This window comes from Bufo gargarizans, chromosome 4 (assembly GCF_014858855.1).
Source record: "Bufo gargarizans isolate SCDJY-AF-19 chromosome 4, ASM1485885v1, whole genome shotgun sequence".
In the NCBI taxonomy this organism is placed as follows: Eukaryota; Metazoa; Chordata; class Amphibia; order Anura; family Bufonidae; genus Bufo; species Bufo gargarizans.
Window position 1 is genome coordinate 97,002,919 of NC_058083.1, and position 72,089 is coordinate 97,075,007.

Sequence of the window (72,089 nt, forward strand, 5' to 3'; positions counted from 1 at the left end):
ATGAATGGCGGCCGTGTGTGGAGTTATTTTGAGGGCGCACCAAATTTACACTGTTATACAATCTGTACACTGACTACTTTACATTGTATCAAAGTTTCATGTCTTCAGTGTTGTCCCATGAAAAGATATAAAAAAATATTTACTAAAATGTGATGGGTGTACTCACTTTTGTGAGATACTGCATGTTTTTTAAACTCACTATTCATAGAAAACTTTTTTTTAAAATAATTGGCTATTTTTCTTTTTCATTTTGGCAGTACTGTACCATTGTAAATTAAACACAAATGTTGTCATTCTATAGCAGTCAGCACAGAGTGATAATAGTATAATAGAATTAGGATAACAATATGACAGTTCTATTGATAAGCCTAGATAAAGATGTTCCCGGAAGAGCACTGCACTTTTCAATGTAATGTGTGACGCTCTAATTGAGTCATTCATCCCCCTCTCTGGTAGACATGAACAATCTGACTGAGAAAGTCAAGCAAGGCCATTTACCAAATTCCAAACAAATGAGGAAGTTGAAGAATCAGGACAGGAAGTAGAGCGTAAGAAGTGACAAAAATGATATTAAAAAAACCATCCACCCATTTTTTGTAAAAAATAAATAAAAATTACATAAAATATTCACATAAAGGCTGTTAAAATAAATTTTGTTGATGGTAATGCCTCTTAAGGCCTCATGCACAGGACCGTATCTGTTCTGTGGTCTGCAAAACCTGTATCCACAAAACATGGATGACATCTGTGTGACGTTTGTGTTCGTTTTTATTGCGGCCCCATTGTCCAAATTTTGCAGCAAAGAATAGGACATGTTCTATCTTTTTGTGGAACGACACAAGGAGGCATACTGGAATAAATAATTGCAAGAATAGGTGCACTACTGTGGTGGATGCAAACAGTAACATCTGATGTTAAAAATGAGACTTTAGCCAGTATATCCTTATATTAAGTACATACCTGAGCCTGCACACCACGCCAAGGTTTCTCAAGTGGCACGGGACCTAACTCTAAACCTACCTGTACTGTATGGGTAGTACCAGGAGCCAGTGGGCAAATTACAGCAGCGTAAGGTCCAATTCACAGCAAACAGCTCCTAGTTCCCTCCAGTGTGACTAACCACACATACAATGGGAAGAGGGAGGAAACTGGGAGCTTTTTGCTGTGAGTCGGACCTTACACTGCTGTAATTTGCCCATTGGCTCATGGTACTACCCATACAGTACAGGTAGGTTTAGCGTTAGGTCCCGTGCCACCTTGGCGTGGTGTGCGGGCTCAGGTATGTCCTTAATATAGGGATATACTGGCTAAAGTCTCATTTTTAACATCAGTGTGAGGGTTTAGTCAGATGTTACTGTTTGCATCCACCACAGTAATGCACCTATTCTTGTAACTATTTATTCCCTGTATAATTCCACATCCACACATTTTACCATCTGGTGTAGGATGTCTCTGTAGCACTTGTGGTCTGCTGCGGGCATCCTCCACTGTATGCATTTTTTGCTGGGGATCGCCCTTAGCAACAGACCACAAGCGCAGTATCTGCTCCCCCGAGCATAAATGCACAACTGCATTTGGGGTTGAGCATTTCCTGCCTTTTGAGACCACGCATTTTTGTAATTTAAGGAGGCATACTGCACACGGATCCGTTTTTTTGCGGAGTCATAGAAATGAATGCATGAAGGCCTAAAAGACATAAATCATCTGGAGTTTCACATCCAAGAATGAAGCTGCCTTGGTGATTAACTGATCTCCACAGGTCTAGCCACTCTAACCCCCGGCATTAATGCTGGAGGAAGCTGCCTGTAAATGGTGACCATATGCCCTATTATGTCCACGAATACAGAATATGGTCTGATCCTTTTCAGTGACTATTAATGCAGCTCAGACTCATTCAAATGACTGGAGGTGGACAGAATAACAGACACCGCCCATAGACAAGAGTTGCGCTGTTGAAACAAAAACAAAAAAGCAGACTTGTTTAATCTGTTCCCGGCCAATAAACAAAAATGGGTTAAATCTGAACCAACTGAAAAAGTGCTTCCGTTTCCTAATATAATATCTGTTATGCTTCAGTCATTGAATTGTGGGCAAATTAGTTGCGTACGTAGAGAAGTAAGGGCCCCATAGCAAGGATCAAACCAGGCCCCCCACACAGGACAGAAGGGTTTCTGCCTAAACTCTCTTACATTTTTTCCACTGCCTTATTTGCCAAAAGTTGTTCCGTTAGAGCAGGGGTGCACAACCTTTTCTGGTTGGGGGCCACATTGTCAGACTGAATCAATTTCAAGGGCCGAAAATAAAACTTAAAGGGCTATAACCAACTGAAATGCTATATTTTTGGCATATTGAACATGCTGTATATACCATAAATGTCTAGTTACATTTCCAGGCCTCCCATCTAAAGGGAGAATACATGAAAGATACATGTGAACAGCCACAAGATATAGACATGCATGTCTGTTATCAGATGGCTGGGGGCCGCACAGAATTGGTATTGAGGGCCACATGTGGCTCCTGGGCCGCAGGTTGTGCACCCCTGCTTTAGAGGGTAGAGTCCAGACCAAGTTTTCACCCCCAGTAGAAGAAGGGATGATCCCAACTGGGCCCCCTCTTGCCCTGGGCCCCATAGCAGTCGCATGGTCTGCCGCTATGGTAGTTACGTGCCCGGTTGTTTGCAGAAGTGACATCCAGAAGCGCAGGCATGTTGGTTGCTAGTTTGGACTTGACTTCTAAGCAGCTGTTGAGAGAAATGTCATGTTCTTGCTGTTCGAACTTGCTGAGACAGGAGCTGCACTGTCTTCAAGTGTAAATTAGTTGGTGCTTGGTTCTGGTTCTGGACCGTGCTGCCTTAGGACAAGTCACATTTACTAACAGAGAGAAATACAAAACCGCACCCTAGGGTTTTTCACCCCTGGGGACCTTTTCTACAGATCCCTCACTGAGACCACACCCAACATGGATGGTAATCATTCCTACCTGATCCCCACTGCTAGGTTCCGGCTCCATTGTTACCCCCATCGGCTCTGCAGGAGCCGAATCTCCCCATGTCAACATCTGTTCTGACACTGGTCAGGTGACTGCTGCAGCAGTGATGTGTCACCTATGTCAATGGCTGCAGCAGTCACGTGACGTGCATCAAAATGGATGTTGACGTAGGGAGGCCCAGGACCTGCAGAGCATGTGAGGCAGCAATGGAGCCAAAACCCAGTGGTGGGGACCAGGTACTGGCCATGACGGGTGATCTGTAGAAAAGGTCCCCAGAGATGGTCAAGCCCTTTAAAGAGTGATTACACTTTTTCGAAACTGATTGCTTCTTCTCCTTGCTGCCAAGCAGAGATGTGAAAGACAGCCTCACAGACGTTCTATTAAGTCCATGTTCACTGCTGTATTCAGCATCGAGGATTCGTCACACTCCTGTAGACAAATTTATTAGAAGACACTTACTAATGTATTGTGGTTGTCCATGTTGCCGCCTTTGATGGCTCGATTAATTTCTCCATCACATTATACGCTGCTTGTATCCAGTGATTACGACCACCCTGAAATACAGCAGCGGTGGTCGTGCTTGCACACTATAGGAAAAGGCGTCCGCCTCTCTGGTGGCCGGGACCATGGGAACGCGCATAGGCTAGTGCTTTTTTCTATAGTGTGCAAGCACGGTCACCACTGCTGGATTGCAGGGTGGTCGTAACTACTGGATACAAGCAGTGTATAATGTGATGGAGAAATGAATCAAACCATCAAAGGAAGCAATATGGACAATCATAATACATTAGTAAGTGCCTTGTATTAACTTTCTCTACATAATAAATGCCATTTGTTGAAGTGAGACAACCCCTTTAATCCATTTGCTTAATCAATTTCATGATATGGACAGTAAAATGGTATTGAGAAGCAATGTTTACGTTTCAGACCTTTAGGCTAAAAAATACAAATATTATAGATGCAATAAATACTATGAATTGAGATGGGCACAATGTACATTTCATAAATATCACACTTATATAGACCAAGTCGAATTCAAATTCATAAATCACTTTACATCAAAAAAAAAAAAAAAAAAAAAAGCAAAAACCTATAGAAACCGCATGAGAGCAATGGACAGGCTTGATGCTTATTTGCATACAATAATATCAGAGTACTATAACCTTAACTCAACACATGATGAAAGTATTTGAGGGTATGCAATGAATGGATGAAAAGCTTATATCCAGCATATAGAGCATAAGGTAAAGAATTTGGACCAGGAAGGAATAAGGAGGTATACTACTTAAAGGTCTTGTCCCACAAAAAATAGTCTACCCTTTTTAAGCAAGCACCTGGATCGAATTTATCATAGCTACTGAGTTATTCAATAAAACATATTTGGATAACACCACCTGCTGGTTTTTTTTTTCTTATTACTTTGACCTGCTCACTGAGATGGCCGCACATGCTCAGTTTCATCCTTTAACTGCCTCCTGAGCTGTGATAGGGAGAGCTGAGACACGCCCCCTGAGCTGCAGCAGAAAAGACTCGTCTCCTGAGCTGTGATAGGGAGAGCTGAGACACGCCCCCTGAGCTGCAGCCGAAAAGACACGCCCCTTGAGCTTGATATAAATCTAACAGAGCAGTGAATGTGGGGATCTCTGGATCCATGTGAGGTACAGGGCTGGTTCTAGGTTTGTTAGAAAGAGATTGACGTGTACTATATGATGTCCGATTTTAATTCTTCACATTAGCCATGGGATAACCCCTTTAATAGGTAGGTATATCAGAGACTGCCGATAATGAATATAATAGGTATAAGACAAGTTTTAATCTTGGCTTGAAGCAAGGAAACATCCATGGTACTGGTAGCAAATGAGGAACAGAGCAGATAGTAAGAGGTTAACCACATACAGACCTAGGGTGGAAAGAAAGTCTATGTGAATAAGCTAACCTAAGGATAGGCAACTCTTTGCACTTGCAGCGCTGATGCCCCAACCCTTTTTGAGCAAATCGGAAAAAGTGTACAAACCCTAGTTGCAGACAAATTCTTAGCAGAAACATTATTAAATCTGGTCCATTGATCCTGGTTAAATCATGGAGTTGGCTTTTTTAGTTTGTGACTATTTATATTTAGTCTTAGTTGCTTTCATTGGTGCATCCTGATTTTGTTTCTTAGACAATAGTTCTGTATACTGAAGTTCTGGGGTGACCAGCTGGCGACATAATAGCCTTTCTGCCTTTTTCAGTCTTGGCTTTAGGTTGTAACCAAGAATTTTAGACAATCCAGCTTGATATGGTCTCAGAAATGTGTCTTCTATTTTGTTTGAGTCTACTTGACCTTGTAGACATATTTCAGATTGTGCAGTTCTCCTCTTTCGAAGTTCCTGCACCTCACTCTGCATCCTGTCTCTTCCAAAATTGTCAACTTTTTTCCAGAAGGTTTTGTTAAAATAAACATACAGCTGCCAGTCAAGCTGGTTCCACATTATAATTTTCTCCTGAGTCTCTTCAGAAAGATTTTTTTGGTTGGTGTTATTTCTACTATTTAGAGGAAAAGACAAGACATCATCAAAACTCCAGCAAAGGGCATCTTTCAAAAGAATTAAAGACTCATCAAAGTACTCTGTTATTAGGACCAAGTTGAACATAATTTCTATACTTTTCTGGGCCATCTCAAAGTATTTTTGGGATTCAGGTACATTGTGGTCAAGGCCAAGATCAAAGGCTATGAGGTTTTTGCCAAAACTACTGCTTTTACTTGTTTGGTTGTAATATTTGTGAGGATTTTTCAAGTATTCTTCTAAGCTATAAGCTTTGGCAAAGATATCTAAAGCTTTATAATATGAAAATGATGACTCCATGACAGACACAGGATTCCGCATTATGGTGAAATAAAAAGTATCCTTGGGCATTACCTTTTCCACCTGTAAAGAATTGAAAATTATGTTACTGCGCCAGCATAGATCAAATTAGTATTCACAAATATTTATTTAGTGTGTGGTATGCCCCCCCTTGTGAAACTACCCTGAAATACGATTTGCTGGGGGTTCCTCAATTACTGGAGTTGGAAAGTACCAATGTAAGGTCTTTACTTAATTGGAATGGAGCACAGTGGAGTATCACAGCTGGCAGTGAGGACCACTGCAGTTTTACATTAGTTAGTTTACCCCGCAGTGGCAGGGGGCCCCGGCTTTGCCTGCCAGTACACACACACCGAGTAATAATTCTTACCGTGTGTGTGCACTGGAAGCGAGGCCCAGACCACAATGTCTGTTAGCCATTACAGCCTGGGCCTCATTCCATGGCCATGCTCTCCCCAGCAGATGCAATGCAATTACATCATCACGCCTACTGGACTAAGCAGAAGAGCACATAGGCTGAGGATCATCTCCTAGCCCAGGGATCTCAAACTGCGGCCCTCCAGCTGTTGCAAAACTACAACTCCCAGCATGCCCGGACAGCCTACAGGTATCAGCCTACATCAGGGCATTGTGGGAGTTGTAGTTTTGCAACAGCTGGAGGGCCGCAGTTTGAGATGCCTGTCCTCAGCATGTATACTCTCTAGTCTCCTACTCAGTCCAGCAGGTGCAATGATGTCACTGCATCACTCCTGCTAAGCAGAGCAGAATGTGCTCCATTCATCAGGGGAATGGGGCTAAGTGTGTATTACTGATTTGTATTTTATTTACATCACAAGCACTCACTAACATAAGCGGGGCTTTAAGTGGGAGCACTAGTGTGTTGGGGCACTAAGGGGGCCTAATTACTGAGTGGGCATTAAGTGAAGCACTAATGTAAGGAGGGGGACTAAGGGGGTATAACAAATGTGTAGGGATAATAAGGGGGAATATCTACTGTGAGGGGGAACTAAGGGGGCATAACTACTGTCATAGAGCACTGAGGGGCCATAACTACTGTGTGAGGGCACTAAAGGAGCATAACTACTGTGTAGAGGCACTAAGGAGGCATGATAACTGTGAAAGGGATAAGGAGGCATAACAACTGAGCGGGGGGTGCTACGTTTATTTGGGGGAGAGGGTTCAAAAATCGCCTGGCAGAGCCTTTTCTAGTTACACCCCTGCTTGCCACCTTTTACCCATATAGTACCAGCTACAGAAGAATACATTCTCCTCCCTGTTCCCTTGTGCACAGCTGAAGTATAACTCTTCTGCTACCTGTGACAGATCAACACGGGAGGAGGATGGCTGCCACTGCCCTGCTCTCCCCTGCGGCCACAGATGTGGCGATACCATGTTGTTACTTGCATGCTTCTACCTAGTGCTTCAGCCTCTGTCTCCTTTGTTCCCTGGTGACCAGGAATGGAGTTTGAAGTCTAGTGCTTCCGAGATTTACCTGTGTTTATCCTGCATTATTTATGCTTGCGATCCTGCCTGTTCTCCAGCCCAGTACCTGCCCTGCTGTGTGCTCCTGCACTTTCAGCTTCAGTTACGTTTGTGTTTAACCCTGTTGTTCTGTCTTGTCTGTGTTTCTGCCAAGTATCCAGTCTGCCTGCCATATCTGTGGCTTCACTTCCACCCTGCCGGCCAATTTATCATGTGCCTCCTACTGATTATGCTACAAGTGTGCTGTCTGGATCTATAATCCTGCATTTAAGCTTTAGTGACTGTTCAGACTGCTCATGCTGTTTGCCTGCAGTTTTGATGTGTTTTCTGTATCCTGAGCCCCCAGTGGATCAGCTGCCAACCACAGTGAAACTATCCCAGGAGGTAGAAGTCTGGTTGCACCCCTGCAGCAAAGTCCAAATCCCTATACAGGGGTTGAAGTGTGAATACTGGGAATTAAGCATGAACGAACCAATTCGGACCGAATCAAGTTCGGTCCAAACTTTGCTTTTTTTCAGAGAGCAGACTAATCCGAATCTTTCCGGGTTAGTTTTGGACAAATGCACTAAAATGCGCCATACTAGTGAACATATCGGTGGGAAAAAAGCACTAGGTAGGAAGAAGAATGGGTTTCAAATGACACTGAGAGGAAGTGGGGTGGAAGGCTTGCCCTGATTGGCTCCCAGGCTGACAGAGCCAATTAATGCTGCACCAGGCAGGGAGGTGCCATAACAGAATGAGCAGAATGTCATTCTCTGCTGGGCTGTGAATGAGGGTGGATGGGTCTTACAGTGACTGCCAGGAAAACAGTCTTAGGGAGTCAGAGAGAGTCAAAAATTTATCAGGGACAGTCAGAAATTAATTAGGCTTATTGCTAGGAAGAGTGAAGGGAAAGGCTAGAATTCCAAAAAATTGTGTGTGCTGTGTAGAATAGCATGTATATGTGATTACTGCATCAATACCCAAGGTGTGACCGCAATCTACCCGTGTGCATTAAAGTAAAAATTGAACGTCAAACCTCAATTGTCCATTTATGTTTATTCAGTTTCCACATGGTTGCAATGATTTTTTCCCCCCTAGGGTTCAATTTAATAAAGCAGCATGGATATGTGATCACTTTTTCACACTCTGCTGGCTGATTCCGATGAATAGACCTCGCCTTGCTGCCAGTCTGTCTGTTTACTTGCAAGTTCTGTACAGCTGCTGCTACGGCCTACATCATGCCACTTTCCAACCATTATGTTCTGTAAGGCTGCTGCTGTGGTCTGCATCATGCCACTAATGCCACTCGTCAATCATCACGTTCTGTACCGCTGCTACTGCCTCTATCATGCCAACACTGCCATCATGCCACTGCTGCCACCTGCTGACCACCATCTTCCATTAGGGTGCTGCTGATTCTCTGCCAACATGCATCACATGGCTGCTGCTCCTCACTGCCAATCCCCTCTGCAACCACCATTAACACAAAGCATCTGCCACCACTATCAATACTACTACTATTGCTCCTTTTTTAGGCTCGTTCACAATGAGCCACTTTTTCTTCTGATAATTAACACTTGTGCGTGTCGTACAGGCAGGAATTCTGACCCTGTCAAGGCATATTTTTTTCGACACTTGGCCCCTGATAAGAGACAATTTTTTGAAGCTTTGGAATATGAAAAATCATGATACATGTGCCGGCGTGGTGTTTTTAAACATGCTGCATGATAACACCCTCAAATGTGCATTTACCCATACGCTCCATACAGGGCCGGCTCCAGGTTCATGTGGGCCCTTGGGCGAAAAAGCCTCAGTGGGCCCCCCTGTGCTAAGACCCCTTGCAGACGAGCGTTCCTCCCGCAGCGAGTTCACATCGCAGAACCCAGCCTGACCTCCTAGCACTGATGGGATTCACATAGCATTAAATTGATTTATGATGCTATGTAACCCCTAGAGTCCTGGAATGTATTAGATGATGCTAACAGCATTATGCCAGTGTTATCCAATACATTCCAGAACTTTAAAGGTTAAATCATAAATCATTATAATGCTATGTGACCTCTGGCAGCGCTGGGAGGTCAGGCCGGGTGCTGCGATGTGGACTTGCTGCAGGAGGAACGCTAGTCTGCAAGGGGCCTAAGGGCTCTTTCATACGAGCGGATGCCGTGCGGGTAATCAGCTGCGTGAAAGAGAGCCAAGCCCCGTCCTGGACAGCAGAGACACGGAGCAGTAACATGATTGATAATGCTCTTTGCCTCTCTGTGATCATTTTACTACAAAATCACAGTGACAGCTGTATCTCACCGTGATTATATAGTAAAAATGTCACAGAGAAACACAGAGCATTATCAATCATGTTACTGCTCCGTGTCTCTGCTGTCTGGAGTGGGGCTTGGCTGTCTTTCATGCAGTGGATTACCCGCATGGCATCCGCTCATATGAAAGAGCCCTTAGGCCTCATGCACACGGCCACTGTGCATCCGTTGCGGTCCCCAATGCACGGGCAACGTCCGTGCAGCGGCCGGGACGGATCCGGACCCATTCAACTTGAATGGGTCCGTTAACCGTCCGCCCCCGCAATTTTTTTTAATAAGTTCTATTTTATTGGGGTGCAGAGGCACGGCCAGAAACACCATGGAAGCACTCCATAGTGCTTCCGTGGGGTTCCGATCCATGCGTTCGTTCTGCATCTCTGTGATTGCGGACCCATTCAAGTGAATGGGTCCGCATCTGTGATGCGGAGTGCACATGGGCCGGTGCCCGTGTATTGCGTTGCGGACCTGCCGTATGCGGGCCGCAATACAGCCATGGGCACACAACACCTGTGTGCATGAGGCCTAAAACATAAACTCCTATAAGAAAATAATAATCAATAATACACTTTATTGGCAAAAATTCATAAGAGGAAAATTTCCTCTTATGAATTTTTGGCAATAAACTGTATAATTGATTTCATGCGTTCTGGTATTTTCTTATAGTTTACATTGTGTTTTAGGCCGAATGCACACTGCCGTGAGCGGTCCGTGGTATCCCGGCCTGGTATCCTGCTGAGAGCCAGGAGCGCACGGCGTCATTCGTTGCTGCTATGACGCCGTGCGCTTCATGCCACCGCTGCACTACAGCAATACACTAGTATAGATCATACAAGTGTATTACTGTAGTGCAGTGGCGGCATGAAGCGCACGGCGTCATAGCAACCAATGACGCCTTGTGCTCCTGCTCTCAGAAGGATGCCAGGCCGGGATACCACGGACCGCTCACGGCAGTGTGCATTCGGCCTTACAGGCATGTGTGCTGCTGATGCTGAGCAAGAGCAAAGCAAGTGCAACACATGGTAATTGTTCTTTATATAAATTTTGGCTCCTTTGAGCCTTTATTTAGGTGTTTTGGTGTAGACTAGTCTAGTGACACTGTAGATAGCCCAGCCCCCAGGCGGCAGGCCCCTCATGTCATACTACAAGAACTGATCTTAGTCTGTGTCTGTGAGTGTTTAGTGACAGTTTCTAACTTACTAGTTCACCTGAATTCTTCCTAAATTTAAACCGAGTCCAGCAGCAGCAGCATTCAGCTTTCCTCTGGGCTGGCCTGCCTGGGAGCCAGGTTTCCCGCTCTGGGCTCGGCTATGAGTCCTGTCTTCAAGTTCTGAATCTTCTGCTGCTGGCTGAGGGCGGGCTTACAGCAGTCAGACTCCGATGATGATCTGTGCGGCGTGCGCAGCTATGGAAACTGCCTGCAGTGCCTGGAGTCAGAAGATCATGTGAGAGAGGGGCCGGGCGGCGGGCGCTGCGCAGCATGAATGAACCTGTATGGCTGTATGTAAAAATGTGAAAGGGGCCGCCGCCGCGGAGACGAGTGGGCCCCCTAACTTACAGTGGGCCCCGGCACTTGCCCGGGTATGCCGGGTTCTGACGCCGGCCCTGGCTCCATAGATTAGCATGTCAGTCACTCATTTACTATTGCTGTCATTGCATGCAGGAGTTTAGGGAGGGAAAAAAAATTCATAAAAAATAAACCAAAAGAGATAAGTTTTCCTAAAAGTCCTAGATGCTAGAGGGGGTTATATACCAACTTTTAGGGCAATTGAAGCAACTTCGGTTCAGCTCAAATGTACGTGAACAGTACCCAAAACGAATGGAAATAACCCTTTTAAAGATTGGTCAGATAAAAGCTGGGGCTGGAGAACTCCGTTAAACTCTTTTGTTCTCCCTCATTTAAAACCTTATCAATGACCCTATTTCACTTCATAGAGAATCTATCACCATCATTACCTTCCACAGGTAGTAAGTCTCTCTTTTCGATTTTAAAGTGTAACTGTCATTCTTTTTTTTATCTTTTGTAATGTGTAGGGGCAGTGATACTGACCACTTTTGTAATATACTTTAACAGTGGAGACTTGCTTAACACTGACCGTGTTATGTAAACAGAAGACAGAGGAGCGTTGCTAAGGCTTAAAATGGGCAACTTTAGGGCCATTTTTCTAATAGAAATGTACGATTTTAGTAATGAAAAATATATTACAGAAATGGTCACTATCACTGCCCCTATACATTACAAAAAAAAAAAAAAGAATGACAGTTACACTTTAATCGCTCTTATGTGGGTTTTTTGCCACAAATACAGGTAATTTGCGGAACACTCTTCCTCTTTTTTTCTCTCATTTTTTTCTCGTCATGATGAACCATGTAGAGCCATGGATCCGGCTTAAATTTAGAAATCCCTATAGCTGTTCAGTAAGATCATTTGTCAGTATTACTGTAGATTCATAGTGAACGTACCTCTGTGAGCTGGAACCGCATGTGATGACACATTATATCATAATTAGGCCTGATTCTCGTTATGAAGCCTTCCACAAAGTAGCCCATAAAATAGTAGGGATAAAAGAACTGTGGGTAGTTAAGAATTGGTAGTGCAAACGTTAAGTTGTGTGATTCACCAAACCGGAACAGAATATTCACGATGGTACTACTGGCAGTTTTATGGGTTTTCAGGAAGAATATATGTGTGTGAGGCTGGCAAGATCTCTCTGTTGTTTCCACTGTAGAAATGCTCCTCTTTTTCACTTGTTCAGATGTCCCCTCCACACGCTTCTCTATAACGCTGCCATTCTTCTTATCAACGATGTCAATGTCTCTATATGCAGTGGATGAAAGATAAGGAATCTCAGGACACCTGTAAAAAAAAGGGCATGTTTTAGCAACTATCGAACTTTCATGATGTATTAGTAGGGAAGGGGGTAGATTTATTAAGAGGAAGCATCTAAGCATGCATTGGGGCTCCTGGGCATCTTGTTTGGTCGTTATACCTCTGCCATAATTTGAACCCATGCCTCAAATACTGTATATGCAGTGAGCTCTTGGCAGAGCCGGAGCAGAGGATGGGAGTGGTAGTGGCCCTGATGGCAATGTATAATGGTGTTCTCCCTCAGGTCGTCGCTCCCTGGGGTTGGTGCTGTCAAGGAAGAGCACCCTATACTCAGACATTCCTTGTAATTGTGGGCTTCTGCCTGATGGTACCTTGGGGTGCCCCTAATGTTAAATGTCTGTGTTGGTGCAAGGTAGGGCTTGAAAATGATGCAATTGCCAGTGAGTGGTGCTAGGAGAGTCAGTACAGTAACCAGGCCATATTGAATTTAACCAAAGTCTATCTTTACTGTGCACCAAATAGGAGTTGTAATACATCTAGAAATGATCTATACACAGTGCAAATTCCATGCACACGGCATCATGCGTTTCTAATAATGCGACTGGCCAAATCATACCTGAAGTGTGCAGGGTGTCTGAACTCATTATGCCACCACTGCACCTGAGAATGTTGTACACTGATCGCCCTGCTGACTAAAACATTGTAGCCTCTGTGTCCCTTAAATGGGTTTTCTGAGATTATTTTTTTTTTTACTAAAGACCTATCCTCTGGGGGTCACTTTAATGGGGCTGAGCTGCGCCTAGGCCATGTGACTGATGAATGTGACATCACATGGCCTAGGAAAAGCTGAAGAAGGCCGCAGTGCTACTGCAAGCGCAAATGCTTTCTCAAGCTTCCCAGGTGTCAGACCCCCCAGATCAGATACTGGTGAAAAATCCCCCTAGAAAAGCCCCCTAAAATCTTATAGAGCTAGGGGGAGGGACCAGCCAGCTCCCTGAGCTCCAGAGAGGGCTGGGACAGGATAGTTAACTCTGGACATGCTTGAACCTGTGGACTGTGTCATAATACATAGCAGTGTGTCACATAACATTAAATAATGAACATTACCTTTACAGTACATTATCAAACTGTTGCAGATACCCAATTTGGGGTACTGCTTATTTACTTGTTGTTATAATGTCATTCTGTGCCTGAGGATGTGGTAAGATTCATGAATAGTAGTAGACGTAAACCATGACACACTTACATAATAGATTGCAATGTGTATGTCTTTAATTACTTGCTCCCGCTATGCCAATTTTGGGCCAACAATCGTGTTTTGGTCCGTCCCCAACCTTAGCCAGAAGATCAGATTAATATCACACATGCTGTGACTATATTGACTATACAATACAGAAGTGATTTTACATTATGATTATGTTATGCATTGTGTTGGTATTTTTGCTTAGTTCTAAAGCATAATAAATCTGCACCACTGAATTAGCTGGTCCATGGTGTATTGCAGTGATAGAACTTAGGGTTTGTCACTTAAAGAAGACATGTTGTCCCCTTTATCCTAGCTTAGCAGGTAATAAAGCTTCACACAGGTATGTCTGCATTTGGATAATACTGCTCCACCCAGCTTTCCCCAAGACTCATAGTGCATCTTCGATCTTCCCTGGTATGTCTGAGTTGCATTTGGACAATACTGCTCCACTCAGCTTTCCCCAAGCCTAATAGTGCAGCTTCCATCATCCCTGGTATATACAGGTCCTTCTCAAAAAATTAGCATATTGTGATAAAGTTCATTATTTTCTGTAATGTACTGATAAACATTAGACTTTCATATATTTTAGATTCATTACACACAACTGAAGTAGTTCAAGCCTTTTATTGTTTTAATATTGATGATTTTGGCATATAGCTCATGAAAACCCAAAATTCCTATCTCAAAAAATTAGCATATCACGAAAAGGTTCTCTAAACGAGCTATAAACCTAATCATCTGAATCAACTAATTAACTCTAAACACCTGCAAAAGATTCCTGAGGCTTTTAAAAACTCCCAGCCTGGTTCATTACTCAAACCCGCAATCATGGGTAAGACTGCCGACCTGACTGCTGTCCAGAAGGCCATCATTGACACCCTCAAGCAAGAGGGTAAGACACAGAAAGAAATTTCTGAACGAATAGGCTGTTCCCAGAGTGCTGTATCAAGGCACCTCAGTGGGAAGTCTGTGGGAAGGAAAAAGTGTGGCAGAAAATGCTGCACAACGAGAAGAGGTTACCGGACCCTGAGGAAGATTGTGGAGAAGGACCGATTTCAGACCTTGGTGGACCTGCGGAAGCAGTGGACTGAGTCTGGAGTAGAAACATCCAGAGCCACCGTGTACAGGCGTGTGCAGGAAATGGGGTACAGGTGCCGCATTCCCCAGGTCAAGCCACTTTTGAACCAGAAACAGCGGCAGAAGCGCCTGACCTGGGCTACAGAGAAGCAGCATGTTGCATGTCATTCGGAAATCAAGGTGCCAGAGTCTGGAGGAAGACTGGGGAGAGGGAAATGCCAAAATGCCTGAAGTTCAGTGTCAAGTACCAACAGTCAGTGATGGTCTGGGGTGCCATGTCAGCTGCTGGTGTTGGTCCACTGTGTTTTATCAAGGGCAGGGTCAATGCAGCTAGCTATCAGGAGATTTTGGAGCACTTCATGCTTCCATCTGCTGAAAAGCTTTATGGAAATGAAGATTTAATTTTTCAGCACGACCTGGCACCTGCTCACAGTGCCAAAACCACTGGTAAATGGTTTACTGACCATGGTATTACTGGGCTCAATTGGCCTGCCAACTCTCCTGACCTGAACCCCATAGAGAATCTGTGGGATATTGGGAAGAGAAAGTTGAGAGACGCAAGACCCAACACTCTGGATGAGCTTAAGGCCGCTATCGAAGCATCCTGGGCCTCCATAACACCTCAGCAGTGCCACAGGCTGATTGCCTCCATGCCACGCCGCATTGAAGCAGTCATTTCTGCAAAAGGATTCCCGACCAAGTATTGAGTGCATAACTGAACATAATTATTTGAAGGTTGACTTTTTTTGTATTAAAAACACTTTTCTTTTATTGGTCGGATGAAATATGCTAATTTTTCGAGATAGGAAATTTGGGTTTTCATGAGCTGTATGCCAAAATCATCAATATTAAAACAATAAAAGGCTTGAACTACTTCAGTTGGTGTGTAATGAATCTAAAATATATGAAAGTCTAATGTTTATCAGTACATTACAGAAAATAATGAACTTTATCACAATATGCTAATTTTTTGAGAAGGACCTGTAAGTTTGCATATTTATCCATGTATACTATTTTCTGCAAGTGTATCATCATTGTGCTTAGTCCTATAGATGTTCTTCCAATTGACCTTATGTGTTTTATGTGACTGTTGTAATGCTTGTGATCTGTAGTGATTTTATGGCCTATCCATATTCTTAGCTCTGTTCATTTACCTACATATAGAATCTCTTCTCATGTGCCTTGCCCAAGTGATTAATTGATTAATGAGCTAAATTACCCCTAGGTCTATGATCACACTCCCTATAAATATAGACACAGTCTAAGGTTGAGCACTTGCAGGGGTCAGCACAACCCAAAAGCGCCATATTGCCTAAGCGCTAAGCGCCATATTGCCTAAGCTGCAGTTTTTTTTCCACCGAACCCTGGCCATCCCTCAGTTGCTAAATTCAGCTTCTCCTCTGCCAGGAACCCCAAAAATCTTATTAATGTTCACTGCACATCCTCTCCAGTCTTTTTTAACTGCGGACTCTGGATCGCACGGTCGGTTCATAATAAACTACCCACAATCCACAACTTCTTCCTCTCACACTCTCTGAACTTGCTGGCCCTTACAGAAACCTGGCATACTACTTTCTCCGCAGAGCACGTTTCAGGTCATTCCCCCTGTACCCTCTCACATTCCCCTCTTTTGAGGTTCACACCATCAGACTCATCCATCCATTCCCCCTGAGAGTTGCAGTTTTCTATTGTTCCCCAGGCTCCCCCGACCAATTCCTGGATCATTTTGCAGCTTCCTCACTTCCCATCTTCTGAATCACCAACTCTTATTATGGGTGATTTTAATATCCCCATTGATGATCCTTTCACCGCATCAGCCACTCACTTTCTTTCTATAACCTCCTCTCTTGACCTATCACAACTTACTTCCTCTGCCACGCATGACCAGGGCAATACACTTGATCTAGTCTTCTTCTGTCACTGCTTAGTCTCAAACTTTAGTTACTCATCCTTCCTACTTTATGACCACAATCTTCTTTCATTTACTATTAAGACCTCTCACTCTTCTCATGACAATCCTACTTTTCACACTTATAGAAACCTATGTACCATTGACTGCCAGCAACTTATTGATACAGTAGAGTTAGCTCTTACCCGAATCTCTTCCCTATCCTGTCCAGACCTGACTGCCAATTATTACAATCATATCCTCAAAACCACCCTAGAGGAAGTAGATCCAGTATCAATCTGACCCTCCCGACACAGAAGATGGCAACTCTGGCACACATCTGAAACACGTTTTCTACAGCGCTGCTCCAGATGTGCAGAACATTTATTGAGAAAATTGTGAATATCAACAGACTTCCTCCAATATAAATTTTTGCTCAAAACTTACAATTTAGCCCTCAGCATTGCCAAACAAAAGTACTTCACCTCTTCATCTCCTTACTCTCAAATAACCCAAAACAACTCTTTGATTCTGTTTTCGTTCCCCTTCTAATCCCTAAAGTTCCATAAACTGTCACTGACCTCTGCGCTGATGACATGGCGACTTACTTCAGAGACAAGATTGGCAGTATCTGGCAGGAAATAATCTCCCAGTTCCCAAATAATTTCAATCCTCCTTCCTCCCATTCTTCCACATGCTCTCTCTCCTCTTTTAACCCTATAACAGATGAAGAAGTCTCCAGGCTTCTCTCTTCTTCTCAACCCATGACCTGTAGCAATGATCCTATTCCATCCAGTCCCTCTCCCCGGTTATCATTACTCAACTAACTACAATTTTTAACCTCTCTCTCTTCTGGTATCTTTCCCTAACACTCTGTTATATCCCCACTATTAATAAAAACATCTCTTGACCCGACCTGTGCTGCTAACTACCAACCTGTTTCTAACCTCCCCTTCATCTCTAAATTCCTTGAACGTCTTGTCTACTCTCTATTTGACACCACATGCTCCACTCAATTGGCCTTAAGGACACTGCTCTCTCTTGGTTTTCTTCATATCTCTCTGGCTGCTCCTTTAGTGTATTATTCGCTGGCTCTTCTTTTTGATGTTAGTGTTCCTCAGGGCTCAGTACTAGGTCCTCTACTCTTCTCACTCTTACACAGCCCACATCGAACAGACTATCAGTAGATTTGACTTTCAGTACCATATCTATGCTGACGACACCCTATGCACTTCATCCCCTGACATCACCCCTGTTTTACTCCAAAACACCAGTAATTGTCTGGCAGCTGTCTCTAACATCATGTCCTCTCTGTATCTAAAACGGAACCTCTCAAAAACTGAACTTCTTGTCTTTCCCCATCTACTAACCCACCTAAACTTGATACTTCAATTTTGGTCTGCAGCACTATCATATCTCCTGTGTAACATGCCCGCTGTCTTGGGGCCATGTTTGACTCAGATCTTTCTTTTGTTCTCCATATTCATTTAACTTGCACGCTCTTGTCGTCTGCCCTCAAGAATATCACCAGAATCCGCCCTTTTCTTACTGTGGAAACTGCAAAAACTCTTGTTGTTGCCTTGATTCATTCTCGTTTTGACTACTACAACCCATTACTAATCGGTCTCCCTTTCACTAAACTCTCCCCCTTCTGTCTATCCTAAATGCTGCAGCCAGGCTCATCTATCTATCCCCCCGTTAGACTGATGCTACTAGCCTGTTCCAGTCACTTCACTGGTTGCCCATCCACCACAGAATACAGTTCAAACTTCTCATCCTCGTCCACAAAGCTCTCCACAGTGCTGCACCTCCATACATCTCCTCCCTCATTTCCATCTACCATCCTACTCGTGCTCTCCGTTTTGTTAGTGACCTAAGATTAACATCCTCCATAATTCGTACCTCTCACTCCTGACTTTTCTCGAACTGCACCTACTCTCTGGAATACTCTGCCCCGGAATATCAGGTCAATTCACTAATTCTCTACCTTCAAATGTGCCTTAAAATTACATCTTTTCAGGCAGGCTTATCAAGCTACCTAAAATGACTTTTCCCTGACTAAACCTCTCCCCCACCAACTCCTCTGGCCTGAACCTGATCCTCTAACAGTCCCAAACACGAAGCAGATCGACTGGATCACTCCTTCCAGTTTAATGATGGCTTGAAACCTACTTATCATAATCAACTACCTTATGTGTCACCCCCAATTCCTCATAGATTGTAAGCTCTTGTAAATTTGTATAGCACTACGGAATATGGTGGCACTATATATATATATATAAATATTATTATTATTATGGACACCTACAGGGGTGAATTTTTTTATGATTGGATTTTACAATTTTTTTTGATTAGTATTTATTAAAAATAATCAGCCGTTTTGTTACAAATGGTTAACTGTTTTTCTAGCTGTGTGACTGGTACTATCACTTTGTGCTGGTCATCTATTAAACCTTATCTCTAAACTACTAAAAAGGTCATAAACACTTATTTAAGCCATATTCTTATCAGTAGGATAAGATATGAGCTATAATAAGTGCTTATAAGGTCAAAGATCAGAAATAAGTAGCTGTCAGCTAAGCTGCCTGATGGAACACAGTGAAAACAGACAGCATGCATACTTTGGAATGCTACAAAGACATCTGTCCATTTAGTTCAGCCTGTTATCCTGCAAGTTGATCCAGAGGAAGCCAAAAAAAAACAACTGTGAGGTAGAAGCCAATTTTCCCTTTCAGGGTAGTGTAGTCCACCCATTTCAGTTATTACTTTAGTTGCCCTCCACTGAACCCTCTCCCGCTCTGCTATGTCTGCCTTGTTCACAGGAGCCCAGAACTGTACACAGTACTCCATGTGTGGTCTGACTAATGATTTGTAAAGTGGCAGGACTATTTTCTCATCACGGGCATCTATGCCCCTTTTGATGCAACTCATTATCTTATTGGCCTTGACAGCAGCTGCCTGACACTGGTTTCTACAGCTTTGTTTGCTGTTCACTAAAATTCCTATTCCATGTCAGTGTTAGCCAGTGTTTTACCATTTAATATGTACTGGTGACTTGCATTATTCCTTCCCATGTGCATAACCTTAAATCTATCAGTGTTAAACCTCATTTTCCACTTCTCTGCCCAAGCCTTCAATCTATCCAGATCCATCTGTAAAAAAGATGTTTCGCATGTTTGGTGATTACATTTTTTTTACTTTTTCACGACTTGGATATGCAGCGGAGTTCATTTTTTTATACCGTTTGGAGGTGGATCGCCGACTCAGCCGCTGGCACTCCCCCAGTACTATTCTGATAGTGGTGCTGCCCACATTCCTTGATTTACAGATCCATCTGTAGCAATGTACTGTCCTCTTCCGTGTTAATTACCTTACACAGTTTAGTGTAATTTGCAAAACTTTATTTTTACTGTGCAAGCCTTCTAAATGATCATTAATACATATATTGAAGAGAATAGGGCCCAATACTGACCCCTGTGGTACCCAATAGTGACAGTGACCCAATATGAGTGTGTACCATTAATAACCACCCTCTGTTTTCTATCACTGAGCCAGTTACTTACCAACATATAGACATTTTCCACCAGTCCAAGCATTCTCATTTTATATACTAACCTTTTATGTGGTACAGTATCAAATGCTTTGGAGAAGTCAAGATATACGACATCCATTGATTCACTGGGGTCAAGTCTAGAACTTACCTCCTCATAGAAACTGATTAAATTAGTTTGACATGACCAATCCCTCACGAAGCCATGCTGATATGATGTTATTTGCTTATTTTCATTGAGGTACTCCAAAATAGCCAATCCTGTGGAACACTCCCTGTCAGTATAGAGTCCTTAAATATCAGAAATAAGGGTCTGGCTGTGACATTACTTATTGCTAATTCTTTTAGGCTATGGGGGGTGAATGCCATCTGGTGCCGGCGATTTGTCCATTTTAATCTTTTTAAGATTAAAATGTACTTCTTTCTGGGTCAGACAGGGCACTTTTAATGGGGAATTTACTTTTGCATTCTGCATTTCATCTGAAATCTAAAAATATTTAATAGCCTTGCTTTCTGCTCAACGTTCTCTGCAACTCTCCCTTCATTACTCTCATTACTCTGTAAAGGGTCGACACCTTCATATTTATACTTTTTACCTTTTATATAATTGAATTATACTTTTTACCATTTATATACTTTCCCTTCTCCTAGGCATGCTGCCTTAACAGGAGAAAAAGCAGCCCAAAAATTGTTTTGCCGTTTCTCCTGATGGCAAAACCCCAAATATGGTTGTAACCTGCTGTCTGGGCGCACAGCAAGGCTCAGAAGGGAAGGAGTACCATTTAGCTTTTGAAACACAGATTTTACTGTAATGGGTTTGGGTGCCATGTCAAACTTGCAGCACCCCTGAGGTACCAGTACAGTGGAAACCCCAAGAAGTAACCCAAATTTTGAAACAACACAACCAAAATTATCTTATTTTAAGTCAGCATGAAAGCCGGTGTAGATTTAGACCGGCAGTGGATGTGCTGAAGTTATGTAGAGGCAAGTGACACCAGCACACAGGGTTATTAAGACACTGGTGTGCAATTTATTGGCGTAATTTTTGGGCACATATAGCTTTTCGATTACTTTTTATCTCATTTCATGGGAAGTGAGATCGGCAATAATTGCAATTTTTATTTTACATCTATATTTTTTTTTTGCTTTTTTTTGCATCATAAAATCACTTTAATTTTTTTTTTTTTTAATCAGTTGTATTTTGCATCACCATATGCTAACATCCATAACCTTTATATTTTTCTATCAATGTAGTTGTGTGAGGGCTTGTTTTTTGTGGGATGGGTGGTAGTTTTTATTAGTACCATTTTGGGGGTACACATGACTTTTTGATCACTTTACATTTCATTTTTTGTCAGTTAGGCAAAAAAATTTATTTGGTCAGGGTTTATAATTTTTATGGGGTTCCCCATACAGTATATATGATATAATAATTTTATTCTGTGGGTCGATTTATATAGGCATGTTTCATGTTTTACTACTAAAATCGCTTTTTTAAATTACAAAAAAAAAAAAATTATTTGCATCACCACATCTAAGACTCACATCTTTTTATTTTTTTCATTGATGTAGCTGTGTGATATATGACTCTTTGATCGCTTTTTATGCAATGTTTTAGGGGAGGTGAGATGACAAAAACAGCAATTCTGTCTGTTTGTTATTTTACCATATTATTCCCTTTTTCAGATGCACAGCTAGATTCATTTCTCTCATAAGCAGGGGATGTCTCCCTTCTGTGAAATCTGTCAGCCCTGTACTGCTGTTATGTCCTTTTACTTTCTTCCCAATGTGTTTCTCTTTAGTTCCAGAGCTCCCAGAACAGATAATGAAGGGAGGATCACACAGAAAGGCAGGAGGCGCCTCTGATCTTCAGAAACAGTGTAGAAGCAGTTATTTTTATCAGACTCAGGATCTCAGCTAGCTCTGACATCTGACACCCCCCACTTCCTCTCTGCTATCTTCTGGGTCTCTGTTACTAGGGATGGATCGTGCTTGACAACAGGCAGTTGACTGCAAATTAGGTGAAAATGAGACCCCTGGTGGCCATGACTTTAAAGATTTTTTAGGTGGGTGCAAGCATATTTTTGAAATAAAGTTGTGAAGTGCTGGCTGTGGACTAAAGATTACTGGACCAATGGACTTAGAGTGGAATCCACAGCTTTAAGCGATGTAAACTTTCCCCAGCATGAGGCGCTGTTTACATTGAGTTTTATTGTTGTGGTTTATAAGGTGTATTTTTTTTTAAAGGTGCAGGGGTAGGAGCAATGAGGTGAGACGTGCTGGCTGGAGTTTATGTTCACATAAGGCCAGACATGAGATTGGAAATTAGAGTAAAGCAATCATTCTAGTTAGTGTCTTGGGAGCCTCAATTAAGCCATTGTTCTCTCAGCCAGCCACTACTCCCATTTTGTGGATGGTGATGGGTAGATCCAGTGTTGCTGTTCCCCCAGGAGGTCTCACATGTAGTCTTAAGGCTATCTTACACCAGCCAACTCTGCAGGCGATTGTCGGGAAGGAAGCATTACTTCCCAGCAATCACCTGCTCACTAGCGGAGATCACATGGAGTCCGTGGTCTGGATAAGCATTGTCTGTGACAGAAAAATCTATCGGTGGGTAATACTAAAGCTGTGGGCCAACCTTTAGAGACAGTGGGTAGAGCCTGTTACAGGACAGTGGATCTACAGGTCCCAGCTCGGGATATCATAAACTGTGTCTCGCAGGGTGTCCTCCTGACTGTCCAGGGGTGCATCTCGTCTGGGGCTTCTATCTGCATTTGTTGTATAATTGTGAACAGAAGAATAAAGACAGTTGCATCGTTATCCTGCCTAGGTGATTAATACTGCAAGAAAATTTAGACTAGAACCTTCAGAATCACAGGTGCATATCCATGAAGCAAACATAATTGTCTACACGTATGTGCGCTAAGAGCTTCCATTATTCATTTATAATCGGTATTATACCACTTTTATCTAGAATGACCCCCATTTCTTAGCTCTATTGTTTGTATATATATAATGGTGTGCAGCCATTTTGTTTTTTTGTACTTAGGTGATTAATAGAACCCACAACCTGAGATCCTCACAGAAGTGATTTAGAAATTAGCAATTTGCACCATTCTCTATTAAATGAAATAAATTTGTGTGAAAGTACAGTAAGTCTTAAAAGGTACAACAATCCAGTCGCTGGTATAATACACCTCAATAGTCATGTATTGCAGTATATTGTACTGTCAGTTTTACACTTCGCCTCATCAAACCCTGCGTCTGGCAGGTCCTTGCAGACTTCCACACATGGTAGGCCCGGAGGCCTTTGTAAGGCACCGACTGTCATGGCAACCATTGGGACCCTGCAATCGAGTCCAGTGGACCTGATGGAGTGCTACAGACTGTGGCATCTAGTTTTACTAGGCTTGTTCGACGTAACATGGAGATGGGAGGTTTATGTGGATTAGGAATAGGGTGGCACCGGAGCAAGACTTGTGAAACATTAAAAAGCAAAGCTTTCTGGGTTTAGTTAGAAACCCCAGAGGGAATCTGATGAAGACAAGAAATTCTACATGTAAGCATCCTGCCAGCATGCAGTGATGCTGAGAACATGGGAAGGAAAGTACCGACATGAAAAACGGCTTTTCGGCATAAATAAGCAGTATTTGCAGTACCTAATGCAGACAAAGTAAATTCATTATGGGATCAGAGAACTCCTTTAACTAGTTAACCATATATCTGATTGGACATTTTAAAACACCTGTTCAGAGATGGCAGATACATGCTAATCATGCTGCTGTGGGAGCAGGGGGACCCACTGTCAGTGCCAGCAGGGCCCCCCCTACAAAAGGTGGGGATGTTTTTTCACTGTCCCTGCTTTCCCCTGCATTCTCTATAAGCTCAATGCCACTTCCTGGATATAATCCAATAGGTCACGTGACCACTGGGGGCTGATAGTCTGCACAAGCTTCTGGCTCTTAGCAGACCCAGATCCGCTCTGCAGTGAGATTGTTTAGCATTGTTCAATGCTGTACAACATCTCTGGGGGTTGTATTCCCCTGTTACTAGGGCTGCTATGTAGTAGTTACAGAAGAAATCAGTAATGTTTTTTTTTTTAATCTTAAGTCCCCCCCCCCCAAAGAACTTTTATGACCATTTGGAGGACACAAAGTGTAATAATATGAAAAATTAAAGTGTAAAAAAAAAATATATAAGCTTTTAACTTATTAAAGCATTTATTATTCTAAAAGATTTTTATTTATTTTTTTAAAGCAACAAACAGACATATTAGGTATTGGCGCATCCATAATGACCAGCTCTATGGCATATCAATGGTCTACCCTGTCAGAAATGTTTTTATTGTGTAAAACTGAAAAAACAAACAACTAATAGATACTGATTTGCCAATACTAAATATAACAACGTGCTCTATAAAAAAAAAAGCAGAAAAGCTATTTTTGGATACCTCACCTCCCAAAAAACCATAATATCAAGCGATTAAAATAGTACTAATGAAAACGTCAACTCCTCCCACAAAAAAAGTCCTCACACAAGATCTTACAAAAAAGCCCTCACAGAAGACCATACATTTCCGCAAAATACCTTTGGTATCAAAATGCTCACTCCACCCCTTGATAAAAAAAACTTGAGGGGTGTAATTTTCAAAATGTGGTCACTCATTGGGGGTTTCCACTGTACAGGTACCTCAGGGTCTCTGCAAATGTGATATTATATCCCAAAAACATTCCAGCAAAAACATTCCTACAAAAGCCAAATGGCGTTTCTTCCCTTCTGAGCCCTACCATGTGCCAATACAGCAGCTTATGTCCACATTTATGGCATGCTTGTAGCCAGGAGAATCTGCCTATTAATTCAAATAGTGTGGTGTGAGTCTGAAATAGCATGAGCTGGGCACATCATATTGAGCACTGAAATGGCGTATCTGTGCAAAAATCGCAATTTACACTTTGCACCATCTACTGTGCATTCATTTTTGCAAAACATCCATGGGGTCAAAATGCTCACTCCACCCTAATAACTATTTTGAGGGGTGTCGTTTGTAAAATGGGCTGCATAAATCACCACATTGAGCCTCATATGCACATGGTGCTCTATCACTTCTGAGCCCTGTTGTATGTCCAGGCAAAAAGATTAGGGCCACATGTAAGGTGTTTCTAATACCAGGAAGCACATTATAGGGGCTTATTTTTCACACTAACACAACATATGTGCTCACTAAAACATCTTGGTAAATTCTGATTGGTGTGGTTTCTAAAATTGGGTCACTTCTTTTGGGGTTTCCTTTTCTTACTTCACTGCAAAGTTTCTACAGTTGTTGACTGATACTGTAAAAATCACCAAACAAGGCTTCAATTACATACTGTATGGTGCTCTTTGTCTTCTGAACCCTGCAGCAGTATGCCCAAACAGCTGTTTATGACAACATAGGTGGTATTGTCGTACTGTTGTAACAAAATTTGGGTTACTTTTTCTACTATTACTACTTGTGAAAATGAAAAACCTGGGGCTAAAGCAACAGTATATTGGGTGAAATTACATTTTTCATTTTCACAGCCAAGTGTTTCAAATTTCCTTGAAACGCCTGTGGGGTCAAAGCACTCACTACATCCCTCAATAAATTCCTTCAGGAGTGTAGTTTCCAAAGTAGGGTTACTTTTTGGTGCTTTCTGTCACGGTGCGGTTCACCATGACGCATGTTGCCGTGTAGGCAGGCTGAACGTCCCCTTGCGTACTGGCTGCAGGTTTCTGTCTAGGCTGGTTGCTAGGGGCTGCGTGCTGGCTGTGGTGTCTAGTGGGAACCTGCCCATGTATGTGTGTACCCCTTTGACTGTATCTGTATTTCTGTTCCTGTATTCTGGTTCCATGTTCCTGGTTGCCAAGGGCAACCCCAGTTCTGTATCCATGTATGCTGGTTGCCAGGGGCAACGTCCGGTTCTGTTCCTGTGTGTCTTGGCTGTCTGAGCTCTGGTGCTGATTGGGTTAACTTCCCTGTTTGCGGTGCCTGGGTGTGGCTTCCCAGGTGCCTCGTTACCCAGCTATATAGTCCTGTGAGCTGTGGTTCTGGGGGTCAGTCTTTGTCAGTCTGTGGCTGCTAGGTGTACCACCTCATTATGTTCCTGAGGGTTTTCCATCTACCCTTCTGTGTGGTGTCGACTGGTTTTGCATCAAGTGTCTGTTCTGTTCTTGTCCTGTCTTATGTATTATGTTATTTGCTCCCTGTTTTCACCTAGCAGAGAGTATCTGCGTAACTGCATCCGTTATCTGTTTCTGCCCTGTATGTTTGTTTCATGTTTCTTCCAGAAGGGGGTTCCAGGCTTTCCTGAAGGGGGAATCGCTACCCTGTGTGTACCTCTCATTCTGTTTGTCTGTCCCGCTGGAGGTTTCACCAGCCTGTTCCTGGCAGGTAGGGGCAAAGCATTCCGGGACCTTCCTGGAGGTGCAACCAGTGAGCCCTCAGCCCAGTCATCCCCACCATCTGGGGCTCTGTGAAGTATGGGGCTCACTGGCTCCGCCCTCCGGTTTTTGCTTTGGTCCTCCGGTACTCTTGGTCCTGTGGTATCCTTACCATTTCTGTTTACCTGCTTTTCTGTCATGTCTGTTCTGTATGCCTGTGACCTGCTCGTAGTACGTCCTGGAGGTCTGCCTTGGACCCCTGGCACGTGACACTTTCCACTGTAGTAGTACCTCAGGATATCTTTATATGCGATCTGGCATACAAAAATAATTCTAACAAAACCTGCCTGTATATGGATACATTCAGGGCAGTATTTACCATAAAGCACCCCTAGGCATGTAATTAGGCCTCATGCACACGGACGTTGTTTTGGTCAGCATCCAAGCCGCAGTTTTTGCGGCTCGGATGCGGACCCATTCACTTCAATGGGGCCGCAAAAGATGCAGACAGCACTTCGTGTGCTGTCTGCATCTGTTGCTCCGTTACATGACCCCGCAAAAAAAATATAACCTGTCCTATTCTTGTTCGTTTTGCGGACAAGAATAGGCAGTTATATCAAAGGCTGTCCGTGCCGTTCTGCAGATTGCGGACCGCAAAACACACAACGGTCGTGTGCATGTAGCCTAAAGCTGTGCTGCATACGTCTAACCCAGGATTCTACTGTTTTCCCTCTCATCCCCTACAACAGGATTGTGCTGCCTTTTGTGCCTCCCCCCCCACCTCCAGGATCAAGCTCGCTTCTGCTATGAGGCGAAATAAGAATCTTGCCTCAGGCAGTGGCTGACCTACCTCTCAGGGAAGTGGCAGTTTGCCACATGGCACAGGAGCCTCTGGCTCCCGCCCCCGCCATTTAGCCTCATAAGCCTCAGGCTGCTAGGCAATTGTACTATAGGGGGGGACGATTATATATACAGGGGCATTATACTACTTGGAGGAAAGCATTTAATATAGGGGGCATTATACTATGGGGGAATGCATTGTACTATGGGAGGGAGAGCATTATATAAATGGATGCATTATACTACTGGGTGGAGCACATTATATACAGGAGCATTATACAGGGCGGAGAGAATTATATAATGCAGGGCATTACACCACAGGAGGAGAAATTATATAAATTGAGACATTATACTACACGGGGGAGCATTATATATATATATATATATAAAACGGGACAGCACTCCAAGACTTAAAAAGAACGGAAATCTTTATTCACCCATGTGAAAAATAATTGCAACGTTTCAGCTCACAACTGAGCCTTTCTCAAGCTTGAGAAAGGCTCAGTTGTGAGCTGAAACGTTGCAATTATTTTTCACATGGGTGAATAAAGATTTCCGTTCTTTTTAAGTCTTGGAGTGCTGTCCTGTTTTCTACATATATAAGCAGGTTGAAGCTCATTCCTTGGGACATAGCACCTGAGCCAGCAGACTGGTGCCGCCTTTTTTTGCTCTATATATCTATATATATATATATATAGGCATTATATATACTACCACTACATTATATGTTTGAGAGGGGGGAGGGGGCTGATAAGAGCATTATGCATGCTAGCACTACAGGGGGCATTATACTACAGGGGGACTATATGGGGAGTGTAAGAGCATTATACATACTAGCACTACAGAGGGCATTATACTACAGGGGGACTATATGGGGAGTGTAAGAGCATTATACATACTAGCACTACAGAGGGGCATTATACTGCAGTAGGCATTATTGGAGCGGGCATTATAATACAGGCCAGACCACTACAGGGGACATTAGAATAATTTATAATACAGGGAGAAGCAGGGGCGTTGCTAGGGTCTGAAGACATCCGGGGCATGAGCCCACGTGTAACCACGCCCCCATCCCATGAAGCCACGCCCCCATCACATGAAGCCACGCCGTCACCACTACCAAAAAAAGGGGGGGGGGGGCCTTCACAGTAGTTATTAACCCCTTTCAGCAGTCCCCCCTTCAGTGAATGGGGGACTGCTGAATGGGGTTAATAACTACAGTGAAGGGCCTAGCTGTCTGGGCAACCCCACAGATCATCCATAACTGTGCCATCCACAGATCCCCCTCCCCATAACTGTGCCATCCACAGATCCCCCTCCCCATAACTGTGCCATCCACAGATCCCCCTCCCCATAACTGTGCCATCCACAGATCCCCCTCCCCATAACTGTGCCATCCACAGATCCCCCTCCCCATAACTGTGCCATCCACAGATCCCCCTCCCCATAACTGTGCCATCCACAGATCCCCCTCCCCATAACTGTGCCATCCACAGATCCCCCTCCCCATAACTGTGCCATCCACAGATCCCCCTCCCCATAACTGTGCCATCCACAGATCCCCCTCCCCATAACTGTGCCATCCACAGATCCCCCTCCCCATAACTGTGCCATCCACAGATCCCCCTCCCCATAACTGTGCCATCCACAGATCCCCCTCCCCATAACTGTGCCATCCACAGATCCCCCTCCCCATAACTGTGCCATCCACAGATCCCCCTCCCCATAACTGTGCCATCCACAGATCCCCCTCCCCATAACTGTGCCATCCACAGATCCCCCTCCCCATAACTGTGCCATCCACAGATCCCCCTCCCCATAACTGTGCCATCCACAGATCCCCCTCCCCATAACTGTGCCATCCACAGATCCCCCTCCCCATAACTGTGCCATTCACAGATCCCCCTCCCCATAACTGTGCCATCCACAGATCCCCCTCCCCATAACTGTGCCATCCACAGATCCCAGTCCTCCTCATAACAGTGCCATCCACAGATCCCCCTCCCTCCCCATAACTGTGCCATTCACAGATCCCCCAGCCCTCCCTATAATAGTGCCATCCACAGATATCCCTCCCTTCCCATAACAGTGCCATCCACCACAGATCCCCCTCCCCTCCACATTATTTTAAACTGTAATCATTTAACTTAATTTGCTCATAGTGATGATGAATGATAGTGACCTAGTCTAGTCTTACTCAGTCAGAGAGTCTCCCACAGCTAGTCAGCTCCAGCCTCCAGGCAGTGCGGGCGGTGCTCACTCACTGACATCACGCGCCTGTGTCGCCTAGTGGGTGGAGCAGGCGCCTGACATCAGTAATTGAGCGCCGCCCGCACTGCCTGCTGTTACCGGAGGCGGAGCTGCAGTAGGAATCACCTGCGGACTGCGGAATCTTCGGATAATCTTTCAAGTTAAGTCTGCAGTTGCACTCTGCAGGCGGATTAGGACATGAGCGGCTGGGCCGGTGTAGCGCAGGAGAGTCAATGCGCCAGCCGGCCCTGCCAGAAATACATTCGGGGCACTGGTCAAAACATCCGGGGCTCAAGCCCCGAATGTTTTGACTTAACGACGCCCCTGGGGAGAAGTATAATATAGGTCGTAGCACTACAGGGGGCACATTATAATTCAAGCCGAAGCACTACTGGGGCATTATGCAAATAGACACTACAGGGCAGTAAAGGGGGCATTATAATATAGGGTACACTACAGGGGATCATTATAACCACAGGGTGCACTGCATTGGGGCTTTATAACTACTGAGGCTACTACAGGGGGCATTATAAATACTGCGGACACTATGGGGGTTTGATAAGTACTTGGGCTTTAAAGGGGTGCCTTATAGAGGCTTCCAGGGGTACTATAAAGGGACCTTAGTGCCCTATTAGGGCATTTTTAATATTGGGGGTGTCACAAAGTGCGGCCAGCACTGTAACACATGCTCCCCATGCTATCACACGCCCCCTAGTGGCCTGAACGCTCAATGCCTTCCAATATGTTTCAGACCGCAGATCATTCACTGTGGGGATGCGATCGGTGAACTGAAACCGCTGGAATTTGGGCAGCAGACAGGCTAGGAGGAAGCGTGCGGACTACAGAAAACATACACTACGCAGTATGTAGGTAGACTGCCACCATCCCTTGCAACAGGGCAAGGGAAACCCTTGACTAAACACGACAACTATCCGGGTAGCGACTCTTCAGAAACGGCTAGGATTCGTTCTACGGTGCTCAGAGCAGGTATGAGGCTGAAGAAAATGACTTTAACGTCATTTATTATACATACAATACAAATGATTAACATATACAGAAATGATTAAAAATAACAATGATAGGGAAGGATAGTCCAGTGTAAAATAAAAAGGGAAAACAGATGAAAGGGAATACTTAGTTTCAGAAGAAGAATGTCCTTTGTGGAAAGTCCAAGAAAGTCTGTTTGTTCCAGAATAAAAAGTCCGATAAATATGGCTGCCAGCCCACCTTGGTCCTCGTGGCTGGCTTCTTCAGATGATATTGCACAAGGGAGGACTCCCATTAGATTTCACTCATGGCCTTATGAAGGGTCCAGCTGTTAGGGCGGGATCTCAGGCTCAGCCCCTGGGCTGGTGCTGTTATTCGGAGGGAAGTTCAAATCCCAAAAATATGACATTTTCATATCGCAGCACACGTCCGTTGCACACAACTAATAATGACAGATTTACAATCCTCTGAAAATATCGATCTCATTGACACTATACATGAGAACTATATCATATTCGGTTACTGAGATGTTTAATAACCTGGATGTGGCTTATCCCAGCGGTATATGTTTTATATCAGAATACTCAGCGGATCCTGACCAACAAAATGATATACTTTACATATCTATCCTATGGATGATATTCGTACAAAGGAGTAAAAATCATATGACCTATTCATTTTCCATTGGTGCCAGAAAGTCTGACTTGTAGGCCCTCTATCAGTGACAGACCAAATGTTCTTGTCAGGTGTCGGTTCGCACCTAGCTGTGAGATTTCTGCAGCAAGGAAGTTCTTTGTGTAGGGTTAATTAAGGAGACTAGCTGTAATTACATTAAGAGAACGCTGGCCTCCTAGGACAACAGTTTGTAATTACAGGAATTGAATTTATTTTTATTTCGTTATCTGCTGGGCATCAGGAATTGAATCTGTAATTCCTAGATGCGACAATCAAAAAATCGATTGACTGCGTTTTATTTCCGGATATCTTGCAGTTTCTCGCAGTTCATCCGTGACAGGGGGTACTGTGGGGGCATTATTATTGTGCACAATATGAAGAGCATTACTACTAATGGGGTTGCTATTGGGGGTACTGTAGGGGGAATTTATACTATTGAGGGCAGTCTGTGAGTTATTGGGGAGGACTATCTGTATGACACTATTATTTCTGTATTATAGTGTTTATGGGAACTGGGGAGAACAGCAGGCACAGTATTGGGAGTAGAAGCAGGAGCTCCAGAAGGGAAGCATGATGCAAAAGTGAGAAATCTAAGGTGTCTGTGTGTCAAACTCTGCAGAGACAAGACCCGGCTGTTATTACTGTGATCTGATCTCTGAATGGGGAAGAAAGAGAACATCTACATCAAAGGAGTCATCGATGGATATAAGGCCCCTTTCACATGGGCGAGTATTCCGCGCGGATGCGATGCGTGATTTGAGCGCATTGCACCCGCACTGAATCCCGACCCATTCATTTCTATGGGGCTGTTCACATTAGTGGTGATTTTCACGCATCACTTATGCGTTGCGTGAAAATCGCTGCATGCTCTATTTTGTGCGTTTTTCACGTAACGCAGGCCCCATAGAAATGAATGGGGTTGTGTGAAAATCGCAAGCATCCGCAAGCAAGTGCGGATGCGGTGCGATTTTCACGCACGGTTGCTAGGAGACGATTGGGATGGAGACCCGATCATTATTATTTTCCCTTATAACATGGCATCTCTTCTGTCTGTCTTCTGTGCTGTGTGGAGGAACAGGACCTGTGGTGACGTCACTCCGGTCATCACATGATCCATCACCATGGTAAAAGATCATGTGATGGATCATGTGATGACCGGAGTGACGTCACCACAGGTCCTGCTCCTCCACACAGCTAAGATGTAGACAGAAGCAGATGCCGGCTTCGCGATCAAGTGGACTAAGGTGAGTTAAATTATTTGTTGTTTTTTTTTTAACCCCTCCAGCGCTATTGTACTATGCATTCTGTATTCAGAATGCTATTATTTTCCCTTCTAATGTTATAAGGGACAATAATACAATCTACAGAACACCGATCCCAAGCCCGAACTTCTGTGAAGAAGTTGACATGTGCGCCAGCAGTGGTGAGTGGTGAGTTTCAGGTCCATCACTGCACATGCCTACCCACTGGCCTTCATCCCTCCCAGGGGCAACCCAGTTACCTGGCCAGGAGGGAAACATTTTTTTTTTTTCTTAATTGCTCACCTTTTCTGTATGGCAGCACCCTAGACACTGGACCTCAAGTACCTAGTTGCAAACTGTACATTGGCTACCACCATGTTACTCTTATCCCAGCTGTTTGGCACGAAAGACTTACCTTATGGGTTTGTGCAGATTCAGACTCCAAATCATGATGGCAGTAATTCCTGTGACTGTGAAGATGATATATAATTTCTTTGGGTATCTGATTTTCCTGCAGATAAGAGGAAAAGACCATTTTATTCCATAAGGCATATAACCAGATGTTGACAGAGTAGACTGCATGGGTGACTATTGGGAGGTAAGTTTACCTGGTGTTTACTGGGGAGGGTTAATTAGCTACCTGATATTTTTACTTATTGGAGGATAGTGTAGGGCTACACCTAATGATGTGGCTGTAGTTTTTATATTGGTTGTTAAATGGCTACATGATTTTGCTGGAAACAGCTTTTTCACCTGCAGAGCCTGATTTTGGAGATACAATATCTGTATCCCAGTAAAATTTTGTGGCTACTTACAGGGAATCTGTCACTCTAATAAGTACAATATAACATGTATGGAACACCAGCCTCTGAATTCAGATCAATAATTTGTATTGTATCTCGATGCGCACCCCAATGCTGCTTATGTCGATGCTCACCCCAACTCTGCTTTGCACTCAAAATAAGCCATGGAATGCATAAGGCCTCATGCACACGACCGTTGTGTGCATCCGTGGCCGTTGTGCCGTTTTCCGTTTTCTTTCACGGACCCATTGACTTTCAATGGGTCAGTGGAAAAATCTGAAAATGCACCGTTTGGCAGCCGCATCCGTGATCCGTGTTTCCTGGCCGTGAAAAAAATAGGACCTGTCCTATTTTTTTCACGGCCAACGGTTCACGGACCCATTCAAGTCAATGGGTCCGTGAAAAATCACGGATGCACACAAGATTGGCATCCGTGTCCGTGATCCGTGTCCGTGGTCCGTGTCCGTTTTTTCCTATCATTTCAATGGCAAACTTGACTTAGATTTTTTTTTTCATTTTTCATGTCCGTGGATCCTCCAAAAATCAAGGAAGACCCACGGACGAAAAAACGGTCACGGATCACGGACCTACGGACCCCGTTTTTGCGGACCGTGAAAAAAAACTGTCGTGTGCATGAGGCCTTAAGAGGACTCCTGGACATGCACATAGAATTACCGATTAGTGGGTGCACAGTGCGGGAATGAGGGTGTGTCAACCTACAAACAGTGGCAGGTATTCTATAAATCTATTATTGTACTTAATAGCTTGCGGCTTGGGGGAGGTGACATATTCCCAAACGTACCATAAATTGGCCAGAAAGAAATTGCTGGTTAGCTGATGCAAAATCTGAATATTTTACATGCAGATTTTGATGTCTATGTGCACTAGATTTCACCCTATTTTTTGCAAATTGTGAAATCCACAGTGAAAGGCCTCATGCACACGACCGTTTTTTTTTAAGGTCCGCAAAAACGGGGTCCGTAGGTCAGTGATCTGTGACCGTTTTTTCGTCCGTGGGTCTTCCTTGATTTTTGGAGGATCCACGGACATTAAAAATGAAAAAAAAATCGAAGTAAAAAAACTAGGACAGGTCATATTTTTTTCACGGCCAGGAAACACGGATCACGGATGCGGCTGCCAAACGGTGCATTTTCCGATTTTTCCACTGACCCATTGAAAATCAATGGGTCCGCGAAAAAAAACCTGAAAACGGCACAACGGCCACGGATGCACACAACGGTCGTGTGCATGAGGCCAAAACCAGCAGAAATGATTGGCCTGCTGCAGTCATTTTTTCCTGCAGAGTAGGGATGAGATTTGTTAAAATCTAATCCACTTTTCTGCTACTGTAATATGCTAAAGATTTTCTGTAGTGGACTTGCAGGTGGAAAATTTACAGCGTTTTACAGTATCTGCAAAGTGGATGAGATTTAAACAAATTTCATCCATACTCTGCGGAAAAAATCCACATCAGAAATTGACCTAAGGTGAGGATTTAAAATTTGCAACATGTCAAGTTAGGCCTCATGCACACGACCGTTTTTCGGGTCCGCATCCGAGCCGCAGTTTTTGCGGCTCGGATGCGGACACATTCACTTCAATGGGGCCGCAAAAGACGAGGCCAGCACTCCGTGTGCTGTCCGCATCCATTGCTCCGTTCCGTGGCTCCGCCCAAAAAATATAACATGTCCTATTCTTGTCTGTTTTGCGGACAAGAATAGGCATGTCTACAATGGGCCGCCCGTTCTGTTCCGCAAATTGCGGAAAGCACACGGGCGGCTTCCGTTTTTTTCGGATCCGCTAGAACCAGCCCTGTACCTCACATGGATCCAGAGATCTCCCCATTCATTGCTCTGCAAGATTTATACCAAGCTGGCAGCTCAGGGGGCGTGTCTTTTCTGCTGCAGCTCTGGGGGCGTGTCTTTTCTGCTACAGCTCAGGGGGCATGTCTTTTCTGCTATAGCTCAGGGGGCGTGTCTCAGCTCTCCCTATCACAGCTCAGTAGTTGAAGGGCTCACAGTGAGCCGTCCAAAGAAATGAGAAAAAGAACAAGCAGCAGGTGGCGCTATACAGATACATTTTATTGAATAACTCACTGGCTATATAAAATGTTTATTTAGATGCAATTGCAAAGTATTCAAATCAAGGTGGTGGTTTGAAAACTGTAGAATATTTATCGTGGGACAACCCCTTTAACAAAACTTAGACACTTCAGCCCACATTTACTAATGTGATTGTGCCTAGAATATACAATGTGGTACATTTCTGGCCGAATAGATTGTTTCCTTTTTATTTAAATCAAGTTCTGTGAAGAAGTTTCTATCACTTGTCATGTGACTTGTTGCTCCAGAGTCAATGCAGCAGCCTTGCGGCATCTCACGGTTTGTCACTTTAAATCTGCCATTCCAATTATCTGTACATGGATCGGAGATAAAATAGTTTTGACCTTTTGTTTGGTCCCTTTCGGATGTAGCTTCTGCTGCTCTGCTTTCCATTTTGTGCAGTCTTTCTATTTGAATCTGAAACATGCTCTTGTTTTTGTGATATTTTGACTCTGCAGCTTTAAGAGCTATTCCACTGTCACCTTCTGTGGACTCCTGCAAAGCTTCCGTTCTTCACTGATATTCACCTATTCTGGTTTTCACAAATTCCAGTGCCAGACCTGTCTCAGGTCTTGTCTCGAGCACTTTGATCAGCGCACTATATAAATCAGGCAAGCTGCACAGCAGTAGGGCTACAATATGACTGTGTGTAACACCTTAAGGACATTGACATTTTTCACCTTAAGGCCTCTTTCACACGAGCATGACGGACTGGCTCCGGATGCGTTCAGGGTGCATTCAGTGAAACTCGCACCATTTTGCAAGCAAGTTCAGTCAGTTTTGTCTGCGATTGCGTTTAGTTGTACAGTTTTTTCCTCGCGGGTGCAATGCATTTTGATGCGTTTTTTACGTGCTTGATAAAAAACTGAAGGTTTACAAACAACATCTCTTGGCAACCATCAGTAAAAACACATCGTACCCGCACTTGCTTGCGGATGCAATGTGTTTTTCACTGAAGCCCTATTCACTTCTTTGGGGCCAGGGCTGCGTGAAAAACGCAGAATATAGCACATGCTACGTTTTTCACGCAACGCAGAAGTGATGTACACAGACCCATTGAAATGAATGGGTCAGGATTCAGTGCGGGTGCTATGCGTTCATGTCATGCATTGCACCCGCGTGGAAAACTCACTTGTGTGAAAGGGGCCTAATGACCAGGCCGTTTTTTGGAAACTTGACATGTGTCACTTTATGTGGTAATAACTTAGAAATCCTTTTACTTATCCAAACCATTCTGAGATAGTTTTCTCGCAATTTATTGTACTTTTTATTTTAGCCGATATAATTCACCTTTATTTATAAAAAATAAAAAATTTACAGAAAATTTAAAAAAATTTGCAATTTTCAAAATGTGAATTTCTCTGCTTTTAAGGCCTCTTTATCACGACCATTTTTTCTTCTGCTTACGGGCCGTTTTTTGCTGTCCGTATACGGAACCATTCATTTCAATGGTTCCGCAAAAAAAAACAGAATGTACTCCGTATGCATTCCGTTTCCGTATTTCCGTTTTTCCATTCCATTAAAAGATAGAACATGTCCTATTATTGCCCGCAAATCATGTTCCGTGGCTCTATTCAAGTCAGTGGGTCCGCAAAAAAAAGGAACACATACGGAAATGCATCCGTATGTCTTCTGTATCCATTCAGTTTTTTGCGGAACCATCTATTGAAAATTTTATGCCCAGCCCAATTTTTTCTATGTAATTACTGTATACTGTATATGCCATATGGAAAAACGGAATGGAACTGAAACGGAAACACAACAAAAAACTGAACAACGGATCCATGAAAAAAGGACTGCAAAACACTGAAAAAGCCAAACGGTCATGTGAAAGAGGCTTAAGGCAGTTAGTGATACATCATAGGAGAGTTATTACCTTACACTCCCTATATGTCAACTTTCCTGTAACACATCAAGGGTTAACAGACAAATAAAACTCAATATTTAAATGAAGAAGCCGGGCAGAACAGCTCACATACCCTAATGGCCCCCTATGCGTCAATTATTCAGACACGCACGTCCAGCGCACCCTTGTCAAACTGCAGCTCAGTGGTGCAACGCCTCCAAACAGACAGTCATAGATTCCAAAAATAGGAGAAGATAATAAGGCGGCTCTCACCGCCACCTTATTATCTTCTCCTATTTTTAAAACTGAATATTTATTACCCTGATTCTGTAGTTTACAGAAACAACCCATATTTGGTGGTAAACTGCTGTACGGGCACACGGCAGGGCGCACAAAGAAAGGAGTGCCATATGGATTTTAGAGGGCAGATTTCACTGGGATAATTTGAAGTTGCCATATGACATTTAAAGACCCCCTGATGCACACCTAGAGTGGAAACGCCAAAAAATTGACCACATTTTGGAAATTATAGGGTAAGGTGACACTTTTATTGGTACTATTTTGTGGTTTATATGACTTTTGATTGCTCTATATTACGATTTTTGTGAGGCAAGGGAACCAAAAAATGGCTGTTCTGGCACAGTTTATATTTTGACAGGTTAGATTATGTGATGTGCTATTTTTATGGAGCATGTTGTTATGGAGGCGACGATATCAAATATGTCTACTTTTATTTTTCTTTAGTTTCAGTTTTACATAATAAAGCATTTTTTTTATCATGTTTTTGTATCCTTTTTCTGAAAGCCATATTATTTTTATTTTTCGGGCTATTATCTTATGTAGGGGCACAGTATTTGCGGCATGGGGTGACGGTTTGATTGGTACTATTTTGGGGTACATACTACTTTTTGATCGTTTGGTATTACCCTTTTTGTGAAGTATGGTGACAAAAATTTATTTTAATTTTTTTACAGTTTTTATTTTTTACGGTTTTTAACTGACAGGGTAAATCATGTGATATTTTTATAGAGCAGGTTGTTGCGGATGTGGAAATACCTAATTTGTCTATTTTTTATATTTATTTTGGTTTTAAACAATAAAAGCATTTTTGAATGTCTCCATTTTCTGAAAGCCAAATCTTTTTATTTTTTTGGGCGATTATCTTAGGGTCTAATTTTTTGCAGCATGAGATGATGGTTTGATTGGTACTATTTTGGGGTACATCTATTTTTTGATCGTTTAGTAGTACACTTTTTGTGATGTAAGGTGATAAAAAATGGATTTTTTTGGCACAGTTTAGCTCATGTGATATTTTTATAGAATAGGTCATTATGGACGTGGCGATACCCAATATGTCTGTTTTTCTGAAAGCCATATCTTTTTTTTATTTTTGGGCCGATTGTCTTATGTAGGTACTCATTTTTTGCAGGGTGAGATGATGTTTTGATGCATATGACTTTTTGATCGCTTGGTATTACACTTTTTGTGATGAAAGGTGACAAAAAATGGCTTTTTTAGCATTTTTTTTTATGGTGTTGACCAGACGTGGTGAATCATGGGATATTTTCATAGAGCAGGTTGCAGTGATACATAATATGTGCGTTATAAATTTTTTCTATTTTTTACAATTTTATGTCTCATTTTATAGGTAAGGGGCTTTTTGAAATTGAAACTTTTTTTATTGTTAAAACCACTTTTATTTCCCTTTTATAATTTTTTTGTTTTTGTCCCACTATGGGACTTCAACATTGGGATCCTTGTTTCAATACAGCACAATACATCTGTATTGAGCTGTCAGGGCCTTACACTGTAAGATGCTAACAGATGACTAGGAGACACAGCCCTGGGGCCTGATCTCCTGGGCTTCTGTAGCTGGCAGTCGTGATGGCAGTGCAAGGTATCGGGGCTGTCATAGCAACCATCGGGTCCCCGTCACCGCAGCACGGGGACCCGATGGGGATGTACAGGGTCAGCAAACTGTTAATATCTTCACTGACTGATCTTAGTAGAGCCAAACTTGTTTTACCAGAAGTCAAGCAAGACTTTGATTAATTAAGGCTACTTTCACACTAGCGTTCGGGCGGATCCGTTCTGAACGGATCCGCTCATATTAATGCAGACGGAGGCTCCGTTCAGTACGGATCCGTCTGCATTAATAACTTCGCAAGTGCGCAAGTGCGCAAGTAGCCTGCGCGGATCCGTTCAGACTTTCAATGTAAAGTCAATGGGGGACGGATCCGCTTGAAGATTGAGTCAATTGGTGACATCTTCAAGCGGATCCGTTCCCATTGACTTACATTGTAAGTCTGAACGGATCCGCACGCCTCCGCACGGCCAGGCGGACACCCGAACGCTGCAAGCAGCGTTCAGCTGTCCGCCTGTCCGTGCGGAGGCGAGCGGAGCGGAGGCTGAACGCCGCCAGACTGATGCAGTCTGAGCGGATCCGCTCCATTCAGACTGCATCAGGGCTGGACAGCTGCGTTCGGGTCCGCTCGTGAGCTCCTTCAAACGGAGCTCACGAGCGGACCGACGAACGCTAGTGTGAAAGTAGCCTAATTTGGTATTATTCATTTCTGCATCTTTGAAAACATTTAAAATTAGGAATCCGAAGTCGGGTTTGGTACAGGCTGATGCCTTTAAAAAGATGCAGAATGGATTTTCCGAATTCATTCACTGAAGTCTTGTGCAACTTCGGCTGAAACGAATTTTGCCTACACGGAGGCAATACATTTTAATGCTGTACGGATACAGCAAAAAAATTAAGTGTTTAAACGAATCAACCTCAGATCTCTGATCCGAACCTCTATTCGCTCAACACTACCCCTTTATATATATAGACGATGTCTCTTACTTGTATTCTGAGGATGAGACTTCTGGAAGATTACTGGTGTCTGCCTACTCACCAAGCTGTGCTGTTCTGTTTCTTTCTGTCTGTGTCCTGGGCCCATAACCTATTACAGTATTTGCAGCTTTTATGAACAGCTCCCAGACATTGTGGGAGACCAAAGAACTGGTTTACTTTACTTGTGACAAAACAGCAACCATTAACGGTAACATCATCATCAAGATGGAGCCTACCAGAGAACATCTACATCATCCCCAGGCAGTACATACACTGGAATAGCTGCACTTGAATAAATAGTGATACTTAAAGAGGACCTTCCACCGGTGCTGAGATTACAATATTAATACCTGGGAGTGTAGGGTATCTTTGGGACATGTGATATCACTATTTTTTTCAGATACACTGCTCCTTTGTGGTGCTTGCCCACTGTACTGTTTTACCACCCTGTATGCTAATCAATAACATTGGTACAGGGAGGAGGAAATGGCTGGGTTTCTCAATGGGCGTCTCCTTCTCCCCGGCTGTGAGCTGTCCAATTGCAGCGGAGAGCGTCACAGCTATTGAAAAAAAAATAGCTAATCTTCTCCCTGGCTGTGACCCTCTCTGCTGTGATTGGACAGCTCACAGACAGAGAGAAAGAAACCCTGAGAAACGCGTCAGTCTCCTCCCTCCCCTACTTCATTAACTGACAATATTTGATAATCCAGCACCCATCAATTGCTATGAATGCCAGTTTAAAAGACATGTACTGTTTGAATAACAGCAAGAACGCTGCAAATAATTGCTAAGGGTCTGAGTAATATAACCCATTTGAAATGAGGTCTTAATCTCCACAGTGACTTCATGTATATCTTTTTGGTCTTTTTTAAAAAAAGTCTTTTTCTATAGACACATTTGTGTAGAGTGGTGGAAAATTACACCCACCTTACAAGTGCCTCTCCTGTCATGGTTGTTTCAGTGCTACATTACCAGGAGTAGGAGGTGTTTGCTTTGCTCATTATAATGTTCATGCACTGCAGCAGTGAGATACAGCACCTTAGATGTAGGTGTTGCACAGCAAAAACACTGCTCTATGAAGATTAGGTACAGGATAATAGGACAGGGTGATGTCCCCGCTGATGCAAAAGAAAGGAGTGGCCCTAACAAGAAAGAATGTAGGGATCCATCTTGGGGGAGAAGGTAAAGCTTGTGTCCCCCTGCTGAGCATATAGGCGATCCAGCCTATTAAAATGGCTACTGCAGCAGAGGAGATGCTAAGAGTGTATTTTCCAGCTCTAAGGGAGCAGATACACAGGACACTGTTCCTCATGGTGCAGTAGCACCAAATGATGTGCACATTCCCCTGCTATAGTTGTGCTGTATATATATATATATATATATATATATATATATAAAAATATATCTACTGATGAGCAAAAGGGTAACAATGTTTAAACTTTTGACTTTCAGACTTCATATCTCACCATCCACTACAGCTTTGACCATGAGACTACCATCATTTTATAGACAATCATCTTGGCTATCTCATACATAAATTGGACTTGCAACTGCATTGTTACTCCTGCTAGTGGAGCAATCTTTTTCTTCTTGCATACTACAAATTGCAACCTGTTCTCACATTCCCTAATAGCTCAGGGTGTTATGAGGTTGATTCACAACCAAAAGGTCACTGATTTGAATCCTGGAGCAGCCATGAAGAAGATTTCCCAAGAAAAGAGAAACAGCATCATGTGAGTTTCATGACAGTTGGAAAAACAAGTTGGCTCGTCTCAGGGTCTTTCAGTTCTGGCACGACAAACTCGACAGTGGAGGTGGCTAGTATTCTTCATAATAGTGAGATCACAGACGTCCATGCAAGCACGATGTGACGCGCATTACAGAAGTCTGGATCGGTGGCCCGAAAAAAGGTGAAGAAGCCTCGACTTCAGTATTGTAATAAGAAGCATCGGCTTGATTTTGCAAAAAAGTACGAACAGTGGACAGTAGAAGAATGGAAATGGGTGATTTGGAGTGATGAGATGAAAGTCAATAGACTGGGCTCTGATGGGTGCAAAGGATTCTGGGAGAAACAAGGGAAAATGGGGCTAACGGATTGAGAAATTGAAAGAACTGTCACGTTTGGTGGAGGAAGCCTGATGATATGGGGTTGTTTTATAGCCAAAGTTGTTGGATACTTGACCAGGATCGATAGTGGTCTCAATTCTGAGCTACAGTTGCAAGAAAAAGTATGTGAACCCTTTGGAAGGATATGGATTTGTGCACAAATTGGTCATAAAATGTGATCTAAACTTCTTCTAAGTCACAACAATAGACAATCACAGTCTGCTTAAACTAATAACACACAAATAATTAATTGTTACCATGTTTTTATTGAACACACCATGTAAACATTCACAGTGCAGGTGGAAAAAGTATGTGAAGCCCTAGACTAATGACATCTCTAAGAGCTAATTGAAGTGAGGTGTCAGCCAACTGGAGTCCAATCAATGAGATGAGATTGGAGGTGTTGGTTACAGCTGCCCTGCCCTATAAAAAACACACACCAGTTTTGGGTTTGCTTTTCACAAGAAGCATTGCCTGATGTGAATGATGCCTTGCACAAAAGAGCTCTCAGAAGACCTACGATTAAGAATTGTTGACTTGCATAAAGCTGGAAAGGGTTATAAAAGTATCTCCAAAAGCCTTGCTGTTTATCAGTCCACGGTTAGACAAATTGTCTATAAATGGAGAAAGTTCAGCACTGCTGCTACTCTCCCTAGGAGTGGCCGTCCTGTAAAGATGACTGCAAGAGCACAGCGCAGACTGCTCAATGAGATGAAGAAGAATCCTAGAGTGTCAGCTAAAGACGTACAAAAGTCTGTGGCATATGCTAACATCCCTGTTAGCGAATATACGATACATAAAACACTAACCAAGAATGGATTTCATGGGAGGATACAACAGAGGAAGCCACTGCTGTCAAAAAAAAAAACCATTGCTGCACGTTTACAGTTTGCACAAGAGCACCTGGATGTTCCACAGCAGTATTGGCAAAATATTCTGTGGACAGATGAAACCAAAGTTGTGTTGTTTGGAAGAAACACACAACACTATGTGTGGAGAGAAAGAGGCACAGCACACCGACATCAAAACCTCATCCCAACTGTTAAGTATGGTGGTGGGGGCATCATGGTTTGGGGCTGCTTTGCTGCGTCAGGGCCTGGACGGATTGCTATCATCAAAGGAAAAATAAATTCCCAAGTTTATCAAGACATTTTGCAGGAGAACTTAAGGCCATCTGTCCACCAGCTGAAGCTCAACAAAAGATGGATGTTGCAACAGGACAATGACCCAAAGCATAGAAGTAAATCAACAATAGAATGGCTTAAACAGAAAAAAATACGCCTTCTGGAGTGGCCCAGTCAGAGTCGTGACCTCAACCCGATTGAGATGCTGTGGCATGACTTCAAGAAAGTGATTCACACCAGACATCCCAAGAATATTGCTGAACTGAAGCAGTTCTGTAAAGAGGAATAGTCAAGAATTACTCCTGACCGTTGTGCACGTCTGATCTGCAACTACAGGAAGCGTTTGGTTGAAGTTATTGCTGTCAAAAGAGCTTCAACCAGTTATTAAATCCAAGGGTTCACATACTTTTTCCACCTGTACTGTGAATGCTTACATAGTGTGTTCAATAAAAACATGGTAACATTATTTTTTTGTGTTATTAGTTTAAGCAGACTGTGATTGTCTATTGTTGTGACTTAGATGAAGATCAGATCATATTTTATGACCAATTTGCGCCGAAATCCATATCATTCCAAAGGGTTCACATACTTTTTCTTGCAACTGTATATGTGAGTATTGTACAAAACGAGTTACTTTGTACACTCGAGTGCTATGGGTATGAAAAAAACAACATAATGTTCCAGCAGGACAACAACTGTCACGGATGATGTTGCAGATAGCTGGAAGTTATGGATAAACATCCGACTAAGGAGCATAAAGGTGACCCCTGTAAAACCCTAAGAGCTCAACCTTACTGCTAAGCACATACAAGGGTCTCAGAGGTAGACAATTGCATGTCCTCGTACCTAGACTGTGTGACACCTGAAACCCCTATAATAGTGAGGGGACACGACCACCGGCTCCCTGCACTTAATACGGAGGGAGTCAGGGTCACCTAGAATCAAGCCAGCAAGGAAACACAATACATGAAAGGACTTATCTGAACAAGCAGTAACAGAAGTCTCCAGCAGTGATCACTTCAATCCAGGAAGTAGTATAAACCGTAGTATAAAAGTGAGGCAGTATGGGAGGGAATATAAAGGGAGGCAATTAGTGTAAATAGGTGACAGCTGGGAGTAGGAAAGGAGGTGACAAAGTGAAACCAAAACAAAGAATATCATGCAAGAGGTACAGAAGAACGTCTGCCAGACCTTCTCAGAGAGCTGGCGGTGACAGTAACCCTCCCTCTACGAGTGGACTCCGGACACTCACAGCCCACCTTCTCAGGATGGGACCTATGGAAAGCCCTGATGAGACGAGTGACCTTAATGTCTGCCACTGGGACCCACATTCTCTCCTCAGGACCATAACCCTCCCAATTAACAAGGTACTGGAGAGAACCGCGGATAATGCGAGAATCCACAATCCTAGAGACCTGAAATTCAAGATTACCATCAACAACAATAGGAGGAGGAGGCAAAGAGGAAGGTACAGTGGGTTGGACATAAGGTTTTAATAGGGACTTGTGAAAAACATTATAGATCTTCCAAGTCTGAGGAAGATCAAGTCGGAAGGCAACGGGATTGATGACGGACAAGATCTTGTAAGGCCCAATAAACTTAGGACCCAACTTCCAGGAGGGAACCTTCAGTTTGATATTCTTTGTAGACAGCCACACCAGATCAACCACATTCAGGTCCGGACCAGGCACACGTCTCTTATCCACCACACGCTTATATCTCTCACTTATCCTCTTCAGATTACCCTGAATCTTTTGCCAAATAAATGACAAAGACGAGGAAAATCTCTCCTCATCAGGTAAACCAGAAGACCCCTCTCCAGAGAATGTCCCAAACTGCAGATGAAACCCATATGCATCAAAAAATGGTGACTTATCAGAGGACTCCTGGCGACGGTTATTTAAAGCTAACTCAGCAAGGGACAAAAAAGAACACCAATCCTCCTGATTCTCCACCACAAAACAGCACAGATATGTCTCCAGATTCTGATTGACGCGTTCAGTCTGACCATTCGACTGCGGGTGAAAAGCAAAAGAGAACGACAACCGAACCCCCAAGCAAGAACAAAAGGCCTTCCAGAATCTGGAAACAAATTGCGTGCCCCTATCAGAAACGATGTCTGAAGGAATGCCATGCAATTTGACAATGTGATCAACAAATGCTTGCGCCAGCGTCTTAGCATTGGGTAACCCAGGAAAGAGAATGAAATGCGCCATTTTGCTAAAACGGTCCACTACTACCAGAATCACAGTCTTCCCCGAGGAACGAGGCAGGTCCGTAATGAAGTCCATGGACAGATGCGTCCAAGGACGGGAAGGAGTGGGTAACGGGAGGAGAGAACCCGATGGCCGTAAGTGAGGGACCTTGGCACGAGCGCAGGTCTCGCAGGCTGCCACAAAACCCTCAACCGTCTTACGAAGAGCCGGCCACCAGAATCTCTGAGCAATGAGATCCACTGTGGCTCTACTCCCCGGGTGCCCAGCAAGGACAGTATCGTGGTGCTCCTTAAAAACCTTGTGTCGTGAAGCGAGAGGCACAAACAACCTCCCAGGAGGACAAAGATCAGGAGTCTCTGGGCTGCCTGAACCTCTGCCTCCAAATCAGGATAAAGAGCAGAGACGACCACCCCTTCAGCCAAAATGGGACCTGGATCTTCAAAGTTCCACCCTCCCGGAAAACAACGTGACAGGGCATCAGCCTTCACATTTTTAACCCCAGGTGACAACAAAATTAAACCTAGAAAAGAATAAAGACCATCTGGCCTGTCTCAGGTTCAGACTCTTGGCTGATTCCAAGTAGGCCAGATTCTTATGGTCGGTAAACACGGTAATAGGTAATTTCTCTCTGTGGAGGAGAGTTTCCTTGAGAAAAAGGCACACGGTTGCCATTTGGCAGGAGATAAGACCGCACCCACACCTACCTCAGAAGCGTCCACCTCAACAATAAAAGGTAGAGAGACATCAGGTTGTACCAAAATGGGAGTGGAAGCAAAACTCTCTTTGATACTAGAAAAGGCCTTAAGCGCATCTACCGACCAGGAGGAAAAATCTACCCCCTTTTTAGTCATATCAGTGAGTGGTTTAACAACAGAGGAATAATTCAAAATTAACTTTCTGTAATAATTGGCAAAACCCAAAAACCGCATCAATGCCTTCTGATTCTCAGGAGGCTCCCAATCAAGCACAGCATGGACCTTCTCAGGGTCCATGCGAAAACCAGAAGCGGAGAGAGGAAAACCAAGAAATTGAATCTCCGGAACCGCAAACACACATTTTTCCAGTTTAGCGTACAATTTATTCTCCCGCAGAATGAGCAAGACCTGACGTAGGTGGTCCCTATGAGTTTTGAAATCAGGAAAAAAAAAATTAAAATGTCAATTAAAATGGACATCACTCTCGGAAAACACATCCGAAAATTCAGAGAGAAAAGATGGTACAGTCGTGGTAGAAACCTCTGAAAGAGACACCGTGAGGCAATTCTCTCTGCAAAAGTCACTACAACCATTTATTTGCCTTGCTTGCCAATCAATGATGGGGTTATGTTTAGTGAGCTAGGGTAGCCCCAACACTAGAGGAGTAGGTAATCCGCTTAGGACGAAACATGACATATCCTCAACATGAGCATTACCCACAGTCAAACGGATATTGTGAACTATGCCCTTTAACGATTTTTGAGAAAGTGGAGTGGAATCGATAACAAAAACAGGTATATGATTTTCCAAAGTGCATACCTGGAAACCATGTGTTATAGCAAATTGATTATCAATGAGATTGACAGCTGCTCCACTATCTACAAAAATCTCACAAACAATGTTTTTGCTATCTAGCGCCACCCTGGCAGGTAGGACAAAATGGGAACTACAGGCAAACGGAAATCCTTCAATTTCCGCATCAACCTTGCCAATAGTAGCAAATGGAAAGTTTTTAGAGGTTTTTTTTCTTTTTGTTTCTTTATTACCCTCAGAAAACTCCCTGAATCTCCTAGAGGGGCAAACATTAGCCACATGATTTATACCCCCACAACAGAAACAAACCCTCCTCTGAGAGCTGAATCCTCTACTATCAGAGGCAAGCAAACCCAGCTGCATGGCCTCCTGCTCAGAGGGGATTGAGAGAGACTGAGGCCCCTGCGCACTAAATGAGACCGCCCCACTGTCCTTGGACTAATTATGACAGGAAGGAGTGGTCTCTCCTCTCTCTCTAAGACGCCTGTCAATGCGAACAGCTAGAGACATGGCAGACTCTAACAAGGCAGGTCTCTCATGAAAGTCAAATGCATCTTTCAATCCCTCCGAAAGACTATGGCAAAATTGACTTCGGAGTGCAGCATCGTTCCAATCAGTATCAGCTGCCCATCTCTGAAATTCAGAACAATATATCTTTGGGGACTGTTTACCCTGGCATAAAAGCTGCAGTTTAGATTCAGCCAGAGCAATACTGCCCGATCGGAGGGGCTGTGCCCCCACCGGCAGCGAAAAGGCCCAAGACTGAGCGTTATCCCTGAGCAGCAAGATGATGAGATGATGATCTCCACCCTCTGTTCCTTATCACCAGCAGAATGGGGAAGTAGGCGAAAATGGAGTTTGCAAGCCTCTCTAAAGCGAACAAAATTCTCACTACCCCCGGAGAACGTATCCGGAAGTGAGATCTTAGGCTCGGAACAAACTCCATGAATGCAAGCAGAACTGGTCACCTGAAACTGAGACACAGTTTTACGGAGATCTGCTACCTCCAGTGAAAGACCCTGCATGCGGTCAATCAAGGCTGAAACCGGATCCATGCTTAAGACGGTAATGGTGGTTTATAATGTCACGGATGATGTTGCAGATAGCTGGAAGTTATGGATAAACATCCGACTGGCTTAATCCCAAACTAAGGAGCATAAAGGTGACCCCTGTAAAACCCTAAGAGCTCACCCTGACTGCTAAGCACATACAAGGGTCTCAGAGGTAGACAATTGCATGCCCTCGTACCTAGACTGTGTGACACCTGAAAACCCTATAATAGTGAGGGGACACGACCACCGGCTCCCTGCACTTAATACGGAGGGAGTCAGGGTCACCTAGAATCAAGCCAGCAAGGAAACACAATAAAATGAAAGGACTTAGCTTAACAAGCAGTAACAGAAGTCTCCAGCAGTGATCACTTCAATCCAGGAAGTAGTATAAACCGCAAAGTGAGGCAGTATGGGAGGGAATATAAAGGGAGGCAATTAGTGTAAATAGGTGACAGCTGGGAGTAGGAAAGGAGATGACAAAGTGAAACCAAAACAAAGAACATCATGCAAGAGGTACAGAAGAACGTCTGCCAGACCTTCTCAGAGAGCTGGCGGTGACAACAACTCAACGCATACTTCGAGATTGGCAAAGAAATGGTTCAATGACAATGAAGTAGAGGTGCAGGATTGGCCCCCAAAGTCCCCAGACCTCAACCCAATTGAACACGTGTAGGTAGAGTTGAAGCAAAAGCTGTATTCACACCCAAATGAGTCGACCAGTATGCACCAACATTGGAAACATGTATAAGAGACCTGGGAACAGATTTTAGTTAAGACATGCTTGAATATGATAGAGAGCATGCCCAGAATTATTCAGGCAGTGTTGAAAGCCAAAGGTGGATTTGCAAGATACTAATAAAATAATACAAATTTAAATTTAGAATTTCAGAAGCAAAACAGTAACAATGCAGTTACATGACAAGAATCTGCATAACTAATCATATGCTAAATACAATAGCTGCAAGTTACAATTTATGTATGAGTTTGCCAAGATTGTCTATAAAATGATGGGAGTTTCATGTTCAAAGCTGCAGTGGATGGTGAGATATGGAGCCTGAAAGTCAAAAGTTCAAAGTATTGCTTGTCAGTGTATATATAGATAGATGGTATACTGGTTCTTGGTTGTATTACTATTGATGCAAGGAAATTGTTTAGCAATGTTAGGGCTGATTCTAGAGTTCTGCTGCCTGAGGTTAAAATAGAAATTGTGCTGCTGCCCCCCCCCCCCTTTCAAAGTTTTCAATCTAACCCCTTCCCTACTGTTAAAGAATAAGTGGCTTTTAAATATATACCTTTTTTTTTTTTTTTTGCTCTCCTTCTTTCTCTTTTTTTTTTTTTTTTTTTTTGTTCCTTTTCTTTTTCTTTTTTTTCCTTTTTTTTTTTTCCTTTTTTTTTTTCCTTATCCCCCTTTTCCTTTTTTTCCTTTTTTTTTTTTCAGTGCCTTCTTCTTAGTTCTTGTTTTTTTTCCCTTTTTTTTTTTTTCACTCTTCCCTTTTTTTTTTATTTTTTTTATGTCCACTCTTCTTTATACTCTTTCTCCTCTTATTTCCTTTTTTTTTTTTTTTTTTTTTTTTCCCCCCTTCTCCAGCTTATATTTTAGACTTTAAAGTTGGCTTTCTTGTGATCTTATGATCAAATGCAGCTTATAATCATATGCAATCATACACAACTTATTCAAAGTCCGTTCAAGGTTAGTTGGAGTCAGCAGTTATAGGGAGGTTAGTCACTAGAGGAGAGAAGCTTATAGCTTCTTCAAAAAACCATCAGATATGAGGGAACACAAGGTTACTCACTGACATCAGAGCAAGGGGGGGTAGCGGATCAGGCAGGAACCGGAGGCACACTCCACGGAGGTAAAGGAGAGAAAACCTCCAGACGGCAAAACTGTTCACAGTGAAATGGAGAGCAGGAAAGGAGGCAGGAGCGGCAGCATCAAGCACGGCACAATCAAGAAAGAGCCGGAGGCAGCCTGAACCTAACAGCCGATATCAGCAGCGTGGCAGGCTTTGGGCAAAAGGCAGCAGCGCTGATCACACGGTCCCGGTCACAGAGAGGGTAGATGGAGGATTCGGCACACAGACGCCAGCATACTCGAAGCGGCAGCGAGGTAGCAGAGCAGCGGGGAGAGCCGGGAGCGCGACGTCCACTACGTCATCACGTCAGGTTCACGACCAAAAAAAAAAAGGTATATATTTAAAAGAGAGAAAGGAGGCGGAATAAGGGGAAAAAAAAAAATCAAATAAATATCTAAAAAAAATATATTTAAAAAAAAAATAAAAAATAAAAAATAAAGAGGAATAAGATATGGGCCCAAAAGCCCCAAGGCGTTCGACCGATCTATCAGGTCAGAAACATGGGTCTAGAACGGCTGAACCAACAAAACTTGACCAGTTTCTGAAATCCCCAAGGGTCAATACGAGGGGCGGACAAAAGGAATTCTCTGAAAAAAAAAATTATGAATTAGAGGTAACTGAGCGAGAAATACAAAAAGGCGCTAGATACCCTGAGGAGGAGGATGGAATAATGGGGGAAGTTATCCCTGATGACAATTCGTCCCCGCTGGAAGAAATACTCCTAGCGGTTAAACAGAACGGAGATTTAATACAGGTGGTTACAACCCAACTTGGATCTATTCAAGTTGATGTGGGACTAATAAAAGATGAATTGACCAAAATGCGAGACAGACTCAACACCCTTGAAAGTTCTGTCACCCTTATACAGAAGGAATCCAAAAAAATAAATACGGAAGTTTCTATACTTAAAGTGGAAAATAATCTCCTGAAGAAAAAGGTAGTGGACCTTGAAGATAGGTCACGAAGATATAACGTGAGAATTATAGGGATTCCAGAGGGTGAGGAAGGAAAAAATCCAACCGAATTTGTACAGAAACTAATTCTTGAGAACTTTGGTAAAGAGTCATTTTCTCCTCTTTTCATGATTGAAAGAGCTCATCGGGTCCCAGGAGGAAAACCAATTCCAGGGAGACAACCTCGGACAATCCTTGCTAAGTCACTGACTTCAGGGGACAGAGATGTCCTCCTGAGAAGGGCGAGGGAATCCTCACCGGTTGTGTATAACGGGATTAGACTGGCCTTTTTTCCTGACTTTTCGAAAGAAATACAAGAAAAGAGACGCACATTCATGATTGTTAAAAAGAAGCTAAGAGAGAGGGATATTAAATATTCTCTTATATTCCCGGCCAAACTGCGGATTATTTTTGAAGATAAAACTTTTTTTTTTGATACCTCAGAAGAAGCCGCGGACTGGATTGAGCGAAACAATCGATGACTCAATTGGGTTATGAATTGACGGGAATAATTAGTAATATAAGGGGCTCATACCCCTACATGTAGTCTTCTTTGCTTCAAAATGGCGGTGTGGGGGTGGTTGACTGGGGGGAGGGTCGAGGGTTGGTCATAGGAAAGAAATCTACTACAATATGTGGTGGGTTGCCTGTGGGAGGGGGTGAGGGGGGGGGTTGGGTTGTGGTGCGTCAAAGTAGGTGTGGTTCCCTTTTTTTTTCAGTTTATTATTCTCTTTTTCCATCTTGTTTTCTCCTTTTTCCCTCTCTCCTAATCTTCCATTTAACCATTGTTGATGACGATGATTAGAATTTTTTCTTGGAATGTACGTGGTTTGGGGGAAAGAGGTAAGAGACAAGCGGTTTTTGACTTGACTCAGGCCCATCTACCAGCAATAGTATGTTTGCTCGAGACCCATCTTACTGAGGAGACCACTAGAGTGGTCGACAGGGGATGGGCTGTGCATACGTATCATTCTACCCTCTCCAATTACTCGAGAGGTGTTACGGTGTTGATACATAGACTTATTGACTTCGTTTGTGAGGCATCCTCTGTCGACCAACAGGGAAGATTTATTTTTCTATATTGCAGGTTAGGGGGAGAGTTATGTATTTTGGCCTTTGTCTATATCCCTCCGCCATTTTCTCTTCTGGTTCTTAACTCTCTTCTATTATTCATGGATAAATGGCCAGAATGTCCAACATTGATTATTGGTGATTTTAATTGTGTCATCGATCCTTTACGTGATAGGGTCTCTATGAGTGCTAGGGGTGACAGTACGGTCCAGGGGTCCCCCCTCGCACGGTTCTGCCTGGAGGCTGGATTTGAGGACGCTTGGGAATATCTGGGACAGGGGAAAAGGGTTTTTTCATGTTTTAGTAAAGCAGGTAAATCATTGTCTAGAATTGACCTAGTACTGATAAATAGCAAATATATGAAATTGATAAAACGAATGAAATATGAAACAAGGTCAATATCTGATCACTCCCCGTTAGTACTTGAATTATGCTTCTCTCAGGATAGATATATATCAAAACCTCCCTTTAGACTAAACCCTTACTGGCTATCAGTCATAAAGACACATGAAATAATTCGAAATGAAATAGGCCGATTCTGGGATATCAACGACGGCTCAGCAAAAATTCAAGTGGTATGGGATACCTTTAAGGCGTACATGAGGGGATTGATGGTTAGTAATATCACGAATCTTAGAAGAGAATATGGAAAAAAACAGAAAAATCTAGAGAAACATGTGATCTTAGCGACAGAATCCTTCCATATAAATAAGACGGAGAAAAATAGGGAAAATATGCAAAAAGCCACACAAATATATGCTAATTTTTTACTGGATAAAGCTCAACAGAATCTTTTCTTTAAAGGGCAAAAATATTTTACTGATTCTGGGCGACCCGGTAGGCTACTCTCCAGAGTAATCTCCAATCAACAACCTAAAAAACATATAGAGAAGGTTCGAGTGAGGGATGGTAGAACAGTTACTGGTCAGGGTCCGGTGGAGAAGGCCTTTTTTGATTATTTTCTTGATATGTATAAGGCTGATTCTAATATTACAGACGATAAGATAGATCTCTACCTAGATAGGATTAACTTTTCAACTATTACTGAGAACCAAAAGAAAGCATTAGAACTGGAGGTCTCAATTAAGGAACTTGAGGGAGCTATTAAATTATGTTCACCTAATTCTACTCCTGGTTCAGACGGGCTTCCATATGAATTTTATAGCAAATATGGGGACTGTATTTTTCCTAGATTACTGGAGGTCTTTACTGAATCAATGGAGGATGGGAGGTTGCCAGATTCAATGATGGAGGCTACAGTGATACTAATTCCAAAAAAAGGCAAGGACCCTCTAGATTTAGAATCTTACAGACCAATTTCACTGCTTAATGCAGATGTAAAGCTTTTGGCGAGGGTCCTTGCTACAAGGCTCTCTGGGGTCATCTCCTCCATAGTCCATCCGGATCAGAGCGGTTTCATTAAAAATAAGGGTACACATTATAATCTACACCGGCTCTTTTCTAATATCCAGGCCCCTGGGGGGACCGCCCGCTCCATCCTGTCATTAGATGCCTCTAAGGCCTTTGACAGGGTGGAGTGGCGTTTCCTCTGGAAGGTTCTTGCTAGGATGGGCTTTGGAGAGAGGTTTATACGTACTCTTAGGCTATTGTATGGATCTCCAAGGGCTAAATTGAGTCTTAATGGAATTTTGAGTAGCAGTATCGAGTTAAACAGAGGCACCCGTCAGGGTTGCCCACTATCTCCCTTATTATTTGATATATATATCGAACCCCTTGCGATGGCCATTAGGCAGGACGATCAGATCAAAGGATTTGGTACGCTAGGAACACAAGATCGTATCTCACTATATGCAGACGATGTTCTGTTTTTTATAGATCATACGGAAACCACTCTCCCTAGGATTATTCAAATGGTTAAATTATTTGGTGAGGTTTCTGGTCTTCTTATAAACTGGACCAAGACTAGTCTGCTTCCAATAGACCCCCTACCACAGAAAGAGATTCCTGTTACACAGTTGGATATTGTTGATACTTTTCAATATTTGGGTTTGACGATATCGCCTCGGGTCGAAAATTTTGTAGAACTTAATTTGATCCCCATAATAGTAAAGATCAGAGCTAAAATAGGAATTTGGCTGAAACTTCCCCTATCTAGAGCTGATCGAGTTTCACTAGTCAAAATGGTGATATTACCACAATTGCTCTATGTGCTCAGGAATACACCTATTTGGATACAAGACAAACATTTTAAACTTATAGAGAGACTAATTAATGATTTAATATGGGGAAGAAAGCGAGTTCGAATTAAGTTGGAGTATTTGTATAGATCAGTGGAGTGCGGGGGTTTAAATCTCCCCTACTTTAAGGGATACTTTATTGCAGCCCAGCTATTGAGGTGCTATGAATCAGAGCATAGCGCACTACTGGGGAAGTTGGTAAATAGTCATGCCCACAATAATATTTTTTCCTTGTTGGAATCTGGCCTATTGAAGAGCTATGAGCAAGGCTACAGAGAGACTATAAAACTACTCCTTAAGGTGTGGGCTACAACTAGGACATGGTTGAAAGTTAAGGGTTCACTTACATTTACGCCTCTTTGGCATAATTTGTATTTACAAAGGCTGGATGAAATTGCAGCTGACACATTTTGGCAGAAGAATAAAATTTTATATATCTCACAGGTAGTTAAAGATAGAGAAATTAAATCCTATATAGAAATGATACAAAATTTAAAAAATCTTTCATGGTTTAGGTATTTCCAATTGCGTTCTGTGTTATCCAGCTTGGATGATAAGCGGCTGTTGGATATAGATAATGTATCCTTTCTGAATGATTGGGTAGGAGGTACACATTCCAGAATAAAAATTTCAAATATATATAAGTTATTACTTAAAGCACGGTTTAGTGACATACACTCTCCAGGACAAAAAGCGTGGGAGGTGGACTGTCCGAATGTACAAATAGAAGGGTGGGATAATATTTTTGGGAATCTATCTTCACTATCCCAGAACTTTAACCATGTCCTGATACAATTTTATATCTGCCACAGATTATATATTACTCCATTGTGGATGAACAAATGTGGGTTAAGAGACACGTCCAACTGTCCCAAATGTGACACTGTAGGAGCAGACTTTCTCCATATGATATGGACCTGTCCAGAACTTATAAACTACTGGAACGGTATCAATAACTATATTATGTGTAAACTAAAAATTCGAATTCCTTTTGAACCACAAGTATTTATTCTCAATGATCTCTCCAAATTAAAAAATCATAAGTATCAAAAGATTCTTTTGAGTAGAGTATTGATGTTGGCTAGAGTTTTGATCAGCCGCACCTGGTTTGCCCGATCTACTCCAAACAAAAACACATGGATAAATTTAATTGATAAGGTAATGAACTACGAAAATTTTTTATACAGACGGAGGGAAAATGAATATCAATGGACCAGGATATGGGGTGGTTGGAGGTCTGGTTAGCTGAGATCAAGTTGTTTTATATATAAGGGTCCTACTTTGACGCACCACAAACTGGGAGGGAGGGAGGGGAGGGTTTTCTAAATATTTTGAAAAGATGAGTGGAATATACGCACATATAATCACTTGGGTTACTAAGAATTGAGAGACTGTAATAAATTTTTTATTGTAAATGTTTTGTAGTTTTCCCAATAAAAAAAAAAAAAAAAAAAAAAAAAAAAAAATAAGTGGCTAAACATTACATATGGTGTTATAATACATACAGTACATATACACAATATAGCCCCACATGCCTTTTACATCCAGTGATGTCTCCTCTGATGTAGACGTTCGCTCCTCATCTTCTCCATTTGGACCAGACTGCCTTGATGAATCATTTCAGCCGCGTCTCACTTTTTATGTCCCAACATTGTCATCCTGCTGCTACCCCCAATACTTTGCTCAATGTGCTCCCCAATGCCCCCAAATACTATACTGTATTACAGTACCATACAGATAGTCCCCCATAGTAATTTTGCTCCCAGACTGCCCCAACAGTAATAGCGCACCCTACAGTACCCCCAAATACTATACTGTATTACAGTACCATACAGATAATCCCCCCCATAGTAATACTGCTCCAAGACTTCTCCAATAGTAATGGTGTCCCCTACAGTACCCTCAATAGCAACACAATTAATAGTAATGCCCTCAATATTATGCCTAATAATAATGTCCCGAAAGTACCCCCAATACTAATAATGCCCCCATAAGGTCCCTAGTTTAAAAAAAGCCACCAATAGTGCCCCCAGCAGTAACAATACCCATCTAGAAGGCACTCCTTTAGAGCCCACAATAGTAATAAAGCCCCCATAGTGTCCCCAGTAGTTTTAATGCCTCCTATAGTGGTCCCAGTATTTATAATGCCCCTGTAGTAGTCCTAGTATTTTTAAGCCCCACTGAAGTGCCCCATGTATTATAATTCCCCCTGTAGTGTCCATATGTATAATGTCAGCTGTATTATAATGCCCCTTATACTGCTAGGAGACCGTATAATGCTCTCATCCACCCCCACCTCATAGTATAATGCCCTCTCTGTATTGATTGGCTATAGAATGGTCCCCTCTGTAGTATATAGAATGGCCCCCTTTGTAGTATATAGAATGACCACCTCTGTAGTATATAGAATAGCCCCCTTTGTAGTATATAGAATGGCACTCTCTGTAGTAGCGTATATAAAATTCCCCCCTCTGTAGTATATAAAATGCCCCCTCAGTAGTATATATAATAGCACTCTCAGAAGTATATAGAAAGCCGCCCTCTGTATTGTATATCATGGCCTCCTCTGTATTATATTTAATGGCAACCTCACTAGTATATAGAATGCTCCCTGTGTAGTATATAGTATGGGCCACTCTTTAGTAAAATATAATGCTAGTCTCTATCATTCCACCCCCCCCCCCACCCCCTCACCCCAGTAAGGCCAGCATACATGCATAAAAATAAATAAACTCACCTGTGTTCCGCTTTCTTTCGCCGTCTGCTTTCATCTTACTCTCCTGCATCACTTTATCTGCAGTTCCGATTACATCAAGTGCCCTCCTACACCAGGTCTCGTGCAATAACGTGATGATATCTCGAATGTCGTGATGTCATCCTGTGAGACCCGGCTCAGGAGGTCGCCTAGTTTTTAGGAGGACGAGTGTGAGATAATAAAATTTTGGTTTACAGAAGATGAAGAGCCACAGTTTGGCAAACACTGCTTTGAAAATTATATAACTAATGAGCTGTAGGTCAGGTCTGCCATTGTTTCGAGGGCCAAATAGTTTAGTGTGCACCTGGGGGTAGGAACAGTGTCTATCTGACCAATCCCTCTCACTGCACCTTCCACCTCAGCCTTTAGACCTAATCGCCAGAAAAGTGAGAAGAATAAGAGGGATATTTAGGTACATTGTCGGTAACGAACGTTCCTGAATGTAAATGCAGCGGTCTCCTTCACTGTACTAGCAGTTGACTGTCGGGAAGGAACGCTTCCTTCCCAACAATTGGCTTTAGCTCGGCCTGTGTAAACCTGCCTTTACTTGAAAGTTTGCTGCTGATAAAGCTAGAGTGAAGACCTGCTTTGATGTGCTCTGTCAAGTAGGCCCTGAAAGAACAGTTCTCCAGCAAACACTATTTCTTAGGGTAAAACCTACCAGAAAGAGTAACTTTGCTGAGAACTACCCCTGAAGAACACACAAAATTTTTATCCAGAAGGTTGAGGACCAATTTAAGGCTGTGATGGACTCAGAAAGGTAAATGCACAGAGCCTTCTGGAGAACTGCTTTGTGAAGCAGGAGTGAAGTTGAAACTTAAAGTGGCTCTGGGGTGGAAAAAAAAACTAAAAATGGTCCCATGTTGTAGATGGGTCCAAAATAACAGAAGGTAGAGCAACACAAGTAAGCAGGGACAACAAACATAGGCAATATCCTAGTGCAGCACAAAATATCACCCCAGCAGAACAAAATACCACAGTGCAGCACAAAATCCTGCCCCCCCCCCCCCCCCCCCCCCCCCTCACCACATCACTCCACTGTATCACTGCGCTGAGGCTGGTGATACAATTGAGTTCAGGAGGGCAGATTTTCCTGTAGGATCTATGGCCAGTCCACTACTGTTGTGAAGTACTGGGAACTGTGTCTGATATTTGTAATTGCACTGTGACAGCCATCATCCTCAGTAAAGAAACTTTATGTGAGCTAACCAAGCGGACCTGGTCTCTGCCTACACCATCCTCTGGCCCCATGCACCTATCATCCTGCCTTGCACCCTGCCAAACATCTACCATCAAGGGCACCTGAGCCACATCCTGAGGACACTGATACAGTTGAGTTCATGAGGGCACCTGAGGCTTGATGCTCCTAGCATTAATGAATGCTGAGAGCATCAGATTGTTATGTACTTAGCGAGTGGCCGTCAACAGGACTTAGGCAGCCCCCTGGGTATCAGCCCAACTGTAAATTTCCCTGTAGGGTCTATGGGCAGTCCGCTCCTGTTGTGAAGTACTGGAAACTGTGTCTGCTACTTGTAATGCACTGTGACAACCATCATCCTTACTAAAGAGACTTTATGTGAGCTAGCCAAGCGGCCCTGGTCACTGCCTACACCATCTGCCGGCCCCTTGCACCTGTCCTCTTGCCTAGCACCCCGTCAAACATCTACCATAAAGGGCAGCTCAGCCACCACAAGACAGGAGCCCCTGAGCTCAGGGTGTACCTAAGGGGAAAAAGAGTTGCACCCCTCCATCCATTGCAGCTGCAGCCTAGGGGAGAGTTGGAGTCAGGAATAGCCACAGTGATGACCTTAGCCACCCTCATTTGCCTAAGGCACCATTCCCATCCTATCCAGCCCCTTCCACCATGCCTCCCCTGCTGGCCAGCATGCGCACAGACATGGTCTTTTTTTATTTTTAGAACACAGAGATATTTTTCGAAACCCATAACTTTTTGATTTTTAGCCATAAGAGGGCTTTTTTGCTTAATGAGTGATGTTTTGTACCTATATCTCATTCATAAACTGTTAAACTGTTATTCATTCTGCGAGATACTATATTTATAACAATTTCAAATTTATATTAAATGTTTTAATACTTTTGCACCATAAAATTGCTTTTTTCTCAAAAAGAATTTTTGCCATGTTCTAAGACCCATAACTTTTTTTTTTCTGTCGAGGCAGATGTGTAGATAAACACATTAAAAGCAATAGGCAGCAGTCCATTCACTAACATACGAATAAGGCTACTTTCAGACTCACGTTTGGTGTGGATCTGTCATGGATCTGCACAGACGGATCCGTTCAGATAATACAACCGTCTGCATCCGTTAAGAACAGATCCGTTTGTATTATCTTTAACATAGCCAAGACAGATCCGTCTTGAACACCATTGAAAGTCAATGGAGGACGGATCCGTTTTCTATTGTGTCAGAGAAAACGGATCCGTCCCTATTGACTTACATTGTGTGCCAGAACGGATCCCTTTGGCTCAGTTTCGTCAGACGGACACCAAAACGCTGCAAGCAGTCTAGTGTCCGTCTCCAAAGCGGAATGGAGACGGAATGGAGGCAAACTGATGCATTCTGAGCGGATCCTTTTCCATTCAGAATGCATTAGGGCAAAACTGATCCGTTTTGGACCGCTTGTGAGAGCCCTGAACGGATCTCACAAACGGAAAGCCAAAACGCGTGTGTGAAAGTAGCCTAAGGCCTAAATTAGATGTGTCCCAAAGTGGTGCCACTGAAAATACAACAGATTTTTCATAAATCAAGACCTCATACAGCTATAATAGGTAAAAAAATAGCAAAATTATGGTTCTTGAAATGCAAGAAATTACTGAGAAAACATGCAAGGTCGGTTTGCATAAATGGTCACCTATTGCCAAATTTGTCAAACCATGAATTAGATGATGTATCAAATAAACATAAATGCACACACGCACCCGTAGAAACCTAATCCACAGACATGGGTCTAGACTTCATGCAGTACCTAATCTTTTAGGCTGCTTTCACACATTGTTTGGTCAGTGATTTCCATCAGTGATTGTGAGCCAAAACCAGGTGTGGGTAAAAAAAAAACACAGAACAAGAGCTGATCTTTCCATTAGGCCTTATCTCTGTGGAGGCTCCACTCCTGGTTTTGGCTCACAGTCACTGATGGAAATCGCTGACCAAACATTGACTGTGGGCCTAATGCTGGATTGGTATGCAGGGGCAGAAAACAGGCAACCTACAGTATATCGAACACAGGAAATGAAAAATATAATCTGATATACTTTCCAACAGGGTACATGACAGGATAAATAACAGCATCAAAACTGGGAAACAATGCTCCAACTCAACACAATTGCTATGGGTCCTGGTCCAGATAGAATAATCCCAGCTGACCATAACCTGCAAATGGTCATAAAAAAGTGTCCTATACAGATAACACAATTATGATGCTCTTCCCCATGTCCAAAATGTCTCTCCACCTCTGCAGTCATCAGGGGACAAATGACAACAAAGAAGCCCCAGGTATAATTGGGTAATGAAATGCTATACCCAAGATGGCTGCTCCAGTGGAGCTACTTATGGTTATCAGTAGTGTTGGGCGAGGCGAAGCATTCGAAGTGGAATTTGGGTCGAACTTTAGGAAAACTTAGATTCTAAACAAATCCAAATTTCATTGCGCTTCATTGCAAAGAATTAGCTTTTCCTGAAATGGTGGCTGTACGTGTTACAAAGCGAAACTAAGTGTAGAGGAGACAAGGCCAGGATCGCAAGATCACCCGTATTGCCGTACAGCCGGGAAATCTGCAGATAGCCATCCCCTGTGATGTCACAGCCCTATAAAACCCTCATCCCGTGTGGTGTCCACCATTGTCCTTTGAGCTGAACACAGGGAGAGGCGTGGTAAGTGCTCATGTGCTAGGCAGGGCCGGCGTTAAGGAGGGGGGGGGAACTGGGCAATTGCCCAGGCCCCCATTGTCTAAGGGGCCCCCTGCTTCAGTTCTGCTGTTCCGCTGAACGTCCGAGGAAGCAAACGGGCGGACAGCTGAACAGCTGCACTTTACAATGCAGTGTACGGTCTCCTCCCTCACATGTAAGAGAAATCATTACCACAGTGCTGACAGGACCTGCCATAATGTCAGATTCAGGAGGTGGAGCTCAGCAGTGAAGAGGGGATGAAGGACCTGCGATGACCTCACCATCATGTGACCAAAACAGGAGGCGGAGCTATGCAGTAAAGTAATGAAGAAGAAGACCAATGATGCATGTGAAGAAGTATGGATTCAATGTAAGTGCCAGGGAAATGCTGGGAGTTGTAGTACTCTCCTCCTATACCTCCTGTTATATAATATCAGAGTACATTACAAGAGGAGGTATGATGAGAGGACTACAACTCCCAACATATCCAGATTGTTATGTAATATCAGAGTACATTACAACAGGAGGTATAAGAGGAGAGGACTACAACTCTCAGCATGTCCAGGCCATTATTATATAATATCAGGGAACATAGCAACACCCTGGATATGCTGGGAGTTGCATACCTCCTCTTGTAATGTACTGTGATATTGCATAATAACGGCTTTGACATGCTGGGAGTTGTAGTCCCATCCTCTTATACATTCTGCTGTAATGTGCTCTGATATAAAAAAATTATGGCTTAGACATGCTGGGAGTTGTAGTCCTCTCCTGCTATACCTCCTGCAGTAATGTGTTCTGGATTAGGGCCAAGACGATGGATAGGCGATGGATAGCCATCCGTCTAGGGCGCCACTTCGCTACCCATAAAGGGGGGCGCACTCATGGTGGTCCAACTTCACAAGCCTCAGGCCGCTAGGGCTACTTTCACACTAGCGTTACCATTTTCCGGTATTGATATTTGTCATAGGGTCTCAATACCAGAAAAAATGCTTCTGTTTTGTCCCTATTCATTGTCAATGGGAACAAAACGTAACTAAAGAGAACGGAATGCTCCAAGATGCATTCCGTTCCGTTCTCATACCATTGAGCAAACTTAAGCATGCTGCGGTTTGCTTTCCATCCTGAGATGTGGAGCAAGACAGATCCGTCATGACCCACAATGCAAGTCAATGGGGACGGATCCGTTTAACTCTGATACAATAGAAAACAGATCCGTTCTCCATTGACTTTCAATGGAGTTCATGACGAATCCGTCTTGGCAATGTTACAGATAATACAACCGGATCCGTTCACAACGTATGCAGATGCTTGTATTATCAATAACGGAAGCCTTTTTGCTGAACCCTGTTGGAGCAAGACACTAGATGCTGCAATGACATCACTGCAACCTCCTGCTCTGCGTCTCGCATGATGACGTCATCACGTGAGACCTGGAGCAGGAGTGGTGATGTAATTGGGACCACAAGCATCGAGACGCAGCAACACAAGCCACAGATAAAACTGTGGTCTGCATCGCAGACATCGGCAGGGGGACGGGAGGGCGGCAGTTTAAAAAAAAAAAAATTTTATACTAAATTTCCAAAATGCTTTACATAATAAAGCATTTTGAAAAAAAGATCATTATATATACTTGGCACTACTGGGGAAGAATGGAGGAGCATTATATACTGGCGATACAGGGGAACATTATATATATATATTGGCACTATGGGGGGGAGCATTATATATTGAAACAGACATACTGCCTGTTAGGGTTGATCCTGCTAATTAAAGTTATACATGTCTTGTGTAAATCTGCTGTGGCATTCCAGAGAAAAAAAACTTTTATTCTTCATGAAGATGAGGGCTTCAATTCACCTAGGGGTGTGGCCAGCAATGGAAAGCTGAGTTGCATCCAGAGGCTAGGCCACACCCCTCAGTGCTCTGGAGCCCTCATTTACATAAAGAGTTTAAGGCTTTTTTTTTTTTTTTTCCTTCGGGAACACTGCAACACAAGACAGGTATCATTTTAATCAGCAGGTTCAACCCTATGTGTGCCTGGTTTAATATGATCAATTATGTCGACAGATGCTCTTGGAGATTAGAAGGGAAATTGCAGTGTGGAAATTAGATATATTTTGCTATGATAGGAAAAAAAATTCCTGTATCTATATTAACATTTTTTAACCTGAGCATAAAATTGTGATAGTTATATGAACACTCTGAAAACAAATTCTATCTCATACTTATGGCATAATATTACAAATATGCACATACTCCTCTTTTCAATTTAAAAAAATCAATTTATCCTGTCCCCACGAAATACTGTCCTTAACATAGCGCATCATTTCCAGGTGACAAATCACCTTCACAAGACGAGTATGTCTCTGTGCTTTTTATGCCATAATCAGCTGCTCAAAACCCAACTCTGACCTGATCTGCCTTTTAACCCCATAAGGACCCTGCCAATTTTCACCTTAAGGACCAGACCATTTTTAACAAATCTGACATGTGTCATTTTCTGTGGTAATTACTTTAAAACGTTTTTACTTATCCGGCCATTCTGAGAATGTTTTGTCGTCACATATTGTAGTGGTAAATTTAAGTCAAAATATTTAATTTTAGTTTATAAAAAAATAAGAAATTTCCCCAAAATTTGGAAAAATTAGCAATATTCTAAATTTCTATTTATCTGCTTTTAAAACAGATAGTGATACCTCCTAAAATAGTTATCACTTTAAATTTCCCATATGTCTACTTCATGTTTGGATCATTTTATAAATGACATTTTCTTTTTTTGAGACATTACAAGGCTTAGAAGTTTAGAAGCAAATCTTGAAATTTTTAATAAAATTTCCAAAACCCACTTTTTAAGGACCAGTTCAGGTCTGAAGTCACTTTGTGAGGCTTACATAATAGAAACCACCTATAAATGGCCCTATTTAACTAGGGCCCTCAAGGTATTCAAAACTGATTTTACAAACTTTGCTAACCCTTTAGGTGTTCCACAAGAATTAAAGGAAAATGCTGCATGGGCACACGGCAGGGTGCAGAAGGAAAGGAACGCCATATGGTTTTAGGAGGGCAGATTTCACTGGGATAATTTTAAGTTGCCAAGTCACAATTGAAGAACCCCTGATGCACCACTAGAGTAGAAACTCCCCCAAAAATTACCCTATTTTGGAAACTACGGGATAAGGTGGCAGTTTTGTTGGTACTATTTTAGGGTACATATGATTTTTGGCACCGTTTTTATATTTTGTTATTTACAATGTTCATCTGACAGGTTATATCATGTGGTATTTTTATAGAGCAGGTTGTTACGGACTCGACAATACCAAATATGACAACTTTTTTAGGTGTTTGTTTTAGTTTTACATAATAAAGCATTTTTGAAAAAAATGACTTTTTTGTGTCCCTATATTCTGAAAACCATATTTTTAACCCCATACGGACACATGACGTACCGGTACGGCATGTTTCCCGAGTCCTTAAGGACACATGACGTATCGGTACCGCAGGTCAATTCAGACCTGCGGTTTTTAACCCCTTACGGACACATGACGTACCGGTACGGCATGTTTCCCGAGTCCTAAGGACACATGACATATCGGTACCGCAGGACAATTCAGACCTGCGGTTTGCTGCGTTTCCGGTCCATTCGGGTCTCCGGTGACCTGATGAACCGGAAAAGGACTGTGATCGGTGGTGTGATTACACACCACCAATCACAGTCCGTGCATTTGGGAGAGGCGGTGCTGGTCGTGGTGCTGATGCCTGCTGTCCAGGGTGCTGATTGGTGCAGGGAGAGAGGCGCGTTCCTCTCTCCCCTCCTCTTCCTGTTCAGCACCTGCACCGTGCAGCACCGTCCTCACCAGGCTCCTGCGATCCCCCCATCGGCACCCATCACCCTCCTGCACCCATCACCCTCCAGGTAGGTTAGGGTCAGTGAGGGAGAGGCACCGTTAGGCAGGGATAGAAGGGAAAAGTTAGTTAAGAAAAAAAAAAACTTTTATCTAAACTTTTTTTTCAGCTTTGAGACCCTAGCCCCTCCTTCCACTTGCCTTCCCACCACCAGCTCCCCCACCACCAAAGCCCCTACCACCAACGCAACGAGAGACTCATGTGGTCCCCCATAATGGAAAGAAGGGACGAACCCAAAAAAGATGCAGAGTGTGTCACAAGAGGGGGATACGGAAGGACACCACGACTCAATGTGACACTTGCCCCGATCATCCGGGCCTCTGCGTTATCGATTGCCTCAGGGAGTATCACACTTCCATTGAGTACTACATTTTTATAATCCCCAACAGTCCCCTAGAGAACATAAAAAACTATGGCTCTCAGACTTTGGAATTTTCCCCCAAAAAATATTAGTTTTAGTGCAGGCATCCTCAAACTGCGGCCCTCCTGATGTTGTAAAACTATAACTCCCAGCAAGCCCAGACAACCTACAGCCATCAGCAGGGCATGGTGGGAATTGTAGTTTTACAACATCTGGAGGGCCGCAGTTTGAGGATGCCTGCTTAGTGTGTCCAAAGCCTGAGAGCCATACATATTGGGCATCGCTGCGTCCGTAAAAATCGTCTCTATAAAAATAACATTTTACCCAACCCCCCCCAGATGAACAGCATTAAAAAAAAAAGTGTAACAGCGAGCAATCAAAATGTCATATGCACCCCCAATTAGTGCCGATAAAACCGCCATCTCATCCCACAAAAAATGAGCCCCTACATTAGATAGTAGATAGTCGTCCAACAAAAAAAAAAAAACTGTAGCTCCCAGGCTATGGAGATATCAAAATAATTTTTGGGGGTTCCTAAAATGATAATATAGTGTAAAATCTAAATACATTTTAAAATGTAGACATATTAGGTATCGCCGCTGTCCGTAAGAATCTGCTCTATAAAAATAACATTTGACCAAACCCCTTGGATGAACAGCGTTAAAAATATTAAATAAAAACGGTGCCAAAACACCAATTTTTTGTCAAAATTTCCATTAGAATCCTTTTTTTACCGTAATAAAGCAAGGGATAACAGCCAAACAAAACTAAATATTTATTGCCCTGATTCTGTAGTTTGCAGAAACACCCCATATGTCAGGGGTGGCCAACCTGCGGCTCTTTGCTGCTTCAAGTGCGGCTCTTGCGGTGGAGATGGGAAGCAGCCTAATAGAGAACATGGCATGTGCCGCTCTGAGCCCCTAACATGTTATATTCACTAGCACAGTGGAGAAGGAGGGAATCCCTCCCTCTCCACTGTGACGTGGCTGCCGCTGCCACTGCCACCAATGGGGAGATAGCAGGGAGGAGAAGGGGAGCGGCTGTGGTGGCCACTGCGCCACCAATGAATGTCATTATTTCAAGTATAGGAGTCAGCGGGTGCCGGCGGCGGTATCACATACCCAGCACCCGGCCTCAACAGGGCATGCGATCCACCGAACCGCGGAAATGAACCCCTCAGGTGCGGCACCTTAGGGGTTAATTGTTGCCATTCGGCTGATCACATGCCCTATTATTGAGGTGTGATACCGCCGCCGGCAACTGCTGCCTCCTATACTTGAATTAATGTGTTAATTGCATTCATTGGGGGCGCAGTGTACCCCCCCGGTATTATAAATTTTAACTATTGGTGGCACAGTGCCCCCCCCCAAGTATTAGTATTATTGGTGGCAGTGGCCACAGGGTCCCCTCCCCCTCTTCTTTAGTGTCAGTTCCTATCGGAGTCCCAGCAGTGTAATCCTGGGGCTCCGATCTGTTACCATGGCAGCCAGGATGCTAGTGAAGCCCTGGCTGCCATGGTATCCTGTGTGAATACCTAATCACCCTAATAGAGCTATATAAGGGGGCGAATAGGATAAGGGTTCTAGTCCCTAAGGGGGCTAATAGTAAAAAAAAAAAGTAAAAAAAAACCCCCACCAAAATGCAAAAAAAAGTTTAAATCGCTCCCTTTCCCAATTTTACATAAAAAATGTACAGACAATAAATAATAAACATATTACATATCGCCATGCCCAAAAAACTGTGAACTATTAAAATATAAAAAAATATTTCCTATGCGGTGAACGTCGTAACAGAAAAAAAAATACAACCGCGTAATATATAGATTGTGGCTCCTGGTAGTCATATTTTTTTTTTATGGCTCTTCGTGGCCTTAAGGTTGGCCACCCCCGCCATATGTGGTCGTAAATGGCTATATAGCCACACAGCAGGGCATAGAACGAAGGGAACGCAATATGGTTTCTGGAAGGCAGATTTTGATGGACTGGTTTATTTACACCATGTCCCATTAGAAGCCTCCCTGATGTAGCCTAGACTAGAAACTCCCCAAAAGTGACCCCATCTAAGAAACTACACCCCTCAAGGTATTCAAAAGTTACTTTACAAACTTTGTTAACCCTTTAGGTGTTCCACAAAACTAAATAGCGAATGTAAAAACAATTTTAGAATTTCATATTTTTGTTACCTTGCCTCAAAAAAGTGTAATATAGAGCAACCAAAAATCATATTTACCCTAAAATAGTCCCAAAACAACAACCAGCTTATCCCGTAGTTTCCTTCATGGGGTCACTTTTATGGATTTTCTACTCTAGGGGTGCATCAGGGAGCTTGAAAGGGTACATGGTGTAAATAAACCAGTCCAGCAAAATCTGCCTTCCAAAAACCATATGGCGTTCCCCTTCTTCTATGTCCTGCCGTTTAGCAAATAGTAGTTTACAACCACATATGGGGTGTTTCTGCAAACTACAGAATCAGGGCAACCCATTTTGAGTTTTGTTTGGCTGTTAACCCATTTTTTCCAGTAATAAAGTAAGGGTTAAAATAGAAAAAAAAAATATTAAAATAGAAATTTCTAAATTGTTTCTCCATCTGCCATTAACTCTTGTGGAACAGAACACCTAAAGGGTAAACAAAGTTTGTAAACCCAGTTTTGAATACCTTGAGGGGTGTACTTTCTTAGATGGAGTAACTTTTGGGGAATTTCTATTCTAGGGGTGCAACGGGGGGCTTGAAATTGGACAAGGTATAAACAAAACCAGTCCTGCAAAATCTGCCTTCCAAAACCCATATGGCATTCCACTCCTTCTATGTCCTCCTATTTGGCCAAACAGTAGTTTAGGACCACATATGTTTTTTTTTGCAAACAACAGAATCAGGGCAGCCCATATTGAGTTTTGTTTGGCAGTTAACCCTAACTTTATTGCTAGAAAAAATGGGTTAAAATGGAAAATTTTCTAAAAAATTTAAATTCCAAAATTGTTTCTCTATCTGCTATTAACTCTTGTGGAACACCTAAAGGGTTAACAACGTTTGTAAACCCAGTTTTCAATACCTTGAGGGGTGTACTTTCTTAGATGGAGTCACTTTTTTGGAATTTCTATTCTAGGGGTGCAACGGGGGCTTGAAATTGGACACGGTATAAACAAAACCAGTCCTGCAAAATCTGCCTTCCAAAACCCATATGGCGTTCCCCTCCTTCTATGTCCTCCCGTTTGGCCAAACAGTAGTTTAGGACCACATATGGGGTGTTTTTGCAAACTACAGAATCAGGGCAACCCATATTGAGTTTTGTTTGGCAGTTAACCCTAACTTTATTGCTAGAAAAAATGGGTTAAAATGGAAAATTTTCAAAAAAATTGAAATTCCAAAATTGTTTCTCTATCTGCTATTAACTCTTGTGGAACACCTAAAGGGTTAACAACGTTTGTAAACCCAGTTTTCAATACCTTGAGGGGTGTACTTTCTTAGATGGAGTCACTTTTTTGGAATTTCTACCCTTGCTTTATTCCTGGAAAAAATAGATTATATTGGAAATCCTAAAGGGTTAACAAAGTTTGTAAAATCTGTTTTGAATACCTTTAGGGGTGTAGTTTCTAAAATGGGGTCATTTTTGGATGGTTTCTGTAACAGATCTCCTGGCACCCCGACCGGGTACCTCCGTCGATAGATGCTCCTAGTGCTTTCCGATGACTCCAAGCACTCCACTTGACACCGTACGCACTGCAGACCCCACGAACCGCCGAAGCTTGGTTGAGGTCTCACCGTCTCCTACCCACCCTAGACCTACGACAAGGCTCCAGGCTCCAGTGGGTGAACCTCTCCTAAATCCCGAGAGCAGGAACAGCTCTTACAAGAGCTATTCGTTATGTCAGGGGAGTATAGCAAATCTTCAGCGTATAGCAATCCCCCAGTGTCAATCAGTTACCCAAACACCAGCCGCAACTTGGTAAAGGGTAAAACAGGAACTCTTTAATGGGTTATTTTTCAGCCTTTAATGCAGGTCTCCTAGCAAGGGACACTCCCCCTGGGGCCCTTGTAAAAGACTGTGATAGTTTATATTTTAGCCAATCACATGCATTTACAGTATTGAAACCTTCCCAACAATTGTACAGAAAATCCCCTTCCCTCTGTCTGTAACACAATCAACAAAATACAATGAGCATTGTCTGTGACGCAATTAACTAACACACTGGCATTGTCTGAGACGCAATCAACAAAATACAATTACCAAACGTAATGGGCTAACTTAATCACTCACAGACAGACAACACACATTTTTCCCCAAAACACAGAAAACACCTCAAAACCCCACACATCCCCATGATGTATACATCTATGGATAGCTCTGATCTGGGTGAACAACATATCCAAAAATCACCCAGATCCGAGCAGGGGTCCCCGAATTCCATGGAAGTCACATTTTGGCCAGCCGCAAGCATGGCTTTCCTGCCCAAAACAGTTCCACAGATTTAAGCTGTGCGGCCGGTCTGTCTTCTCCTTCAAAGTTAGTATGGGCCATAATCCTGGGGCAAGAGGCTAGCAACCAGGCCCCTCCAAAACCCAGTGGCGAGGTTAGTTTCGCCACAGTTTCTATTACGTAAGCCTCACAAAGTGACGTCAGACCTGAACTGGTCCATAAAAAGTGTGATTTGGAAAATTTCAGAAAAATTTCAAAATTAGCTTCTAAACTTCAAAGCTATGTAATATCCCCAAAAAATAAAATATAATTCCCAAAATTATACAAACATGAAGTAGACATATGGGGAATGTAAAGTCATCACAAATTTTGGGGGTATTACTATGTATTAGGGCTCTTTCACACTTGCCTTCTTTTCTTCCGGCATAGAGTTCTGTCGTCGGGGCTCTATGCCGGAAGAATCCTGATCAGTTTTATCCTAATGCATTCTGAATGGAGAGAAATCCGTTCAGGATGCCTCAGGATGTCTTCAGTTCAGGACCGGAATGTTTTTTGGCCGGAGAAAATAGTGCAGCATGCTGCGCTTTTTGCTCCGGCCAAAAATCCTGAAGACTTGCCGCAAGGCCGGATCCGGAATTAATGCACATTGAAAGGCATTAATCCAGATCCGGCCTTAAGCTAAACGTCGTTTCGGCGCATTGCCGGATCCGACGTTTAGCTTTTTCTGAATGGTTACCTTGGCTGCCGGGACGCTAAAGTCCTGGCAGCCATGGTAAAGTGTAGTGGGGAGCGAGGGAGCAGTATACTTACGGTCCGTGCGGCTCCCGGGGCGCTCCAGAGTGACGTCAGGGCGCCCTACGCGCATGGATGACGTGATCACATGGCACATCATCCATGCGCATGGGGCGCTCTGATGTCATTCTGGAGCACCCCGGGAGCCGCACAGACTGTAAGTACACTGCTCCCCCGCTCCCCACTACTACTATGGCAACCAGGACTTTAATAGCGTCCTGGCTGCCATAGTAACACTGAACGCATTTTGAAGACGGATCCGTCTTCAAATGCTTTCAGTTCACTTGCGTTTTTCTGGATCCGGCGTGTAATTCCGGCAAGTGGAGTACACGCCGGATCCGAACAACGCAAGTGTGAAAGAGCCCTTACAGAAGTAGAGAAACTGAAACTTAGAAATTTGTAAATTTTGCAAATTTTTGGGTAAATTTTGTATTTTTTAATGCAAAAAAATTCACTTTTTGGACCCAATTTTAGCAGTGTCATGAAGTACAATATGTGATGAAAAAAACTTCTCAGAACGGCCTGGGTAAGTAAAAGCGTTTTAAAGTTATCAGCATTTAAAGTGACACTGGTCAGATTTGCAAAAAATGGCCTGGTCCTTAAGGTGAAATAGGGCAGTGTCCTTAACCTCTTAAGGACACATGACGTACCGGTACGTCATGATGTCCTGGTACTTAAGGACACATGACGTACCGGTACGTCATGAATGGTTCCGATCACCGCCGCTCGGCGGGCGGTGATCGGAACCCGGTGCCTGCTCAAATCATTGAGCAGGCACCTGGGGCAAATGCGCCGGGGGGTCCTGTGACCCCCCCATGTCGGCGATCGCAGAAAACCGCAGGTCAATTCAGACCTGCGGTTTTCTGCGTTTCCGGGTTATTCGGGTCTCTGAAGACCCGATAACCCGGAACAGGATGGTGATGGTGGTGTGATTTCACTCCACCAATCACCATCCAGCGATCCTGAGTGGTGATGGTGACATCACCACTCAGGATCGCTTTCTGATTGGTCAGTGGGCGGTCCGGCGGCAGATTCAAAAGAGGCAGGCGCTCCTCTCCTCCTCCTTTTGTGTTCCGGAGCCGGAGGAGAGAGGAGCTGCCTGCACGTGTGTCTGCCGTCGCTGCCAGCACCCCGATCTGTGCCCCCAGGACTCGATCTCTGCCCCCAGCACCCCATCAGGTACATAGGGACAGCATAGGGAAAGTTTGGGTTAGGCAGGGAAAAAAAGGGAAAGTTAGTTTTTTTCACTTTTCATTGCATCACCCTAGTTAGGGTGTCTGGGGTCCACAGCACAGCTGTGTGACCCTAGACCCCCCAGGGGTGCTGCTACTTGCCCCCCCCCCCTGCCCCCCCTCCCCCCCCCCACTTTTTTGGGGTGCAGGATTTTTATTTTTATTTTTTTGTGTACGCTGACTGTGGCCGGCACTCTTAGTGTCCGGCCACTGTTAGCGCATCGCACACCCCACCGCTGATCAACTTCGGACGGTTGATCAGCGGTTTTGAATTTTTTTTTCCACATTTTTTGGCCTTTTTTTTAGTCAGTTTATTTTTTTATTTTTTTCAGTTTTAGGGTGAGTTCGTGAACACCCGTGCCCCCACACACACGCACACAAAATAAAGAGTTACACACACGCACATATACACGCAGACACACACTCCCCTATGGCCCGCCGGACGTTCTCGGCCG

General features: G+C 43.3%; 1 protein-coding gene across 1 annotated transcript; it reads right to left on the bottom strand.

Moving 5' to 3' along the window:
* Positions 1–5,093: 5,093 nt before the first annotated feature.
* LOC122935245 (galactose-3-O-sulfotransferase 2-like) lies at positions 5,094–40,432 on the bottom strand. Its single transcript, XM_044291007.1, has 4 exons — positions 40,248–40,432; positions 33,009–33,104; positions 12,074–12,467; positions 5,094–5,897 (listed from the first exon to the last, which is right to left on the bottom strand). Exons 1-4 carry the CDS (start codon positions 40,430–40,432, stop codon positions 5,094–5,096), a joined length of 1,479 nt encoding a protein of 492 aa, XP_044146942.1.
* Between the last annotated feature and the right edge of the window lie 31,657 nt (positions 40,433–72,089).

Bases quoted from the DNA above. Each gene is read 5' to 3' on its own strand.
- LOC122935245 (XM_044291007.1), bottom strand. From the start codon at position 40,432: ATGTTCTCTGGTAGGCTCCATCTTGATGATGATGTTACCGTTAATGGT. The intron at 12,468-33,008 runs GTAAGTCTTTCG...TTTTTTTTACAG, and splicing joins AATCTGCACAAACCCATAAG to GTGTCCTGAGATTCCTTATC. The intron at 5,898-12,073 runs GTACGTTCACTA...AATTCTTTACAG, and splicing joins TGCGGTTCCAGCTCACAGAG to GTGGAAAAGGTAATGCCCAA.